The following is a 72089-nucleotide window of genomic DNA, read 5'->3' as shown; positions in this document are numbered from 1 at the left end:
TGAATTTTAAAAAAAAATATTGTTTTTCGTTAAAAACATAATTAAGAAATTCAAACAAAGCAAAAGACATATTAGTAGTGATTTGGAGCAATTGTTGTCCGAAAAATTAATGGTCGTGAGTTTGAGTCCTAACATCCGTATAGTGTGTGTGAGTTTAGTATTGGAACATAACTTACATGATCGGATGGACCTGTAGGATTGGGACATCCACACCAATTTGGATTCATATACCGACTATAGCTAGGACATTAATTTGGTGCATAGTGTGATTGGTTAATGTTGATGTTAATGTATAAACTAGTTCAAGCATATTTTAGATGCTAAGAAAAGTGTTTTGATTTCGTGGGATATGAAATCTCAATCAGTTAAGCAACATTATATAATAATATATGTCTTTAATTTATTTATTTATTTTTTCAGAAAATGTTTCAATGTTTTCATTTGACTTGTCGTCTGAGTGGAACAAAGTATGGAAAAAGGCAGACGGTTTACCCATACTTTTCTTGATGTTGTACTTGCACGGCATTATTAGCCTCAACATAAAAAACCCTCTATTTCATTTGCCATGATAAATAATTCACCATAAAAAATATATATATAGAAGGGTCATAAAACTACTGAAGTTGCTTTGATAAGGCATCTACCATGCATGTCGTCAAATAAATATATACGCTTTATATATAATGCCCAGAAGGGTCATGGTAAGTGCCCAATTAAAACACTAATTAACCTTTTAATTACCTTGATATATTCTGCTAATAATAATGCTACGGACACCAATTAGAAGCATCCTACGCCTTGCGCCCCAATATAACCTCTCTCTTGTTTTCTTTCTTTTTGTTTTGTTATGTGTATGAAGATCAAAATTAACGAAGGGTTTTTAGTGAAGTTGGTTTGATACATAAGATAATTTTAATTATGATCTTAAAACACTCATTTGAAGAATCTTGTAGTTCAGTTAGCTTAATGTGAAGAACGCAGTATTGCTAACCTAAAACGCAAAGTAACTTAATAATTTTTTAACTACATATATGTACGTACGTACACATTACGTGATAATTAAGTATATATACGACACGACTCTGTAATATATATGATTACTATTTTGGTATCAAGACTTTGTATATATATCCTTTTAAGGACATATTAGCTGCATTACATGGCAAATGTATTGCTTTAACAAACTTTACTAGCCAATTAAGGGTTTGCCAGCTTGAAGTTTATCAACTGCCCTATACATTAATATATGTAACCCCAAATGGTTTTACCTGTTGCATCTACCATATAAACTGCTTCCAATGAGAAGCATCATGAGCTAAAAACAGAAAAATTTAATAAATTACTCTATTAGTAGACAATGAAATGGACCTCTATATTTTCCAAAAAAAGGTTGTGCTCACCAAACTTCGTTTATAAATACATGAAAAAATAATAAATAAATTAAAATAGATGCAGAGCCATATTCTCTGCACTAGGAGAAATGTCCCTTTAATTAAACCTATAAAGCTGCCCAAATGTTTAGGTCTAGATTAGCGTAGTACAATGGCTTAAACATATTTGTATGTTTAATTTTCTATTAATTATTTTTAAATTTAAATTTAAATATGTGCGTGTGTGTGTGTGTGCGTGTGTGAGAGGGAGAGAGAAACAGTTGGGAATATGAGGGTGAAGTTTAATTGTTGGCCAATGACATAACAAGCAAAGGGTCATTTGGCTCTATAGGTTTCATTTACATATTTAGAGGGCTTTAGCTCAATGTGTCGTGTAAAACCAACAAAAGTGACTGCCCATCCATAACCCTAAACCGACCCCTCACTTTCTTATTCCATTTGGTCTTCAATATTTTCTCTTCTATATATCTTTGTGGGCTCGCCATAAGCTTCCCTCCTGTGCTGTAATTGATCATGTCAAGAATAATATTTGGCATATAATATTGTAGCTAGCAGCTACCTTGTCAAAAATAAAGCAGCCTCTGTAAAACGTTGCCATGGATGAGTATGGAGATGAAGCAAAGAGTACTACCTGCCCACGTGGACATTGGAGGCCGGCCGAGGATGAAAAACTCCGGCAACTTGTTGAGCAGTACGGTGCCCAGAACTGGAACTCCATAGCTGAGAAGCTTCAAGGAAGATCAGGTATATATCTAACTATGTTGTGTACTATCTTGTGTTGAGTTGTGTGTTTGTTGTTGTGGTGCTTGACTGTGTTGGGTTGGGGGCAACTTTTGGATCTTTTTCTAATATGAAATCTCAAACCTAAAATTCCCTTTAATTTCGACCAGCATAAGCTTCTTTCAACTTCCAAAACCCTACATATATAATTTGGGAGGTGATAGACATATATGCTTTTTCCCCTCCTCTTTTTTCAAATTTTGCTAATTTTTTTGTGTTGTGGTTTTTATTTTTGAATTTTTTTTTTTTTTGTAGGGAAGAGTTGTAGGTTGAGGTGGTTTAATCAACTAGATCCGAGAATCAACCGAAGGCCTTTTAGTGAGGAAGAAGAAGAGAGGCTGCTAGCAGCACATCGCATTCATGGAAACAAGTGGGCACTGATTGCAAGACTGTTTCCAGGCCGTACTGATAATGCTGTGAAGAACCATTGGCATGTTATAATGGCAAGAAGACAAAGAGAGCAGTCCAAAGTTTGTGGGAAGAGAAGCTACCAAGATTTCTGTAATGATCACTCATCAAACACCTCCTCAATTTCCAACAATTTTGATGTAAGCAGGAAATTTAAATCTCAAGGGGAATTGAGATCTTCAGCATCAATTGGGTTTGATCAGAATAGTAGCACTAAGTTCTTCGAATTCCGAAACCCAAATAAAGATAGGACAGCAATGTTCATGGATTCAAGGCATACTAGTTCTTCCCCTTACAATTGGAACTTTGCTACAATGTCAACAACCTCAAACAACGCCGCATCATCTTCAGTTGGTTTATTGGGAAGGGAAAGAAGAGATTACTTCAACAATGTTAGTTCTAACAACAATATTTCCGGGTGCTCGAAAGGTTCGGATCATCAATTCGTTCACCGGAGAAATAACCCGACTACTTCTTCATTCATGTATGGCAGCTACATAGGTTCCACTAGCGCATTTGGGCTTCCAAATTACAAGAGGGTTAATGTTCCAAGTCCTTTTGGGTGCCTCGGTCTTGGTGATCACATTAATCGTCCTGAGCAACACGGAAGGACATTCAAGAAAGAGTTGGCTAATTTTTGTGACAATGCATCAACATTGGCAAAATGGAGGGTTGCGGCCACAGCTAAATTTGGTGACCATGATTGCCAAGATCACGAATCGATCGATCATCACAAGGAAACTCCCTTCATTGATTTTCTTGGTGTGGGGATCTCTTCTTAATAATCATGCACCAAATTAAGCACAATTAATTTAATCTTTCTCTTTCTATCTATTTTGAAACTTTCTTGTAGTTTAAGAGGGAGAAGGGCATGCAGATGTTTAGGATATATATGTAATAGTTTTAATATATTATGACCTATGCATACTCTCTAGTATGTAGTTGCAAGAATCCAAATGATATATTCTCTAGGCTTGAGGCTTTAAGAATCAAATCTTTAATATTTTGTCCTCAATGATAATAAAAGTTGTTGGTGAGATTTTTATATTATTTGTCTCATTTCAATCAATGCCAGGTAGCAAAAAGGATTAGCATTTCAATTGGTCTATGAATAATGAGCCCTGAAATACTCCATGCAAGCTGCAGCTGCAGCTTGTAGTTGTTGAATTTTGCCTCTTTCTGACACAGGATTTGGTTTGGTTGCTAGCTGTATGTATGGTTTTTGGGACAAGTTACATTGATGTTCATCAGCAGAATGGCATTTTCATAGTTTTCAACTGGAACCTGCAGGCATCTGCATCTTTTACTCTTTGACCTTTTCACTTTAGCAGTGAAAATCACTTTTAGAAAAATCTCTGCATATTTTTCCAGAAAAGAAGTTCATACTTGTTAAAGTCATCCTTCTTTGAAGTCCCATTTTAGGCACACTCTAAGGCAAGTTGCAAACCCTTACAGCTACTAGCCCTTAACTTATTATGTCTACATTTTCCTTTTTCTCATATGTCCAATTGTGCAATCAAAGCCTTCAAATCTTCTTTGGGATCCAATTTTTAATTTCCTTTTGTTTTTTTTAACTATAAGTTGCATGTGAAGTAAAAAGAAATAGATCTGTCAGCCAAGCAATTAATCCATATAATGCCATTGAAAAATATACCTATCAAAAAGAAAGTTTGAAATTTTAAACTCTGCAATCAATATTGAAACTGTACATACCTGTGATGTGATGCATGAATTTCCACAGAAGACTTGAAACTTACTTTTTGTGTTTTATCTCTGAATTTCAGTGGGAAATAGTCAGGATTAATTTGTGCACATGTGCCATTTAATCAGTCACAATTTTTTTTATAAACCTTTCCTATTGACAGGGGCAATAACATACTAAACTCACACACACTATATATACGAATGTTAGGACTCGAACCCATGACTTTTCCTGAATACTAAACTCACACACACTACAAATGGATGCTAGGACTCAACATCATGACTTTTCCTGAGGGAGCAATTACTTCAAACCACTACACTAGTGGGTCCTTTGCTAACTACCACTTCTTAATTTTATCTCTAGAGATATATATAAATAAAACCGTAAAATATAATTGAACTTATGCTCCATTGAAAATTGGCATAATTTATAGGTCTTCCTTTGAGGTAGCCAGAATTATTTGCATGATGTTACTGCATGGAAAACCATTTGCTCCCTTAATCTTCTATGTCTTTCTTGTTTTACGACCTAATATATATATTTTTTTCAAAAGCCTTTCATTGATTGACCCCTTTACAAGAATGTCTGCTTTGGTATATGTATATGTCCGCTACATTTTTTTCTTCTCATGTAATATTCATTGAATCAAGAAGTCGCCATATTTGACTAGCCAATGTATTGGGTTTACTGCTAATCTGATTTGTCATGATTGTTACTTACATCAAGACGGACTTATATGACTTGCGCAATTCCTTGGATTATGGTTCTTAATTGTTTAATTTAAATACAAAACTAATTTGGGACAATTAAGGGATTGGCTAGGTGGGAAGCCTGCTTTCCTTTGTTTCCAAACTTGAGGAGCAACACGTTAACTTTAGCCGCGGGACTCAGTCAAATGAAATTGTAACAAAGCAAAGACATCCACCATCAACCACACAAAAGCATAGCAATTTCTAGAACTCTCAACTTGCCACGACCCGATTCGAAAATAAGGAATATTTCCGAATCATGGTGTGAGTCATACCATAGTCATAAGAATAAAATTCTACAACCATGATATGATGAGAAATAGAGCCACAAAATAATACAAATTTACTTAACAACACCAAAATCAAAGTCACAGTAGCTCGTAGTTAAATACACACTAAGATCTTTATCAAGCGGTTGACTTTTTACAAACATTAATTACACAAATCAGCAACAAAAGTCTAGCAGCTTAGTTGAAACTCACTTCCTCAAACTTCATCTTGAATCTTGCATAATTTATTAGGGTATGAGCATTCTAATGCCCAGTAGAGTACCGTCAAACCCCTCAAGGTCAACTATCATAGTTAATCAAAGTGTCATGCATAAAAATCACAAGATATATAAATTATGCAATCAAACCAAATAAATAAATTTGCATATGCGGTGATGTCATGAACTCACTCCCTTCTAATCCCACTAATTCATATCCTAGGGCAACAAGCCTGCATGTCCTATACCATGTGTTTTACTACTGTGGCTCCGAATATCCTAAAATATGAACTGGCGCCCATCCATCCCTCAACCAATCTTTCTTTTGTTTACGAATTTCTCAACTTTCACTTTTCATTAGAAGCCCTTCTTCACCTCAATATATTCAAGCCCTACTTCAATCACCTGAATATATTCCACATTTTTTTACTTAGATATATCTAAGGACTTCTCCCACCCCTTAGATATATCTCAAACGACACACACACACCCCCTAAACACCATTGTATTTATGATGCATATGTAATGCAAACATCATTTATCTCTATAGAATAATAATACAGATAATAACAATAATATATCAGGCTTAATCACATGAATAATAATATTCACCCAACATCAAATAATTTTCACAGAAAAATATCAATAATAATATTCACATAACATCAAATAATATTCATCGAGCAAAGCAACAATCATATTCATATTTATAATACTATATATAAGCACCAAGATTATAAGTGACATAGCCCAATCATCGAGAAATCAGGAAACCCTACCTCATGTCCAACTAGCTTAACCTTGTGCGGGTTCGTCCTCGAAAGTACGCAGAGTAGAACACCTAGTTAAGATAATTTACTGATTAAAATTCACTGGAAATAAGGAAACACGTTTGAGTGCCCTACTAGCGCATGTAGACCTAAAGCCCCATAATACGCTTGACAAGTTGTTCGACCCGATCGTTACTTCCCTTAACCTCACGTCCAAGTAAGCATAGAACCAAGCCTCAAGAAAAAACCAATCTATTCCCCTCCTATAATAGTTCTACTCTTTGGGATGTTTAAAATCAGGTGGTTCGGCTCTAGACTTATAAAGAAAATTTAAAACATCAATTTAAAACAAAAACTTTAGTTTTGCTAACCATTTAGGTTGGAACACCTTAACTTTGAAAATTCACTAAATATTGAGTTTAAATCAAAATAATGTAAAAATTTTCAGATCACAACTAGACATAGAAAAATTAAAAATGTAAAAATTTGATGGAAATTAGGGTTAAGGAAGCATGTCAAAACAGACTAGGCTGCAGAACGTTCTTTTTTTCAGGTTCGTACACTTTATTTTGAAAACTCACCAAAATTTCAATTTACAACCAAACTGGATAAAACTTTCCAAATTTGAAGAAAATAAGTACGTGAAAGTAAAACATTCTAAAATTTCATGAAAATCCAAATTCAGGAAGTTTTCAAACACTTATTCAAAACAAGGCATGCAGTAGAATCGGAACAATTCCAACAACATAGTCTCTACTTTGAAATTTCACAAAAAAAATCAATTTAAATTCAAATGGCACAAAACCAACTTTGAAATAACCCTTGAGATATCAATTTTGATGTAACAAAATCCCAAAATGAAATTGGTACAAAATCACATCGAAATAATCTAGAACTTCATAGAAACACACTTTGAAAGAGATATATGTCATTGAGGCATTCTAACCAACACTTGATTTACAACTAGTACATCAAAGAGACAATATGAAGATGAGATTCATACCTTCAAAGAATCATTTTCTTGAGATGATAGTGGCTAATTTGATCAATGGAATGATAAGTAACAAGCCATTTGAGAAAAATTCAATATAATCAATGAACAAGTTTTGTTCATACCAATTTTCAGAGAGTTATAATGGTTGCGTTTTGCTGACCTTTGGATATGTTATAAAGAGGAGAATTTGGAGTAATTATCATGATGAAACTATAGTGTTTTGAGCTTTCGAAATGAGTGTTTTGGACTGAAACCGAGGGAAGGAACTAGGGTCGAAGACTATAAACAAGTTCCACTCTAAACGTTCCCAAGGTGACTATAGAAGTGCGATTAACCTAAACTTTTGATATATTATAATAGACAGCATTTCAAACAACTTTGATGAAGGAACCAAAGTCATTTGAGTACAGGAAATCCCAGAGACATATTGAAACCGAGCATACTATTGTGAAAACAGGAAATGGTAAACTTATTGCGATCATACCAACTTTTCGGAGTCTGTACTAGTCGGATTGAGGTGAAATTGGAGCATATTATAGGAATCACGTAAATAAACAACTTTTATGAAGGAAGTTTTCTCATTTGAACTTTCGATATTTGAGTTCTCAGTTGCTCCAAGGAAGTGACGAATTTTGGATTTTGAAGAGGAACAAAAGAAGAATGAGGATGAAAATAGTGTGAATGAGGAAGAGAGTGATGATACAATGAATGATGAGGATAATAATAAATTCATGATTGAAGAATCTTAAGCTAGGTCAGTCATCAATTTAGAAGAGAGTGATGACAAGGAATGGGGAGGAAGAGAATAATTTCATGATTGAAGAATCTTAGGCCAAGCGAGTCATCAATTTAGAATAGGTGACTCATCCTTTCATAAATGGTGGATTTGAAAACTTGAGGCAAGGGGGGAAGAATGGGAGGAGGGTGGTTTGATGCCCTCCATGTTTCAGAATTTTTTATTTTTTATTTTTGCCTACAAGGGTATTTTGGTAATATTTCACACATATAGGTATTTTGGTCATTTTTTTCCAACTTCAAATTAAATACACTTAATTTAATAATCTCAATCCAAAATCACTTGATAAAATACCCATAATCATTCTCCATCCTACTATTATTTTTCACTGAAATATGAAAATCCATTTTGAATTTTTCAGGGTATTACACAAGTTTTGCTTTTCCCAACTATTTAACCCTAAATCACATTTTTTTTTAAGAAGTGGGGTCGCCTTACTCAATTAGCAAAGAAATTTACTTCATATATCCATGGTAAGAGTTTAGATCTTTTCTTGAAGAATCTTTCCCTCAAAGTTTAAAAAATAAATATATAAAAAAATTGTTCACATATAATGAATACGGAAAAATGTCAAATTACCAACATGAGTTGGTCCAAGTGGAAGGGGCTTGGATCCTTTAAACAAGAGGTTCTGAGTTCAATCCCAGGCACTTGCGAATAGAGCAGACTCTGTTGGGAGAGGTCCCCGCTTTGCGCCTGACTGTACCTCGAGGGATTTAGTCTCCGCAGTCCCGCAGGGGATACCCTGGGAAACCAAAAAATGTCAACGAAAAAATGATCGGAACTAGAGGAGCGGAAAAATTAGCGAAAAAATGATGTTGTGTTTATGAAGTCAATAAATATATTGTTTAATTTTTAATTACCAACTGATGTAACATGTGATATGACAGTTTCTCATTTAGTGTGAAAAAAAATCTAAAATAGAGCTCAAATAAAAACAAATGAAATAATGTCAAATTAGTTCACATGATACGTCTCTTGCAATAAGGGTTGCCCTTGTTTTCCAATTTAAGCCTCACTCTTGAGAATGTGCTGTACAATTTCCATTCCTCCTCCCTGCGGTTTCTAGGTTTTTTTGTAATATTTGTTGTATAACTCGGCCATGGAATGTCTTGGGCTAGTTTTCTCGTATTTGGGCCTCTGGCCTTCTTTTGTACCAAAACAAATAAAATAACAATTGGTGCCTTTTTTTTTTTTGTTCGAAAAAATAAAAATTAGTGTCTGTTGGTACTAACGGTGGGTGACCACAATCTCTTGGACTCCTGTGGTCCAAGAGATCGGGACTGAGTAGAAGAAATAGAAAAGCAGATAATGTGTGCCTCGGAAATTCAGGTATCCTATTGAAAAAAATAAATTCAAAATTATGAATATATATATTTTTTAAACATGAGTTTTCAAATAGTGATTTTAAGATCTAAAAACTTGCTTGATATTGAACTCCAAACTATTTTTAAGAGCTAAAAAAATCGAAATTAAAATCAGAAAATTAAAAACCCTAAATTCCCAAATTGAAATTAGCAAAAGAAAAGGAGAGAGAGAGAGAGAGAGAGAGAGAGAGAGAGACGGGAGAGGGAGGAGAGAGAAAGAGACGGGAGCGGGAGGAGAGAGAAAGACGGGAGCGGGAGGAGAGAGAGAAAAAAAATATATAAAACCTCATTTTTGTTGTTTTTAATAATGGGGTTTTTTTTTTCTTAAGTTTGAATTTTTAAAAATGGGCATACCAAATGAGTTTTTGTAGCTTGGACTTCAAATATGTTTTTGAGTTTATAAAATTGGATCCAAATAGAATACCAAATAGGCTCTTAGATTACCTCCTTTAGAATGATGTGGTGGAACCTATGAAATCAAATCTTCATATCACCTCTCACCTGCGTCCTTCGTACAAAAAATTATTAGGATACTATATCTCACAGTACTAAATATTCATATACTATATGAACTCTAAAGCACTCGACCAAATTCTACTCATACTTTACTTTCAGAAACTGACAAACCAAAAAAAATTTGATTTTGGTTAGAAGAGAGTCCACAATTCTTGTGGGTTGTATTTCGAACCGACTTCATCACCCGGTTTCAACGGCAAACTCTAAACGCGAGCTCTCGCGTACCCCTCGGAAGGTGTGTCGAGCCGCGACTTTGCTCCGACTCTGGTGCCTGCACCACCTCCTTCCTGTTACTTGGTTACTTTCCCTGTGCCTTTGGTCTGCTTTGAGAGTTACTGGTTTTTGTGGTAGATTTGTGATTTGGGCGTGTATTTTCTGTATTTTTTCTTGTTTCAACTTGGTGTTGCTACCACATGTTAGGTGTGGGTTCTGTTTTACTGCTGGCTTTTTGCCAGCTTAATTTTGTTTTCGGCGGGATCATGATCTTCATGCTATGCCTATGCCTGGGTTTTAGTTAGATCTGGTCCTGTTTTGGTGTTGTTGCGTTTGTCTTTTGCGGGTGCTCCTTGCTTGGCCCTTTGGTTGTGTTCCTTGCCCTTTTGTGGGTTTTCAATGAATTTGCCTTTCGACCAAAAAAAAAAAAAATGGATCTTATTGAAGCCACGTACATTTCGAACCCTTATCGTTTAGGTATTTAATAGTTAGGTCCTTATCTTTTACTAATTAGCAAAAACAAGCCTTAATAATGTTTCAAATTTTTATACAATTGGCCTCTTTGACTGTCAAATTATCAAGATAGCCACTATTTTTTTACGAGCCACTATGTATTTATACCGACATCGACAATAAATTGATGCCACAGGGGTCTCTTTCATGCCTTTAATTTATGTAAAAGGTTAAGAATTTCCCTAAAAAATGTTCTTATTATTTGTTGTCTGTATATCATATGTCTGTCCGTGATCGATGCGACATATATGTAAATTAAAAATGAGTTGATATTGTAAGAATTCATAAACGTTTTCCCTCTCCAATAGTGCGTGTATAAAAAGAAAAAAAAAATACCGATGAAATTGTTCTAACCCCAAACAACTGAGGTTCGAAGTGTAATTGACAAAAGACTTGAATCCGCAAAAAAAAAAAAAAAGGAAAGTTCAGCTTCCAAGTTCTAACCAAAAAATAAATATAAAAGAATAATAAAATAGCAGAAGAAAAAGTTTATATGGTCCCAGCAAACGTTCACGGGTGAGCTACAAAAAATGCCCGTGAGTAGTTATGCAGTAAACAAGTTAATTTTGGGATGTACGATCACTTCTCTTCAGACCCTCAGATTAATAATGCAGAGCTGTTTGCCATGTCCCAAAAGTCATCACCTTGTCTTTGCCTTCGTTCTATCATTTTCAAGCAAGCAGCTAAAATATAAATCAGCTTTTGAAACCCTCTATATGAAGCTAGGTTGGGCCCTTTTTTGTTTCATAAAAAAAAAAGGCTGAGCTGATCTGCTTTGGTGTTTGAGAATTGTAAGATGTCTGAGCAGGGAAGAGGCAGTGCAGGAACCATTGGGGTGGTGGTAGTTTTATGCCTAATGGTTCAGTTGGGATGCAGCAACGCAGCCACTTATAGGGTTGGAGATTCTGGTGGCTGGAGCTTCAACACAGATAGCTGGCCCAATGGAAAGCAATTTAGAGCCGGCGATGTGCTTTGTAAGTTTCTGACCTACCCCTGAGAGATGTTAATACCATATGAATCAAAATGTAAAACAATCATTGGAAAATTTTCAAACCAAAAACGAGTAGCTGAAGAAGCATCCCCTCGTCTAGCCATAATATCTGCCACTTGATTAGATTTCAAATAGGCATGTTGTATGGAAACTTTATAAAAGCCCTTAAGCAGCTGTCATATATATATATATATATATATATATATCTTGAATAACAATAATAATTTCTAGTTATTTAATTAATTATTTTTCATTTATTAGTTAGTACTAGAAATTTTTAGATCCATGTGAAAACATATAATTTTAGAAAAGTGGGACAAATTCCGAATATAAAGAAAATTTTCTATGACAATTTTTTTTTTCTGGAGAATTTAGATCTTTGAATTGATTATTTCTGAAAATTATAAGAATTAAGGAGTTGATTTTTTTAGTAGTTTAAATATTTATTTTACAAAAAGAAAAAAAGAACCATAATCATAGTAATTAAAGATAAATTCTGCTTTTAAAGTGTACCTTTTATTTCTTAAATCGATGAACAATTTCTTAATTCTATACCAAATGGGTCCAAACATTTTATACTTTGCCTGAGGAATTGTTTAGAAAAAAGTCTGGAGGAATTATTTAGAAAAACTGGGTCCAGACACATATTTTATATATTTTTGCAGCGCAATTAATTACTTGAATTTGCAGTGTTCAACTATGATCCAAAACTGCACAATGTGGTAGCTGTGGACAAGGGTGGCTACAGCAGCTGCACAACTCCGAAGGGTGCAAAGGTGTTTAAATCCGGAAAGGACCAAATAAGGCTAGGGAGGGGACAAAACTACTTCATATGCAATTTTCCAGGGCATTGCCAGTCTGGGATGAAGATTGCTATCAATGCTGTCTAGCTATGGATATATACAATATCATCCTGAGCTACTAAATTCGTATCCATATGTATGCTCCTTTGTACTCTTTTTAGATATTCCCAACCTGGCAACCAAAGTTCACGGACTTGCATTAAAATTTGTCTCGGTGAGCTTCTCTTCATGTGTATGGTCCTTTCCATCATAATATCGTTTTATTTTTATTTTTATTTTTTATATAAGTGATACTTTATTGTAATCTGATCTAAACTATGAGGAGGGGGATCCGAAGTTGGGTGCAAAATGAGGAGCACATCCGCTCTAACCAACTTGAACAAACTCATATCTGCTCTATCATATTATCGTTATTAGGTTACCTAATACCATGAACTGGACAATATATATGCTTTACTATAAAAAGGAAAGATGTATCAAAATTAGACCCATATATATTTTCGATTTCCAATATTCCAGAAATCAAAGCAAGGTTGAGTAAATTTTTATCATGAATTTGCAAGAGCATCGGCCACCATATTAACCTTACGATACGTATGATAAATTTCAAATTTCTCCAATTTACTAAGAGACATACATCTTTTACCTGCGAAATAATACTCCAAGGCACGTTAGTAGTATAGTTGAGCTTCGACTCTTTACAATACAAAAAAAATAAAAAATAAAAGAAAATTAGACTCGGTTTAAGTGGCAAAAAGTAATAACCAAACTGGTCTAGATTTCAACTTTTCGACTCAGTTCAGCTCGGTTCACTAGTTTTTTGGTTTAAATGTTCACCCCCAAAGCGCTGACACTTTAGGCCCACAGTAACTTACAATTTCCTTCCTTAATTTTTTCAAGGCCCATACCTATGATAAAGGCCTATTAATTTGGATTTGAGAGTGTAGTTTTGAATTTTGTTACGTGTTAATTACGTTGTTTTCTTGATCCCATACCATACCTATCTTATTTCGTTAAATGAGTATCATTAAATCTTTTCCATTTAATAAAAATGCTTTAGAAAAGCCAATTATTCGATGACCATGGTAAATATTTTTTTACTTAAAAATATAGGGAGTTGATTTTCCCACTCCTCTTTTGTCTACTTACACTCCCTTTTATCGTATAAAAAAAAGTATTAAAAATTTAAAAGGAGTGTAAATTGACAAATAAGGCAGACAAAGCATAGTGTTTCATAGGAGTTAGGATGAGTTTAACTGGTATTGGATCCATCATTGTTTGGGCCTTGGTAAGGTATCTCAATAGCAAATGACAGGCTCACAATATGAGGAAATCCAAATGGAAAAAGAGCAATTTGGAACTTACCATATAGTTACAATGAACCACGCTGCCTATAAAGTTTTTAACACAACTTCTAAGTAATCTGATTGCATGGTTGAATCATCTTCTTCGTCCTCAACCGTTCTGGAATGTTTTAAGTTTAACCTAATATAAAGGAGTAAAGTTCGAATATGAGATAACTGCTAAAATATGAATATGGGTTTGAATGTATTAGGTTCTTTTTTTTATTCTTCTCCATAAGGAGGTATATATAAGAGTTTACATGAGTGCTTTACAAGGAATTAAATCCAGTAAAGGATTAGGAAAGTATCTCCTAATTATACAATGATTTGAAAACTATATAAAATAGGAAAGTAAATCCCTTAATTAACCAAAGGAAATAAATCTATAAAATAGGAAAGTAAATCCTCTAATTAATCAAGGAAATAAATCTCCTTGATTAATTAGGAGACTCACTTCAACACTCCTCCTCAAGTTGGTGCATATACGTCACAAATGCCCAACTTGGTAAGTGAGTCAAGAAATTCGTAGCACCCAAGTCGATAATCCATGCAATTCAAGCAGAGTCTTTGGCGATCGATCGTTTGCTTCGGGCGACCGGTCGTTTTGAGTCTGCAATAAGAGAAGTAAAAAGTGATATGAGAATGTGAGAGATTTTGATTGGAGGAATTTGATTTGAGGAATTTGATGTAGGAATTGGATTTGAGAGGTATATGTATAAGATTTGAGGAATTTGATTTGAGTATGAGAAATTTGAGATAAGGCATTTGAGGACTTTAGATTTGAGGGATTTGATTTGAGTATGAGAAATTTGAGATTTGATATGAGGGATGTGATTTTGGGTTTGTGGTTCAAGAAAATTCGATACGATACGAGGAATACGATATGAGGATATGAGGAATATGATTTAGGATACGAGGATACGATATGGGGAATGTAAAGAACACAGAAATCCTGTGAACACGGCTAAGAACACAGAAACCCTGTGAATTCAATTAAAGGACACAGAAACCCTGTGAACACGGCTAAAGGACACAGAAACCCTGTGAACACGGCTAAGGACATAGAAACCCTGTGAACACGACTAAAGGACACAGAAACCCTGTGAACACGGCTAAAGGACACAGAAACCCTGTGAACACGGCTTAAGAACATAGAAACTTCTCTTCAATTCTCTTCTCCCCCTGAAGAGAAGGGTATGTCGGCGTCAAGAAAGAGGCAAAATCTCCATGAGAATGAGAAACAGATCATTTTTCACTCCCCCTCCCCCCTTTGAAGAGGAGGGGAGAAGAAATTTTGATATGAGAATTTAGAGACAACTGAGGATCGATTGCTCTGATACCATGCTAAAATATGAATATGGGTTTGAATGTATTAGGTTCTTTTTTTTATTCTTCTCCATAATGAGGTATATATAAGAGTTTACATGAGTGCTTTACAATGAATTAGATCCAGTAAAGGATTAGGAAAGTATCTCCTAATTATACAATGATTTGACAACTATATAAAATAGGAAAGTAAATCCCTTAATTAACCAAAGGAAATAAATCTATAAAATAGGAAAGTAAATCCTCTAATTAATCAAGGAAATAAATCTCCTTGATTAATTAGGAGACTCACTTCAACAATAACAACTACCATAATATGCACTGCTACCAATCCTTCCACGAAATTTATTTGGAAGTTCAGTTACTGCTACATCGAGACATGTCTTATAACGTATGCTAGAAAGATCACTAGTACATTGAGCTGCATCATAAATCGTATTCGAGATCGACAACCCAAGCCGTATCCTGTAATGGGCATACAAATCTTGTTTTGCAGAAGCTTTGCCACATACTTTCGTCAACAAATAATGGACTTTCTTATATAACAAATTAGGATCACCATGAATGAAGTTTGTATTCATCGCATACATTGCGTTATACGTGTCATTTTTTTGCAAGAAATTTCTATTTGAGTATTTTAAACTCATACCAAATTATAGCTCCTTTCTTATTGGGCCACAATATATGTACTAGAAATTAAAATTTAAAATCATCTTTGATCACTATCTTTTAAATGCAACAAACAATTAAAATGTTATATAATATCAAGGCCATTCTACTAAGGGATTCCACGTTTTTACTAACCTGAGCAAGACATTCTTAGCCCATTATGCATTGTTACTCAATGACACTGCATATTGTTTTAGGTAGAGTTATTTACAATAACATTCCCTAAGGTTTTTTATGTTTTTACAAAACTCCGAGGTTTCAAAAATTACACTAAAAACCCCCTAAGGTTTCAAATTGTATTCCTAAAACCCTTTCTAATTTCATTTCTGTGAAGAAAAAAAAGATGATTTAATTAACAAAAACTTCTTCAAATGAAAAAAATTAACATCAACAATTAGACCTTAGAGTGAATCTGCAATCTAACATCTGAAGTCAACATTTTCATTTGGAGACATTTATTTGATGACATCAATTGGAGGAGATTTGTGAAAATGTGAAACCTTATGGTGTGTTGTGTAATTTCCGACACCTCAAGGGGTTTTGTGAAGACACCAAGAACCTTAATAGGTATTAGTGTAAATAGCTCTTTTGGGTATCCATTCAAGAATCATCTCTACGAAGAACTATCCAAATCAGACATTTAAAAAAAATATAATCTATATATCTATATTTATGTAGCATAATTTCACTAAAAACTGTAAAATATCAAAGACACATTTTGGCTCAATGATCCATCAGTGTGATGGAGGGTTTGTATTTATAAACAAATTATACAAGAGCTGAGTTATAGAGATAAGATAGGACTCCTCCTCTAGGAGGTTATCCTTATCACAGACTTTGAAAAACAAATACAATCTGAACAAACTACCAAACTTTCAAATGTACAACTCAATCATGATTTTGAATTCAAAGCTAAGGATAGCGTTGGACTAACATCCCCCCGCAAGCTGACAGCACGAGATAAGATAATCAACCTCTAGATGCTTGATTCTAGAATGAAAAATCGGATTAGATGCTAACGCAATGGAAGAAATATTATCACACCATATGGTAGGAGAAGTAAGAGACAGGTGCAAGTCACAGAACAAAGACCACAACCAAGACAATTCTGCAGCCGTATATGCTAGCTGACGGTATTCAGCTTCAGTGCTCGAGCGAGAAACAGTTTTCTGCTTCTTGGAACTCCACGAAATCAAATTAGGACCAAGATACACACAATAACCACTAGTAGAATGGCGAGAATCTGGATCCCCTGCGTAGTCTGCATTAGAAAAGGCAGACAAGTGCAAACCACCAGATTTATAAGCCAGACCATGATCATAGGAAAACTTAACATACCGTAAAATTCGCTTAACTGCCAACCAATGAGTAGACCGTGGAGCATGCATAAATTGACAGACCTGATTTACAGCATACGATAAATCAGGTCTGGTGATTGTAAGATACTGTAAAGCACCTACAATACTTCTATAAGTCTCAGGATCAGAGTGAGGTTCACCAACAAAGGCACTTAGCTTTTGTCCACTGGAAACAGGAGTAGATATTGGCTTAGCATCAACAAACTTAGTACGCTGTAACAGATCAAGTGTATACTTCGACTGCGTCAAGTACATGCAATCACCATCATATGTGACTTCGATTCCAAGAAAATAATGAAGTTTCCCGAGATCCTTCATAGAAAATAAGGTGCCTAATCGCCGAATCAAATGAGAAATCTGTTCTTGATCATTGCCAGTAATAAGGATATCATCGACATAGATAAGCAAAATTAAATAGACACCTTGATGATTGTAAACAAAAAGTGAGTAGTCATTTTGGGACTCATGAAACCCAAGCTGTAACAGATATTCAGAGAAACGTTGAAACCAAGCTTGGGGAGCTTGTTTCAATCCATAGAGACTACGCTTCAACTTACACACATGAGAGGGAAATTGTTGATCCACAAAGCCAATAGGTTGTTTCATAAACACTTCTTCAGAGAGATTTCCATGGAGGAATGCGTTCTGTACATCAAGTTGGCGAACCTGCCATTTATTGCTCACGGCCAGGCTAAGGACAAGACGAATAGTTCTGTGTTTGACAACGGGACTGAAGGTTTCACTGTAGTCGATACCTTGTTGCTGATGGAAACCATTGGCAACAAGTCTGGCCTTGTATCTCTCTATTGTTCCATCGGCTCTTTTCTTTACTTTGAACACCCACTTATTTGGAAGCAAATTCATATGAGACTGAAAAGGAACAAGCTGCCAGGTACCATTACGTTGCAAAGCATTAAACTCTTGAGCCATTGCATGTCTCCACTCTTCCTGTTTCATGGCCTGACTAAAAGAAGTTGGTTCAATGCATTTAGTATCCATAATAACATGTAAGGCATATTTGGGATTGGGTTTTTGAACACCCAACTGAGACCTGGTCACCATAGGATGATGAGAAACAACTTCAGCAACTTGCGGGATAATATCCTCATTTATTGGCTCATTAGGAGGTACAAACTCTTGCTCAACAACTAGGGGAATAGGAGTAGGTGTTTGAGTGGGAGAAAAAGATTGAAGTGGCGTGCAATCAGGAAGTGGAGTTGAAGTAGGATTGTCTCTTGTAGGCAAAACAACAGAACCTGATGGTAAACTTGAATTAATTGTTTCTGGAATAGTAAACAACACGGCAGAATGATCAAAATTAGTACCTGTGTGTTCGACGCTCCCCTTGGAAGATGTGAGTTCCTGAAATGGAAAAAAGTCCTCATCGAATAGGACATGGCGAGACAAATAAAGTCGTCTCGTGGATAAATCCAAACATTTATATCCTTGATGGTTAAGAGAATATCCCAAGAAAACACAAGTTTTTTATTTTGGTTGTACTTTATGTTTATTATATGGAGTGAGCCAAGGAAAACACCTACACCCAAGGATCCGAAGCATGTTATATGAAGGAGGTCTATGAAACAATTTTTCAAAAGGAGACAAATGGTTTAGCACACGTGTGGGAAGACGATTTATGAGATAAGTGGCAGTTTGGTAGGCTTCTAACCAATAAGAGGTAGGAATGTGAGCATGATTAAGCATGACAATAGCAGTTTCAACAAGGTGACGGTGTTTCCGTTCTGCAAGACCATTTTGTTCTGGATGTTTGGGACAGGAAAAGCGTTGAGTAATTCCATGATTTGCCAAAAATTGTTGAAAGGCGAGTTTAGTGTACTCACCTCCTTCATCACATTGAAGAGCTCTTATGGAGGTGTTGAGCATTTTTTCCACTTGTTTTTTAAATTTGACAAAAATATCAAACACTTCAGATTTTTGTTTCATAGGAAATATCCAAGTGTATCGAGAGAAGTCATCAACTAAAAGAAGATAATAACGAAAGTCATGAACAAAAACAATTGGTGAACTCCAAACATCGGAGTGTACAAGAGCCAATGGAGACAAAGACACAGAATCTGAAATTGGAAATGGTAATTTAGTGCTTTTACCTAAAGGACATGAAGAACAAAACGGTACATGAGAAGAGCCACTAATTGGCACTTTATTATTTGAAATCAAATTCTTTATTATTGCACTAGCTGGATGGCCTAGGCGAGAATGCCATTTTTGAATTGAGACACGGGTTCCTACGAAAGCAGAAAAAGATTGATTGGAAAAACCACCGCCATTTGTGAATGGATATAATCCATTCTCACATCTCCCTTGGAAAAGCGTCTTCTGGGTCTTGAGGTCCTTCACAAAGAAACAATCAGGAAAGATGAGAATGTAGCAATTGTTGTCGGAAGTAAAACGATGAACGGAAATCAAATTTGTAGAAGCAGATGGGCAATGTAAGACATCATTCAATTGGAAAGAGTAAGAGTTAGTACTAATGGTACTTGAGCCACAATGAGATATTGATAATTGAGAGTCATTACCTACACCACCAACATTTTCATTACCAGTGTACTCCTTAGGATTGACAAGATTCTGAAGTTCGGGAGTCACATGAGCGTTGGCCCCAGTATCAAGCAGCCACGTGCCATTGTTTTGACGTGTCAGATTTGTGGGAGAGGAAGCCATTGCAGTAAGTCTTTTTGCAGGAATTCACCCTTGATAAGCAACATTCATACGTTGATAACAATCCAAAGCTGGATGGCCAGCCCTTCCACAGATTTGACACACCATCCTAGGAGGCATGGAAGAGGAGAAAGCTTCTCCAACAGATGGATTAGAACGCTGATTAGAAAAGGAGCCACGAGCAGCACCACCTCGTGGGTTTGAGAAGTATCCACGACCAGACGGAGCACCACCACGTCCAGTACCACGAGGACGAGCACCACCACGTCCTCGATTAGCAGAAAAAGCAGCGACGGTAGGAGAACTCTCAATCACAGCCCCCACCTGTTCAGCCAGTCTGCGTTCAGTAGTCAAGAGCAGTGCCTCAAGCGTTGGATACGTGATAGGAGTATCTCCAGCCTGAGCAGCACTAACAACCATTTCAAAGGCAGGACCTAGATTATTCATAATAATCTGCACCAGTTCATCATCACTTACTGGTTGACCTGCAAGAGCAAGATTATCAGCAACTTGGTTCATTCTATCAAGATAATCAGAAACAGATAAGTCTCCCTTCATTGTGCGCATGAGCTCATTGCACAAACTGAGAATGCGATTTTGCGATGTCGAAGCATAACGGCCCTCTAAGGCCAGCCAAGTCGCACGAGAAGTCTGGTTGCGAGCAACGGTGGACAGCACAGAAGGAGTGAAGGAGCTATTGAGCCAACTCAGAATAAGTTGGTCCTGCTGCATCCAGGTAGTATATGCAGGAGAAATAGTGGTAGTACCAAAAATATACTGAGGAGGGCAAGAAATGGAGCCATCCACATACCCCATAAGATCACGACTCCTGAGAATAGGAACAAACTGAGCCAACCAGAGAGAATAGTTGGATCTATCCAACTTGATTGTGACAGCAGCAGAGAAAGCAGTGGGCATGGTGGTAATATGAGTGGCAGGTGTAGCACTGTTGGTAGGGTGGGAAGAAGCTTGGAAGTCGTCTATATTGGCCATTTGAAAAGAGAGAAAGGTTTGGGAGAAAAAAAAAAAATAATTGAATGTCGTTAGACAGAAAGCTCTGATACCATGTAAAATATCAAAGACACGTTTTGGCTCAATGATCCATCAGTGTGATGGAGGGTTTGTATTTATAAACAAATTATACAAGAGCCGAGTTACAGAGATAAGATAGGACTCCTCCTCTAGGAGGTTATCCTTATCACAGACTTTGAAAAACAAATACAATCTGAACAAACTACCAAACTTTCAAATGTACAACTCAATCATGATTTTGAATTCAAAGCTAAGGATAGCGTTGGACTAACAAAAACGTCTACAAGAGCTTGAAAGCTTAGTTTGCCAATTTGTGGAGTTAGGGCCATGCTTATATATTATATGCGCATTTTTATAGTTTTACATATTCATGTACTAGAAATTAAATTTTAAAACTATTTTTATTTATCACATTCTTTTATTATGTTAGGACACTTTGGGTGTTCTTTGAAGGTACCATATGACATGTGATTTGTTATTTGTTTATGTGGACAGACAAGAATGAAATAAGGATTTTTCATCCAAGATTATGCATGAGTAGTATGTAATAATCTTTGTTCTAACTATTGGACAATTAATCATTTTGTTTCGAATGAACATCGAAAATTTTCTAATATAAAGAAAATTTGTATTATGAGATGTTTAAGAACTCACAACTCGTATCAATGTTTCACAAAAATAACACTACGTTTGTAAAGGGACTATATTACTTTCACAAATACAAAGTCGTCTTCTTCTTCTGAAAACCTTCGAAACCAATTCAGTAGTTCAATAACCCTATACACAACCTTAGTATCCAATTGATCTTCTTCAATGCATCTTTCAACAGTCGATTCAAAACACGTATGTTTTGTAAACACCTTGACTAACTTACACCCCCACTCTACTTCATGAATCACTTCTGGCAACAAGGATTTTTCATCAGAGATTGTGCCTTACTTGATATGTAATCACCTTTGTTCTAAGTATTAGACAATTAATCATCTCGTTGCTTATGAATATCGAAAATTTCCCAATATAAAAAAAATTCCTATTATGAGATGTTAAAGAATTCACATTCATAAAAAAGATTCTATCGCGGTGGCTTGAAGATGAGAGAAAACTATGTCCTTGGTGAGCAGGGTTTGAAGATTATTAACTTTGGGGGTTCTTTGAAGGTACTAGTTCACATGAAGCAAGACGAGTTGAAAAGGAACGCCTTTTTGTTCATCAAATACATGTTAGGATATTTTGGAGGTTTTTTGTAGGTACTAGATGATTTGTGATTTTTTATTTGTTCATGTAGATAGATAAGAATGAAATAAGGATTTTTCATCAGAGATTATGTATTAGTAGATATGTAATAATCTCTATTCTAAGTATTGGACAATTAGTCATCTCGTTTCGTATGAACATCTAAAATTTTCAAAGATAAAGAAAATTTGTATATATGTAATTATCTTTGTTCTAAGTATTAGACAATTAATCATCTCGTTTTATATGAACATCGAAAATTTCAATATATAAAGAAAAAGAAAATTTGTATTACGAGATATTGAAGAATTCAAAATTCCTATCAATGTTTTAGAAAAGTAACTTTACATTTGTAGAGGGACTAGATTACTTTCACAAATACCAATTACGAAGTCGTCTTCTTCTTGAAAGTGGTAAACATAACTACAATCTTAGTTTTTGGCAAGTACATCTTCATTCATGTCTTCTTAATTGTACTTCTTCTGCTTCTTGATGTTCATGTGTGTGTCTTCATAAAGAGGACAGGGAACATTGTCGCTCTCCTCAATGCAGATCTTGTGAAATTGATGATTGCAAGGATATCCAACTACTTCTTCAAAACGATCATTGTAGAGCTCAACATGGCAATGAAGGCAATTCCCAACATTCTTTACAATTATGTGATTGTGGAGGATGTATTGAACGAACTGCAAGCAGAAGATGTGTTTCTACTTCTTCAGTTTCTTTTCTCTTTATCAAAAGAAAACATTTATCATTTAACTGTGTTGTTGAAATCCAATGGGGAAAAAGGCTCTAGTTATTTGTCATCCATCATACAATAGACTAAAAAGGATATCATGTTTTAACTCCTCATTTGACATATTCACACAAAATCTTATATGCATCCTTGGCATCCAATTGATCTTCTTTAATGCGTATTTCAAGAGTCGATTAAAAACACATATCTTTTGTAAATAGTGTGATTAACTTCCCCTCCAACTCTACTTCACGAATCAGTTCCGGAAACAAGGATTTTTCATTAGAGATTGTCCATTTGTAGATATATAATCATCTTTGTTCTAAGTATTAGACAATTAATGATCTCATTTCTTATGAATATCGAACGTTCCACAAAAGCTATCAGAGTTTTTTTGAGTACATCAAAGGTGAACACGAGAATAATAATTTCGTTATTGAGGTTCTTGGCGTCTAAGTATGCTTTCATAAATTTAACTTCGTAGTGATGAATAATAGTAAAGACAAGGCATACAATGGTAGTTTCCATTACGAGAAAAATGGTAAAATCATGCATGTTAAGTTTGTTAAGGTGGATAAGGAAGAGACAACTTGAAGTGCTTTTAAACATTCTTCAAGAATATCTGATGAGGAGATTCTGTGCCCGTGATTTTATTTGTTTTGTAAGCAAAAGCCTTTTGAGGGTTTACCTTGTGATGAAGAGTTGGTGAAGGATGTATGGACGGTTTGTTATGACCACTATGATGAGTCTTTATATGATTGGGTTAAAAGAGTGGTGGGTGATAAAGCTTCTTCTTATACTGAAAGTAGCAAACAACTTACTAAGAATTCAAGAGACCGTCTTCATCCTTATTGGATAGAAATGATAAGGTAATTTTTTGAACTTTGTCAAGAGTTTTTGTTTTGTTATGTTTATGTTATCTAATTTATGTGTTTTGTATATATTATAGTCAAATGATTAATACTGTGACTCACGTTTATGGCAAAAGATTCTTTTACGGTAGCTTGAAGAAGAAGAAAAATTATGTAATGGGCGAGAATGGTTTGAAGATCATTAACTTCAATGGTTCATTGGAGGGAATAGATGTTATATATTAAGACAAGTCGAAAAATGATGATTTTCTTGACATCAAAAGCATGTTGGGACATTTGTTCGAGTCGTTGCTCGCACCCAAAACTCCATGGTCGAAGAAAAAAAGCAATGAATTTTGACCTTAGGAAAGAATGGATTGAGGCTTATAGGTTTCTTAAGTTTTTTTTTTTTTAATTTTTTTACTATATTCATATTTGGAGATGAGTTTGCTTTTTGGTTTTGATGGATGCATGAATGTTTTGTCATGACTAACCTTATTAGAATTTTATTATGTGATTGATTTTGAAAGATGGATGAATATTTTGTAATGACTAACCTTATTAGGATTATGTTATGTGATTGATTTTGAAATATGGATAAATTTTTTTTCTTTATGTTTTCAGTTATACGAAATTTGTTTCCAAATTGCTTGCCCATCCATTCTTGAAGAGTTCAAAGCATATGTTGGAGTGAATTGCAAGCAGAAGATGTGTTTCTACTTCCTCGGTTTCTTTTCCCTTAATCAAAACCTTTATCATTTATCTATGTTGTTGAAATCCAATGGGGGAAAAAGAAATACTAACAACCCTAGTTGTTTCTCATCCATCACCCCCTTATAATCATACAATAGACTAAAAAAGATATCATGTTTAAACTCCTCATTGGACATATTCACACAAAATCTTATATGCATCATTGGCATCCAATTGATCTTCTTTAATGCGTCTTTCTACAGCCGATTAACAACACATATCTTTTGTAAAAAGCGTGATTAACTTTTCCTCCAACTATACTTCACGAATCAGTTCCGGAAAAAAGGATTTTTCATTAGAGATTGTGCCTTTGTAGATATGTAATCATCTTTGTTCTAAGTATTATAGTAGATTTTGCTTAAGAGGACGAATATGCAATTGAATCTAATATAAGAAGAAAATTGAGGAATATAGCAGAAACCATGGCTGAGTATGCTTTTATAAATTTTACTTTGTAGTGAGGAATAATAGTAAATATAAGGCATACAAGGACGGTTTATATTACGAGAAAGATAGTTAAATCATACATGCTAAGTTTGTTAAGGTGCATAAGGAGGAGACAGCTAAAAGTGCTTTTAAAACTTCTTTAAGAATATCTGATGATGAGATTTTGTGCCCGTGGTTTTATGTATTTTGTAAGCAGAAGGTTTTTTAGGGTTACTCGCACCCAAACTCCATGGTCGAAGAAAAAAAAAAATTATTTTGACCTTCGGAAAAAATGGATTGAGGCTTATAGGTTTCTTAAGTTTTTTTGACTATATTCAATTTTGGCGCCTGAGTATGCTTTTATAAATTTTACTTTGTAGTGAGGAATAATAGTAAAGATAAGGTATATAAGGACGGTTTATATTACGAGAAAGATGGTGAAATCATACATAATAAGTTTGTTAAGGTGCATAAGGAGGAGACAGCTAAAAGTGCTTTTAAAACTTCTTTAAGAATATCTGATGATGAGATTTCGTGCCCGTGGTTTTATGTATTTTGTAAGCAGAAGCTTTTTTAGGGTTGCTCGCACCCAAAACTCCATGGTCGAAGGAAAAAAAAAATTATTTTGACCTTCGGAAAAAATGGATTGAGACTTATAGGTTTCTTAAGTTTTTTTTTTACTATATTCAATTTTGGCGCCTGAGTATGCTTTTATAAATTTTACTTTGTAGTGAGGAATAATAGTAAAGATAAGGTATACAAGGACGGTTTATATTACGAGAAAGATGGTGAAATCATACATGATAAGTTTGTTAAGGTGCATAAGGAGGAGACAGCTAAAAGTGCTTTTAAAACTTCTTTAAGAATATCTGATGATGAGATTTCGTGCTCGTGGTTTTATGTATTTTGTAAGCAGAAGCTTTTTATGCTCGCACCCAAACCTCCATGGTCGAAGGAAAAAAAAATTTATTTTGACCTTCGGAAAAAATGAATTGAGGCTTATAGGTTTCTTAAGTTTTTTTTGACTATATTCAATTTTGGCACCTGAGTATGTTTTTATAAATTTTACTTTGTAGTGAGGAATAATAGTAAAGATAAGGCATACAAGAACGGTTTATATTACGAGAAAGATGGTGAAATTATACACGATAAGTTTGTTAAGGTGCATAAGGAGGAGACAGCTAAAAGTGCTTTTAAAACTTCTTTAAGAATATCTGATGATGAGATTTCGTGCCCGTGGTTTTATATATTTTGTAAGCAGAAGCTTTTTGAGGGTTGCTCGCACTCAAAACTCCATGGTCGAAGGAAAAAAAAAAATTATTTTGACCTTCGGAAAAAATGGATTGAGGCTTATAGGTTTCTTAAGTTTTTTTGCCTTGTATTTATAGACAAAATGGAGTGCAACTATTTACCACACTTAACAAATATAATATAAGATAAATTACAATCACATCATTGTGGGTAAAAACATAGTAATAGGAATTGTGGGAAAAAGGTATATGATGGGCATCCATAATAATGAGATTGATTTATAACACTCCCCTTTAGATGTCCACCATGCATGGAATATGCCTCGTTAAAAATCTTGCCAGTAAAACCCAGTGGGACAAAACCTAAACAAATGGAAAAGTAGTAAATATCCATGTGCAACATATGATTTCGTGTTATGTATCATATAACACTGATGAGCGTACGAAATTGCCTCATTCAAACATTGCCAGGAAAAACTCAATTGAATAAAACGGAAAAGAAAAAAAAAATCGCAAGTCTTTATTTACTTTTTAAAGAACAGGCTGAGTACGGTAAGCCCCTTACCACCACCTTTTTCTTCTTCTCCTTCTTCTTCTTGTCATTTAATTCCATGTATTTTTTTTCAGGTTGTGGAAGTATTTTGTGAGTTGGGCAGTTTTCAGACTTCCGATTTGGGGCTTTTTTCTTTACCCAATGAGCGAAATACTAATTAAACATTTTCTCGAAGCGAAGACTCTCATTTTTTAGGATGATTTTCCCTTCTCAGAATATATTTTGTCAGCAAAGAAGAGCTTTAAATTCATGGATGAGTTGGGCCGTATTGAAATTTCAGTCAAAGATCTCATAGAAAGCAAATTCGGTAGTGATGTTGAAGATTATCTGGGGATGCTGTGCTCATTGATACCGGAATTCATCTATGTAGAGAAGTTTGGAGCAGATTCTGTTATGCTGTGAGTCCTTTTTTAAAATAATAAATATATATTTTTAAAATTTGAAAGTAAATATAGAAATGCATACTGTCTTCCAACTGAAGATATCTTTCTTGCAGGATTACGCCATCCGGAGATTCTGAAAGGATGCTTGAAGAGAGGCATGAACATACGATTGCCTCAAGTTTATCATCTATCCTCTACTATATGATTCATTTAATTTTAATGAATAAATGTTATTACATGTCTTGCAGGATTCAGAAAGGAAATATGGAGAAAACGTTGATATCTACTAAGATTAAGGACATGCACAATTGGATTGCTAGGCAAATGTCGTTCCGAAATGTCAACAGATGAGCTGAAGCATGATATCATTTTTTGTGATCCCTGGGCAAATGACAGAAGTAAGCAATTGTACATAAATGTATTTTAGGTGACCTACGAATTCACCTAATTCCTTTTTTTGTTTCTGTTTCTTTGCAGGTGCCTTTGTCTAACAATTAGAGTTGCTAGTCTTCCTTGTTCCACAGTGGATTTCGAAAGATCCGAAAAATAATCTAAATACTTTTTGGTATTTTTTTTAATAGTTAGAAATGCATATACTAATTGTATATATCTTGCGATAGAAAATTAAATTAATGAATATTTTCCTGCCTTTTCTTGTAGCATATGTAGAGAGAATATTGAAGATGCAAAAATAAAGCACAAAGGGATACATAATCCATATTCGAAATCAAACATCCCATAGAAGCTTCAAAATGTCAACTTGAAATGTTGTTTAATTTCTTCCTCTAGGAATACCTTCAACAATTTTAAACCCTAATCCAAACAAGGAAATTAAACGAACTACTTCATCATAAATTCTTATAGAATGTCAAGTATATAGAATGCTAATTCATGACGTTGGAAAAAGTGGCACGTATAATTGTTTCGTATGCATTTGTTCCTCTTAGTACATTTATCAGTATACGATCGGTGGCTTCCAATTAGCAAGGTTGTGGGCAGTTCTGATTCCTTCGAACCATGTATTGGACAATAAATCATCTCGTTTCTAAGTATTGAACTTTGAAAATCAATCATATAGTATAATACAAATAAGGTTAATCATAACAAAAAATTCACCTACACTTCAAAACAAAAAGAGAACTTACTTCTAAATATGAATATAGTAAAAAAAAATAACGAAACCTATAAGCCTCAATATGTTCTTTTCTAAGGTCAAAATTAGTTGCTTTGTTCTTCAACTATGGAGTTTTCGGTGCTAGCAACAACTCGAACAAATACCCTAACTTGCTTTTGATGTCAAGAAAATCATCATTTTTCGACTTGTCTTGATGTGTATCATCTCTTCTCTCTAATGAAACATCGAAGTTAATAATCTTCAAATCCTTCTCGCCCATTACATAATTTTCCTCTTTTTATTTTTTTTTGTAGCTACCGTGAAAGAATCCTTTGCCATGAACGCGAGTCACAATATAAATCAATTTACTATAATATATACAAAACACATAAATTAGATAACATAAACATAACAAAATAAAAACTCGTGACAAAGTTCAAAAAATTACCTATATTGTCATACAACACATATTCTTAGGCCCAATAGGTTCTTGGGTTGTTTTGCGCTTTAGCCGAAAATGCCTCCAAAGCCCAAACAGAGTCCAACCGTCAATTTATTTTCATAATTAACAATCTAATTATGATTGTGGCTTAACCATTAAGGCATAACCGTAGTCCATACAGTTTGACTTGGTCAACTGATTTTGACAAACGATTTTACTTTGACCATTGATTTTGACCGTTGACTTTGAACGTCTTATCTTCTTCATTTGTTCCTCTTAATACATTTATCGGTATGCGATCGATACCTATGTTGTCATACAACACATGTTCCTAGGCCTAACGGGCCTTTGGGCTTGTGCTTAGGCTACTAGCAACGACTCAAACAAATATCCCAACATGCTTTTGATGTCAAGAAAATCATCATTTTTCAATTTGTCTTAATATGTATCATGTCTTTCTATCCAATAAACCACCGAAGTTAGTAATCTTCAAACCCTTCTCGCCCATTACATAATTTTTTCTTTATTTTTGAAGTTACGATGAAAGAATCATTTGCCATGAACGCAAGTTACAACATTAATCAATTGAATACAATATATACAAAACACATAAATTAGATAATATAAACATAACAAAACAAAAACTCTTGACAAAGTTCAAAAAATTATCTGAGTTGTCATACAACACATCCCAAAGAGTCCTTGGGTTGTTTTGCGCTTTAGCCAAAAATGCCTCCAAACCCCAAACTGAGTCTAACCGTGAAACTAATTTCATAATTAACAATCTAATTATGATTTGTGAATTAACCATTAAGGCATAACCGTCGTCTATATAGTTTGACTTGGGCAACCGATTTTGTCAAACGATTTTACTTTGACCATTGATTATGACCGTTGACTTTGAATGTCTTATCTTCTTCATTTGTTCCTCATAGTACATTTATCGGTATGCGATCGGTAGCTTCCAATTAGCAATGTTGTGGGTAGGTTTGATTCCTCCGAACCATGTATTGGACAATAAATCATCTCGTTTCTAAGTATTGAACTTTCAAAATCAATCATATAGCATAATACTAATAATGTTAATCATAACAAAATCCTTCAAAACAAAAACACGAACTCACTTCCAAATATGAATATAGACCAAACAACTTAAGAAACCTATAATCCTCAATCCATTCTTTCCTAAGGTCAAAATTCATTACTTTTTTCTTCGACTATGGAGTTTTGGGTGCTAGCAATGACTCGAACAAATATACCAACATGCTTTTGATGTCAAGAAAATTATCATTTTTGAACTTGTTCTTGATTTTATCATCTCTTCCCTCCAATGAACCACCAAAGTTAATAATCTTCAAACCCTTCTTGCCCATTACATAATTTTCCTTCTTTTTGAAGCTACCGTCAAAGAATCTTTTATCATAACACAAGTCACAACATTAATAAATTGACTATAATATATACAAAACACATAAATTAGATAACATAAACATAACAAAGAAAAAGGTCTTGACAAAGTTCAAAAAATTACTTGTGTTGTCGTTTCAGATGGAGTGGGGCTAGTACTACTGGAGCATATTAGGTGAAGCTTCTCCATTGTTGATTTCTTCCAATCGACCAGAGATTTCTCGATCTCCGATAACTTCGACTGGAGAAAGGCATGGTCCTGAACATCACGGCAAGGGATGAGCTCAAAGGCGGCGGAAGGCGTGCTGCACAGCTCCTCTAATTTTGATATTAGCAAATCGAATTGGTCCCAGGAAAATGTGAATACCGTCTCTTGGCTTGAAGTCGTCGGCAAGGCGTGGTCATGGTACTGAACATCTCGACTAGGGTTGAGCACAACGGCTGAGGAATGATTAGATATATTCTAATAAGCCATTATATCAGATGATAGGGACTTTGCTATTGAAATTTAGGGAAAATGGAATTTAGGGTTTCGGGATGCAGCGACAGAGAGAGTTTGTGGTTGGTTTTGTTTTTGGACAAAGAGTTTGTGGTTTATTTACGCATGAAAGTTTCGAACTCATGGAAAATTCTAGAGGCTACACAAAATAACTTCAATTTATTACCTTTATTTAGGTCACATATATCCTTCGTAGTTTAGCGAAGCCCCTCGCTTTCAACTCCCTCATGACCCACTCTCGGAGAAAGACAACACACCGTAGAGCTTCAAAAGTTTCCACGGGGAAAATAGCTCAAATGAACATCTCCAACGATGTAGGGTTCCGATGAGGACAATGAGGTGGCCTCCTCCGCCCTCGCCTCGTCGCACCTCTACCGCATCATCCAGGCTTTTCTGATCGTCATGCTCCTTCTCTATGGAGGTCTTCGACAATGAGGTCGTCCCCTCCGCCTTAGCCTCCATCGCTCCCATTCTCCGCATCGCCAACGAGATAGACACAGAGTGTCCTCACGTCGCCTATCTCTGTACATCTCTCTCATCTACAAATCAATCAATAGCATTCAATAACTAATTTCTTAATTAATTGATTTTCTCACAATTTTGAGTTGATTTATTATTTTATTTTTTTGGACGAAGAGTTGATTTATTAATTAATTCTTGATGACTGTCAGTTTGAATGAATGCAACATGTTTGTGAAAATTTTAAGGTCGGTTCTATGCATTTGACAAGGCACACCGATTGGATCTCAGCTCTAGCGACCGTGGTGTCAGGCAATTCAAGACCTTGTTGCAACGACTGGAATGGGTAACGTGGTTTCTCATGTGCCCCTACGCCTAATTTTATCTTCTTTTTTCTGTTTTTTAATTATAAATAATCTATATATATAAAGCAAAAGGCAGAGAATGGTAATAAAAATAATACAAATCTCATTTTCATTTTCATTTTCATTTTGGGATTATTGGATCATACATTAATTTTTAATTATTGATTTATCACCTGTGGATTGGTTTTTATCTAACACAAAGATGATTCGATGAATGAGTAGAGAAATATACATATATGTATATATTGAATAGAATTCTAAAATGACGGAATTTAGATTTCCATCATTTCAATTTCTGGCAATTGAAGATTTTAGTGTTTTGATTTATGTATATCGAATTTTGTAAATGATAGAATTTTGTAAATGACACTATGGAAATTGTGAAATGTACTTTGGTGGAAATTAAACTCGGGAATTTGATGCCCCAATTTTCATGATTTTTTCCTCACGTCATTTAATAAATTATGTGCTTAAGTTGCCAAATAAGGGAATTGTCAATTTCTCTTATTAAATTCTCGACTTTTAGTTAAATTCCGAGTTATTTTTCCTCATCCAAACGAAAGGTTAATAATTTTAATATGGAATATTAATTTCATGGTTAAATATTTGATGGCTTACGATTTTCTCTCTTGGCATTTCTTTTTATGTTGCCATGGTTGGCACATTATTTTTTCATCCCACAACTATTTTTGTTATTTCTCTTCGTACATTGACTCTGACCACATGCATAGGATATGCTAATCCTTTGAGGGGAGTTTCTTTTCTAGACGGGTAGTTAACATACAAATAAGGATGAAGAAAATCATTTGGTAACGTAGATTTGTTCTTTTGAATTAACATAAAACACGTGTCCAAGGGGATGGTGGAAACCAAAACCGGATAAGATTTGTTCTATAGAGATTTTGTTGAAGGTTTTTGGAGTGTCTCAAGATAAAGACAAAGATGAAGCTGAAAATAGTGCTTCTTCGTTAGGGTATAACATGGATTTCTCAAAAATTTAATTGATGATTTACCAGAAGTATATGTTACGATCACTCTTATTATTGTTCTGGTCTTTTTTTTTTTCCTTTTTTTTAACAATGCAAATAACAGTTCTTAGGACTCTAGTATTACACTTGTTTTTCATTTTAATTAATTACAATTTTATCTAATTGGAATTTTGTTGCAAATTAGAGTTATAAATAATTTCATACGTGCACATCCATATTTTCGAGAAAAAATTTCACACATTTTTTATGTCCTTCAAGAATCACCCATACAAAAAATTAGGATTAATTTTGATTTAGTATCATGAACTCTTACCCTTAAGGCATGTTTGCTGTTTCACTCTCAATTTTAACGATTACATACCATAAGCTTTTCAATTTTTTGCAATATGGTTCCAGCGTTAACTTCAACATCAAAATTTTGATTAATTGCTATAGCATGGCATGCATGGGTCTCACCTATTTGCTTATTTCGATGTCAATTGAAGAGTATTTTCAGATAATTGGTGTCTTCCAGCCCATGAAGAACACATTACACGCATTAATACCAAACCATTTTTTTAACAAAATACCCTTCAATTGACATTAAAAGAAGTGAATAGGTGGGACCCAGACTTGTCACACAAGCAATTAACGGAATTTTTAACAATAAAGTTAACGTCGAAACCATATTGCACAAAATTGAAAAGATTAGGGTATGTAATCCTTAAAATTAAGAGAGCATGGCAAAATGTGCCTTAAAGATAAAAGTTCATGGTACTAAATTGAAATTAACCCAAAAAATTAACAAAACCAAAAATCGTTTCATTTTTAGCAGATGAACTTTGTTCATCTGGACAATTTCAAGTGATCCAACAGTGTGATGATGTAGATGGTAAAAAAACTGTGTGATTATGTATTGAGCAACCTTGTATTCCTACGATTTGTTAGAGGCTGTTACAATTATAAGATTGATATGAGGTGTTTTTGTTTAGGTTTGGGATGTGGTGGACTAGTGTCCATGGTCTTTTTTGAGAGGTGAACCACGGACGATTTTTGGTGTTTCGTTGTCTCTCCTTGTGTACATTCAATGTTGGGTGAGTGAGTAGTATCAGTAAATTTGAATTTCTCTTTCAACAATAGAGAGGAGAAAATCCAATGCACGAAAATCTCTCTTGATCAGTTACAAAGAATGCCAAAAACACAAAGCCAACTATTGATTTGCACACGTAATCTGTTCTTTTCAATACATAGCAGTGCACAATCTTTATTTTGAAGAACAAAAAAATCTAGAATTAGATATGCCGTTCAATCAAGAAAATCCACAGATACATTTCTCTAAGAAAGAGAGAATCCAAGAAAAGAGCAGAGTTTGCCTAAACAAAATGGCTTCATCAAGATCTTTCATTCTGCAATAAAAAAAGTTCCATGTTTCTATTTCTCTTCGGGTGGATTAATTACTTACCCAAGCGTATGTATGTTATTTGTAGTTCCAATTGTGACGTAAATAATTTTTTCTCTTCAACATCTTTGTTCTCGCATATAAATAATGAAAGCTTTCATGTAAGGTGGCATGCAATTTCTCGTAAAAATTATATAGACTGAGTTGTTTTTCACCATGCAATGCAGCAGAATAATATATATATTCTGGCAGAAAAGGATCGAGCTACTAACCAAGCTGCGGTGGGAGAGCAACAATGAAGGCAAATGAAGTCTCTCTTGCCTCCACATCATCAAATGATGTCGTTCTTCAATGGAGCTTGGTGTGGTGGAAATCTCCGGAAATGGAAAGGTTCTTCTTTCTAAGTTTTGTAGAGTCATCACTGCAAATTTCGGGACACAACATTTTTCCCATGGATGGCGCGCGTCTAGTGGTATTAGATCACAGTATGTTTATTTCGGCCATTTTTGACATTTGTGGGGCTTGAATTCATCAGGGGCCAAATTGTAGTATTATGAGTTTATTAATTGATTGGGCCTGACGTGGTTTAAAAGGTTGGCCAAATACCTCTCATGGTTGAAACATAATAGGAATGAACTTTATTCGAAGTACCAAAGTAGTCAGTGTCAGTCAGGGTGGTTTGCTTGGATTTGACCCAGATTCTTGGTCCTTCTAAACAGGAAATAAGCCAGGGTTTTGTAGATTTGCATTCCACGATATCCAAGCTGACAAAGTCTGTTCACTCCTATCAAGTTAGGTCAAGACCCTTTGTGTAAAGAAAGCTCAAAGTTAGTATCATGGGCTGATTCCTTCAAAAAGATTTCAATATATAATTTCATTCAAGTCAAATAAAAGAATTTATATGGAGTAAGTACCACACTCGAATTCATCATGCCTTGGCTTGATTAGAATTCAAGTTTCTTGAGTAATTGAAAAATCTATCCTTTTAAAAAAATAATAATAATTTCCTGTGCTTACTTCCTCCCTTCATTTGTAAATATATGATATCAAAAGGATTAACAGAGAAAAATATTTCATTTTATGTTTCATTACAGTTTTGTTTCATTTTTCTACATTCTGGTAATTTTATTTATATAGCTTTTTTTTTCTTGTCAAAATACAATATTCTAAGGGGAGTTGATTTTCTCACTCATCTTTTGTCCACTTACACTCCATTTTTTGTTATAGTAAAAACTATATTAAAAAAACAAAAGGGAGTGTAAGTGGACAAAAGAAGAGTGAAAAATTCACTATCCTATTCTAAACTAATGTAATGTAAGTGTGGGGGATCGAACTCGGATGCATAAGAGCAAAAACACTGTCTTGACCAGCTAACTTAATCCACATATACATTTATTTCATATATATATATTCTAAAGAGTCCATCCTAACATGAATTTGAGGCTCCGTCATTACATAAATGTATTAAATCATTGATCGCAAATATAAAAATCAACTACCCACTAATCTCTTAGCATGCATTAATTAATTGTTAATTTTATATAATTTTGACATTATTCTATAATGCAACCACTTCATGCTAACATCTACCTGTCGCACTTTTCCACTTTGTGATTAATTATAGGACAGGACTGGTGGAAAAATATATCAACGACTTCTCTTCCCTTTTTATTAAAAGGAAAAGCAAGGCGGAAAGAAATATTGATGGGCATATTTTATATCATATATTTAAACTCATTCTTAGTATATTTTGGTTGATATTTTGGAAGAATTTTGATACTCTGAATTATATTTCCAATATAGGACTCTCGACTTCCACTGGAGCAAAACGTAATCAAATGGACGAATTTTGGAGTAATTCCAGTTGGAGGACGTTCGTGAGTCACTTGGCTTGATCGTATCAAAATTTCAGACTTTTCTACTGAGCGGTAATTTTCTGGTGATAAAATAAAGGAGCAGTGCGCGGTGCTGGAATAGTGACGTGTTGGGCTTTTATTGCGTTTTGGAGCTCAAGATGACCTCGGATGGGTTCGTGGCCTTCTGGAGAAGTGTTCAGAACGTTTTTATCTTTAAATCAAGCTATCTTGGGCCGGATTTGGAGGAGATTTGTGGCCAAAACATGGCTGGACAGATTGTTGGCAGATTCTCCTAGTCCAATTTGGACTTTATTTCCTAGTTTTATTTTATTTTAACCTAGTTTCCTTGTGGGGATTAGGAGCTGAGTTTTAGGAGGTATTTAAACTATTTTTCACAGCAAATTTAGGGTCTCTCTTTTGGCTTTTGGAACGCGACTCTGGCTAGGGTTTTTGAAGAACTTCTACTTCAAGGTGTTTTTATTCTTATTCATGGGAATGATATTTTCTTAGATTTTAGTTATGAGTATGCGTAACTAAATCCTTTTGCTAGGGCGAGGCCATAAGCCTTAGCATGAATATGTAATTTTATTACTTTGCTTATGAATGGATGCATGTTGCTTTGAATTATTAATCACTGTGTTTAAAACTATCTATCTATTTTAATGACTGATCACCATTAGGATATTTAGACAAGTAATTTGATGCAATTTCTGTTGGAACATCACCCTGAAATTGAGGAGGGCTTCTTGTGATTAGTAATTGTAAGTTCACTTAAGGCGAACATCACGCTCTTAAGGATTGCATGGTTTTTCAAAGGGTTTTCACAAAGCTTAATGAGTCTTGCATGTTTATATTTGATCTGAACATCACAGACGGATTGCATGTTAGATATACGTTTTCGCTTGAACATCACAAGGAAAATATGCATTAGGAAAACCTAACCTTCAAAGCATATATGTGGAAATTTATAAGTAATTGATAGAATTGCATAGGATTGTGACGGCGATGGCTAAACCCTAGTTTCTCTCTATATTGTTAATTTTAAAAACGTTTTTATTCTCTGCTATTATTACCTCCCAACTTTCAGATTTCTTTTATTGTCAAGTTAATCTTTTCAAATTCATAAATTTCACATCTTTGATAAAATCTATTTTAGTTATTAATTAAGAGTTAGTTTAATTACAAATTAGTCAAACAATCTTTGGGGACAACGACCTTGCATGAGCATCTATACTACAATATCCTTGTATTCTTGCAAGTATTTTAAGTGATTTTAACCCTGTTTGCGCAGGTACTAAAAATCCTATCAAATATCTTACTTGAGAATTCTAAATTCGACTTCCTAAACGAAATCACATTTGCCACTCCATATATAAAATAGATTATTATAAATAAACTCAATTCTAGACATGTATTTATAAAAAAACCCACACACTATTTAAACATAGAAACACACCCAAAATCAACAATTGTATATTTTTTGGGTGTGTTTATAAATGGGTTTTGAGTGTGTGTAATGATGGGTTTTGGGTGTGTTTATAAAGTGTTTGGGGTGTTGGGTTTTTTTATAATTTCAGCCCCCATTTTGGGTGTTTTAGTGAAACCCCCTATATAAAATCCCAACCCATCAAGTACAATCACAAAAGCTTCTCCATATCTCTTCCATTAAGTCCAATTTAAACAGTCCTTTTTCTGAGCCAAAATGAAGAGCACTAGCGGTGATTCAACCATAATTAACATTCCAGAGTCAAGAAATAAGACGGTGCTAAAGGAGAAACGCCATCTGTGAGGATACACGCAGCTCATCCCATGCATGATCAAAAGGGAGGATGGAAGAAGAGCATTCCATTTTCAACTTCATTCTCAGGCTTGGCGCTACCGCAGCTGCTCTAGGCGCTGCCATTACCATGGGGTCTAGCGAGCAGACTCTTCTTTTCTTCACACAGTTCTTCCAATTCCAGGCTAGTTATGACGACTTGCCTACTTTCACATACGCCCCTCACTCTTAAATATCTTTCTATTACAAACTATATTTACGTATTACATTGTGAACAACACTTCTGTTAGCAATATGGTCCAAAATAATTTGGTTTCATAAAATCAAAATTTAATCAATAATATAACTCATACATATGTATCCCCAACTTTCTTACACTATTTGTGCATGTACTATAATATAGAACACATTAATTACTCTGAGACTTGGATAAGTAAATGCAGGTTTTTCGTCGTAGCAATGGGGATAGTGGGCGCCTACCTAGTCCTCTCCCTCCCCTTCTCCATTGTAACCATTGTTCGTCACCAAGCAATTCCTCCTAGGGTTCTCTTGCTTATTTTTGACACTGTAAGCTACCTCATTGTCTTACACATTAGTTCCTAACCCTAAGTGTACGTACTTTTGTTTGGACATTCCGTCAGATAAATGTTGACATGGAAATGCGTTGATTTATTTGATAGCTGGCGCTTACGTTGTACACTTCTTGTGTTGCTGCTGCTGCTGCTGCTGCCATAGTTTACTTGGCCCGCAATGGCAATTCAGATGCAATCTGGCTTGCTATCTGCCAACAATTTGGTGATTTCTGCCAGCAATCCAGCGGGGCTGTGGTTTCAGCCTTCGTCGCCGTTGTTATCTTTGTAATCTTGATTCTGCTGTCTGCTTCTGCACTCCGAAAAGTTTAACTTCAATGGGGTCGCATGTTTAAATCTGTAATATTGATGTTGTTTTTGGCTATGATCTCGTTGCCTTTCTTAATTGTTGAGTTATTTTGCGGAAGAGGATCAATCAATTATATGATGGTCCATTACTTTAAAGCCCTTTTCAGGTGTAACGGGATTGTAGTAATTTAAGAAAGTAATAGAAATTGTATAAATATACATACAACTTCATAAACTCCAATATCCTTACAGTCATTAGCCTAAATCCTTTAGAATTAGGATAAATAATTGAGTTTAATCAACTTTTGGGAGTTTTCTTAAGATGGAGGTTCCCTGTTGTCAATGTTAACTAAATCGTGTTTTTTTTTTTCCGTTCAGTTGAAAACAGTTTTAAAATTTCACTTTCAAAACTAATTAAGATCTAACATTGCTTTGCTAAGATATATCACTCCATCAGAAGCCATTAGGGTTAGACATATCTTACAATCAAGTTCGTATATTGACCTAGCAATCCAATAGATCTAGACAAACACATAAACCTGACCTTGTGATTGTTTCTAAGATCGTTGTAGCTTCTTGGGATTGAACATCTACGAACACCTACGGGTGACACGTGTTGTACCTGTGCATGCGGAGCGGCGCCATTAATGCGCCGTTTGGTTTCTCGAGGTGTACCGTTCCTCTCCCTCACCCTATAAATAAGAGTGACTCCGGATGAGAAGTTCACTTTGTGTTTGCGAGAGAATTGAGAGCTCTGTCCAGGCGATTTCCGGTGAGAGCGAACGACAAGCAACACGATTTCTGACTAGACCAATCAGTAATCAAGGCAATTTCTGACAAGACCAATCGGTAGTCAAGGCGATTTCTATCGAGACCAATTGGCAATCCAAGCGACTTCCCCTCATCTACAGTTTGAGATAAGGTACCTTTCGGCACTCCCTCACATACTTTTACTTATTCTGTCAACGTCTTTCCTTGGCAAGAACTAGACTGAACTTTATGTAAGTGGGGTTTTGTTCGGTAGTCTAGTTGCCATAGGTAGTGATGTAGGTATCGGTAGACTAGTCTTCTGCATGGCCCTTAGTTTCCTTTTTCTGTGTTTGTAGATGTCTGATAGCGAGTCTCCGTTGGAGAGAGAACCCAACACGTTCGATGGGGAGTCATCGGATGATCAGGGGGATTCTAGCAGCGAGACCTTGAGCCTAGATGCTAAGAGTGGTGGAGATACCGATGTTGAAGTTATTGGTGAGATGACTAGTTCCGTTCCCACCCACGGAGTAGGAAAATGGTTCATGACCAGTCAACCAGTACCATTAGCTGTGGTGTATAGTGGCGCCAGACGTGCCGATGCGAACTAGTACGGCGAGTTTCAGATGAGGGACACTCAGGTGCCGGATCAGCATACCAGTCATCAATCGGAGACCTCCACGTCAGGCTGTGGATAGGCCACTGCCAAACCATGGCCAAGGGCAAGAAGTCTACACTCTGCTCAACGCCTCATATGAGGCTGTTCTCATGAACGAGCACGAGATTATACCAAAGCCCATCAACCGGAAACCCAATCGGCAGGACAACTGAGACTAGGGCTGGGCATTCAAACCGGTAACCCGGTCAAACCACCCAAACCAAACTGATGGTTTGGGTTGATTTGGTTTTTTTTCAATCTTTTTTTGGTCATCGGTTTGAACCCAAATCAAACCGAAATATATGGTTCGGTGTACGGTTTGCAATATAATACATAGTTTCCCTCTCTTTTTTCCTTCTTCTTCTTCTTCTTCTCTCCCTCTTCTTTTTCTCATCTTCTTCTTCTTCTTCTCCATCTCTCCCTCTTTTTCTTCTTCTTCTCCTCTTCATCTCTCCCTTTCTCCATCGCTTTTATTTCTTCTCTCTCTCTCTCTCTCTCTCTCTCTCTCTCTCTCTCTCTCTCTAAGAAAGCCAAAAGACCCAAACTGAACCAAACCAACCCACCAAGTCCAGTTAACCGAAGTGGTCGGTTTTCATCAAATATGGTTTCGTTTCGGTTTCCAAAATAGCCAAACCGAGACCTACGGTTCGGTGTTCGGGTTGAGCCCAAAATCGAACCAACCCAAACTGAGCCCAACCCTAGTCGATACCACCAACACAACAGTCACAATACAGAGGACTGCATAAGCCTAAGAAAAATCGTTGAGCGATTGATCCGAGAGGGCAAGTTGGATCAATACATAGTCAGGCCACAGCAGGCACCTGCCCCAAACGCAAATCAGCAGATCAACATGATCAGCACTATTAACGGAGGACCAACCTTAGCAGGTATATCCAACCGCTCGAGGAAATAGTACGTCAGGGCAGCTCAATATCCCCAAGTCCTCGGCATCGAGAGCAGCCGACATACAAAAATGCCGAAGGTACGGTGGGAACCCATAACATTCTACGAAGAAGAGGAAGAAGGGATCCTTTACCCGCATGGCGATCCAATGATTATCAGAGGAAGAAGGGAACCCATAACATTCTACGGTAAATGTCATTTTTGCCGACGCATTCGGAGAATTGGGGATAAATGACAGCTAGATCAATCGGCAGTTGGCACCTGTTTACCCATTAGTAGCGTCTGTTTAACCATCGCCTTCGGCGTTGCCCCACGGAAGACTATGGTGTACGATCAATTCCTCATTGTTGACTGCCCAACGGCGTACAACATCATAATTGGCCGAACGGCACTCACAAGGATCAAGGCACACCTTTCCCCCCACATGTTGTTAATGAAGTTCCCCACATGCTACGGCACATGGGTAATCAGGGGAAATCAACTCAGCGCTCGGAATTGATACGCAATAGCAGTAAAATTAGTGGCGCCCAAGACCACTAGAGAAACCCTGACGGTGGAAGGCTTGTCGAACGACAACGATCTAATTGACGACCCTAGAAGCGAAGTTCCGACCCTGCAGGATCAGCCTGTCGAAGATTTGGAGACTGTGGCTCTGGACGAAAGCCAACCTGACCGATGGACAGAGCTCTCAATTCTCTCGCAAACACAAAGTGAACTTCTCATCCGGAGTCAATTCTATTTATAGGGTCAGGGAGAGGAACGGCATAAATACTATGCTTTGCCTTTTCTTTTATTCGCATCTCATTAAAAAAAAATTATAATCAAATTCTTCTTCTCATGCCCGCACTTGGACCGGTTCAATACTAGGCTGGGATTGCTGCATCTCCCAGCCCATTGTGTGAGGTCAGACAACGATTAATGGGCCAGTTTACTATATGTGAGCGTTTGTTGTATCTCGGCCCGTTATGTGACTTCTGATGAGGGGTTGCTAGAATGAGGACCGGGGTTAAAATTAACCAGCACATAAACTACAACCAGGAGCTCCTCTCTCATCTCTCCCCTTTTCTCTGCCGCACGAAAAGAAAAAACAAAGGCACTTAGACGCTGAAGGAGGGGGAACAAGTGTTTAAGTCCACATCTCTCACTGGTATGTGATTTTTTTCAGCTCCATTGCAAATTTGTTTCTCCAATTTGTGAAATCCCTGTTTGAGTGAAATTTCTTTTCTTCTTTCAATTTTAGAGTTCTTGTTAAAGGGTTTATATTGCGAGGTAGCTTTCTTGTTCAATCAAAGATTAGTTTAGTTTAAGGTTGAGTTTGACATGCCCTCGTATTCCCTGTTTTGGTGGTTGGGCAAAAGTGCCCACCACTTGCTCGAAAAAATTCCCTAGTGATGCTACGTCTTTTTTTCTTTTAAGTTTGCAGTTTGGGGCACTATTTGTACACACCCATTTGCAATCGTGAGCAACACTTGATTGAATGCTTGAAATATTTGTTCTTTTTTGTTATTGATTTTGTGTTTCTTATTGTTGTTATACGATTTTTTTTTCCTTCAGTTTTTATCGAAAAGTTGTATTTCCTACAAAGAAATCTAATATGAGTTTACAACTTTATTGAACTGGAGTCTGATTTGGTTCTTTTTACAGGCAGGTTCCATATTGCTTGATAACTCATCTTCCTAATGTTTTTCAGTGCTTCTCTCATTGACATATTCACCTCCGTTATCTGTCCGAAACACTTTAATTCGAGCCTGAAATTGAGTAGACACCATGGCACAAAATTCAGGAAGAATAGAAGCAACATCATGTTTATTCTTCATCAAATAATAAGTTGCAACGAATATTAGAGACCAAAAGTGCATGGGACAAGGGTAAATAAGGGGTGAGATGGATGGTACCTTCACCAGTAACGAGGGAAGGTAAACCATTAGCACTAGTAATATAGGGGTCATGAGGGGTACGAGACAACTCATCAAACATATTAATATCACAAGTCATATGATCATAAGCATTAGTGTGAATTATCCAAGTATTAGAGCCCATACTTGGCATAGTCTCAGATGCACACAAATTTGTAGACGGTGCTTGAGGATGGCCTTCATCTTGGGTTACAGTGTAAGTGGCGTTGAGACCATACATACGAGCTTTGTAGTCAGCAAACCAATCAGGATAACCATGCTCCTTAAAACACTTCTCAGAGTAATGATCCCCATTGCAATGACGACACTTACGAGGACCTTCAAAACTACGAGAACCATTGGGAGATGCAGGCTTGTGAGATGTTGGGCGACCGGTCGCGTCATGTCGAGTGACTGGTCTGTTACAGGCAGGATCCACTTTTAGAGCCATTGCACCTCCCCCGAGCAAAGCAGACTGACGAGTGTCTTCCTCCATGATCATGGCATAAGCTTCTAGAGGAGGCGGGACATGATTGAGGGCAAGGATTCGGCTACGGACACTATCATACGGTGGATCAAGTCCGCCAAGGAAGTCATAAACTCGATCGGCTTCAATTTCTTTCAAACGACGAGCCCCATCAGCAGAACAACTAAACTCATTGGGACGCAGACAATCAATCTCTTGCCAAATAGCATGGAGTTTTTCATAGAACACCTTCACAGATTCACCATTCCGACACGTAAATATGGACTGTCGTCGGAGTTGAAACAACCGAGAACTATTCTAAGTCACAGTATAGGTCTTCCGAGCGGCCTCCCATATACCAAAAGCAGTAGCATCATGTTCAAATAAGGCACGAACTGGTTTAGTCATGGAATTGAGAAGCCATGACTGCACCAAGCAATTATCTTCTTCCCATTCGGCATAGGCAGCAGAGTCTGGAGACGGAGCAGGCTTCTTCCCATTGATCTAACTTGCCATTCGATAACTAGTAATCATAATACGCGCACCACGAGACCAAGAGGCATAATTGGAGCCATTCAATTTGTCAGAAGTAATCGGGGTAGAGTAATCACGCGAGGGACGTTCCTCATTTGTTGTAGACACACTAGAATGTACCATGACTTTAGAATCATCACCCATGATAGCAGCGGAAAAACACAGCACATGCACGAGCACAAGAACCCTAAAAGAAATTAGGGCACACAATAGAACACGAGTGGGCACAACACACACAGGTCACCAAAAAGTGTCAAGTGTCAGGTCAACTATTTGACCTTTGACCTTTGACTTTTGACTTTGGCCTTTGACTTTCACATTGACTTTGACCAAGTCACAAAATCATTCATTCTCTTCATAATTTCCCAATCGATTCCTTTTTGGTGTGCGATCTTATAGGCTCTAATTAGCGAGGCAGTGGATATGAATGATTCACTTTGAATCAAGTGTGAATTGTATCCCTCCATACAATTCTCCTTATTGGCGAAGGCTAATTATAATTAGTCCTTATAGGGCTTCAACAAGCCATGAGTGACAGCTAGCTATATGTCATGGCTACCCAAGCTAAAAAGAATTCATTTAGAGAACCTAGTCAATTTGTGATTACAATACAATTCGATCCTTCTCTAATTCAATACTCTATGTCATATTCTCGGGATATGGTAAACTTATGTCAAAATCCCTAATATGACATCTCTTGATTATATGATGCAATTTGATGAAATTTGATGAAATTGCAAATGTTCTTGTTTCAATTTCCATTTAATACTTTGGCCAAAGATTCACGAATCATATCTTTAGAGTATTCTCTCTTCTTACTAAGAGCATAGATTCCTTGTTGTGCATTTACCTGTCTCTGCGTACACGCTGAGAATCCTGAGGAACACCTTTAAGTCACATCATTTTGATACGACCGTATAGTGCTCTCAAAGAGAAACAACATATACACAAGACAACCGTAATGTCTCAGGTCTAAGGATTAATTTGCATTATCACAACTTAGAATTCTTTGTTTGACACTTGTGAGTAAGACTTCCATACAAGAATTCTAGAGTTGATCGCGTTCAGTGGACTCCATCTTCTATAGAGCACCTACACATCTGTCTTAATGTCTCTACACGAATGACTTGAGACTAGTCATCCTCCCAATTGAGCAGACATAATGTGAACCAGTCTTTGCGGGTCACCATTGTCCAATTGGTGATCCTATGACCACGAACATTTTAGGATATGATATTTATATGTATGGAAATGTCTTGTGCATCTAACTTCTTTAGACCACTTTCCATTTATATCTTAATCTATGGACTTGTTACTTTGTGTATGTTATGTATCTAAAGCAACATTCTTACCCCTTTACTATATATTATTTCCTTAGAATGATCCATTTTATATTGGCTTCAAGAGAATTAATAAATTCCGCTGTTGCGTTGCTGTCCGGTAGCTTAGATTCAAGAACTCGATCCTTCGCAAGCAATTCCACATCCTTGGCACTATCGACCAGGCGGTCCATGACGAAGACATAGTCGTTGATGTAATGATCACTGTACTCACACTGCTCATAGGCAATAAGATTACGGAAGAAAATTTCTGTGGAACCCCGTATTCGCAGGTGTGGAATTTTAAGGGTTCCATTCTCAAATTGTATGTCAAATAATTTTGTATTTTTAACCTTCTTAAACTTGACTCCCGCCTGGTGTAATTTTGTTGCATTTGGTATGGTTAAAGTTTTGAGTTTTTTTTTTGTTGGAAGATCAGAAGGTCGATGACATTGTAGCAAAAAGTCAACAAAATGGTGTATTTTAGTCATAGGTTGAGAGAATTTGTGCAAAATTTCATGAAATGGTCTTTTGTGAACCCTATTGCGGAATAACATATAGGTTAGGGTAATGATGGAAAGCCCTCTTTCGAGAGGAATTGTATTGTTGGAATAGGCTAAAAAGTAGAGATACTCGAGGATAAAGAATGGCACCTGATTTTCAAGCAACAACATGTCATATATAATATCCCTTAGCATCCTTGGTTTTCCAAATATTCGGTCGTTTTCGTTTTGTAGTGATGGTAAAGAAACTCTGAGCATGACCTCAAAGGTAAAAGTGGCGTCAACCATAATCACTTTTACAAGGTCATGTTCTCTCAATTTGATGGTTACTGCATAAGAAGCACGAATTTGTGCTTGCTTTTCCATCATTTTTTCGAAAAGATACTCCAGCCTAACATTTGTTCGTTCAAGAAAGTCCTTCATGTACCGCATTTTATGCTCTTCCATGGCTTTTAGGCTTTTTCGACCATGGTGAAGGGGGCCAATTGAGACCACCTGAGGTGTATAGGCCTTGTTATTTACACCACGTAGTCGCTTTGGAACCTTGTAGATACAGCACTCAGAGGATAAGGGAAGCAGGTCATTCAAATTATTTGTAAGTTCTTCCATATCTGTATCCCCACAGCCTGCAATCAAACATTGTATGGTCATGGTCAGATATATATATATATATATATATATATGTTGGATTATATGTTCTTTGTAATAAATAATAATATTTGGTGCAAATGATTTAAATTAGATTATGTACAAGAAAGACTTACCAGAATCTCTGTTGCTCATTTACATGCAGCCAAATAAGAACAGATTTCTTTATTCTTAGAACCCAAAGAAGAGTGATTGCTTGTTTGTGGACCTAAGGTGACAACGGAAACAAACGAATTTATATCCTCCCTTTTCAATCTCATGCTTCCAGTCAAAACATACAGAAACAAACGAAATTCCATATAAAGAAAAGAATAAAGTTACAACATTTTAACATGACCCTTTGCTCATTTCAAAAGTCCAACTACCATTGAAACATAAGAAACTAAAATTTTCAAGAAAATGCTATCAATTGAAAAAACAATAAATAAATAAATAACCAAAAAGGAAGGGAATTCGCACCTGCTATGCACAAAATAGCAATTAAGTCGGTTACCAGAAAATCTCAATGACTTTTTTTCTTCTCCTTTTTGTTGTGGAAAAGAAGCTCAATGATTGAAATAATATCTTCTATCTACCCTCTTCAATGCAGGTAGTGTGGAGTGTTAGCTGATGTTACTATTGACACGTGTCCTTGCTGAGGTGGCAAGTTTGTTAGCTCTTCACGTGCTTATTAGTGTGATTAATTAGTCTGTTAAGCAGATTAGCTTAGTAAAGAAGTCATTGTTGCCAAAACATAGAGAATATTGAGAGTAGAAGTGGAAAGTGTAGAGAGAATGAGAGTTGTAGAATATTTTCTGATTTTTCACTTATGTTTCATTCCTTACAATCAACACATATATATACAAGTTCCTAAGACATTAGTCAAGCCCCCCAAGTTAGGCAACCAAACTAATTAGGCAACCAAACTAGTTAGGCAACCAACCTAGTCAAGCCCCCCAAATATTGTAGGTGCCAAACATTAATTGACTACATAATTAACACATTAATTGACTAAACATTGTAGGCTACCAACCATTGTAGGTGCCAAACTAATCCTCATTAATTGACTATTGCTAACACTCCCCCTCAAGTTGGTGCATAGATATCATCAATGACCAACTTGCCAAAAGAGAGACTGTCGTTATTAATATTTCCGCATCAAGCTTCTTCTTAATAGAATGTCGATCCACTTTAACATGCCCCCTCACGTGGGACCACTACATGGTGGGCCACACGTGGAGCAAAGGCCACATCGAAGTTAATCATTTCGGTCTGTCGGTGGCAACACCAAATCCAAGTGCAGCCGGTTGGTCGGTAGATCACATAAACCATGCGAACAAGGCAAAGGCAAAACAAAGAACACAGAAACCCTGTGAACACGGCAAAGGTAAGGTAAAGGACACAGAAACCCTGTGAACACGGCAAGGACACAGAAACCCTGTGAACACGGCAAAGGACACAGAAACCCTGTGAACACGGCAAAGGTAAGGTAAAGGACACAGAAACCCTGTGAACACGGCAAGGACACAGAAACCCTGTGAACACGGCAAAGGACACAGAAACCCTGTGAACACGGCAAAGGTAAGGTAAAGGACACAGAAACCCTGTGAACACGGCAAGGACACAGAAACCAAACCCTAAAATAGGGAAAGGCGCGTCAAGGTAAAACCAAACCCTAAAAAGAAAGGGTAAGGCAAGGTAAGGCAAATAAAGGCCAAGCAAAGGCAAGGTGGCAAGGCATGGCAAAGAAAGCCCAGATAGGGCAACAAAACCCTAAAGATAAGGTAAGGCATGACAAAGGTAAGGGCAAGGAAAACCAAACCCAAGCAAAGGCAAAGGCAACCAAACCCTAAAAAATAGGGTAAGGCAAGGTAAAGAAAGTCAAGAGCAAAGGCAAGGTCAACGGGCGTGACACAGCGGAAACACACCAGCAAAGGCATAAGCAACAATATTGGCACCATAACAGGCAGGAGCAATACAAGGCACTGGCACCAACAAGAGTAATACAAGGCACTGGCACCAGCAAGTCAAGGTAGGGCAAACAACTGTGGCAGCAACAACATCAGAGACAACTTCTCTTCACTCCCCATCTCCCCCTGAAGAGAAGGGGTCGATGGAGCCATATGATCAGTGGTACTGGCACCAGTGAGAGAAATCTAAGACACTGGCACCAGCAAAGGATATAGTAGGCAGCAGCAATAATACTAGCAGCGTCACAAATACTTCCATTATTGCAGACACAACTTCTCTTCACTCCTTCTCTCCCCCTGAAGAGAAGAGGTTGTCAGAACCATAAGAGCAGTGGCACTTGAGAAACAGAAGCTGACTGAAGCTCAGATGTAGAAGAATCAGTCATGGCAGATAGGTAACTGAATTGCAGCGGAATAGATGAGTAGCAGTGTCACTCCCCCTCAAATCCGACGACGTATGAGAGTCGAGATTTGGAGAAAGCAACACGAGTAATGACAATAAAGTTGCAGCACCCAAATAAAGTTGCATCTATCTCCCCCTCAAATCTGACACTGGTAGAGGGTCGAGATTTGGAAGAAGAGAAAATGAAATAATAGTAAAGAGACTCAAACATGTCAGTCTCGTGGCAGAAACAAATGCAAGGATAGGTGGAATGGAGATGGGCAGCCGACAACTGGAGAAAAGGAATAAAAGATGGAGAGGAGTCTGCAACAACCCAAAAAGAAAGAAGAAATAAAAATGAATGAAGGTGGATGACATGTGTATGCACACATAGAGAGAAAGGGACAAATATTGTATAGATAGGGTAGGTGATGTTGACAAGTGTAAGAGGTGTTGAAACGGAAGAGGCATATGGTGCAAAACAAGTCCAATAAAATAAAGGGAAAAGGAAGCCAAGTTATTGGCGTGAAAGAGAAGAGGGAGCAAAGATTTTCATACATATATATATATATATATATATGGGTAGACAGAAAACTTTGATACCCACCAAAACATTAAGCACAAATGTGGTGTGCATGAGAACGAAGAGATGAGGAGAAAACACTCGTGGGTAACACCGAGAAAAGTGAAAGGCAACAAGGGAGAAGAAATATACCAGACAAAAAATGGGATGGAAATAGAGTGGAAGAAATAATATAAGGAAATAAAAGGGAATAAAATAAGAAGTATGAGATTGGTGGTGAGAAAAGAAACCATAAAAAAGAGAATAGTAGTATTAAGAAAATGGAATGTAACAAGCAAGACACCTATCACGTGGGCACAAGAGGAAATGATGAAGAAAGGCAATATGTGATAAGAAACAAACAAACAAAAAAGAAACCCACCAAAAAAAGAGACAAAGAAAGGGTGCTAAAAAACGAGAAGGAGAAAGAGAGCTCAAGATAGCAGCAAAGAAGATAGAGACCAGCAGAAAAGTCAAAGAAAAAACATAAGGAAGCTCGTTAGAGCTTGAGAGATGATGCAAACACCAGAGTGGCTGTGCAAAGGGAACAACGGCAGTAGTGTAGCTCGGCATGACAGAGACAAGGCCGAGTAGGAAAAGGCTCAGCGAGCGGTGACGAGGCTCGCGGAGGAAGGGAAATGGCTCGGTGAGCGATGATGAGGCTCACGGAGGAAAGAGATCATGGTGATCAAGGAACGTACTGCCCATAGGAAACAAATTAGGCCATCGTGGCCAAGGGACTTATTGCCCATACAGATAAAAGAGAGGAAATTTAATGGAAACAAGAGAATTTACAGCAACATGAAAAAACGCCAACGACTCTCAATTTGATAGAGGATCTTAAGGATTAGCCATTAGGCTCTGATACCATGCCAAAACATAGAGAATATTGAGAGTAGAAGTGGAAAGTGTAGAGAGAATGAGAGTTGTAGAATATTTTCTGATTTTTCACTTATGTTTCATTCCTTACAATCAACACATATATATACAAGTTCCTAAGACATTAGTCAAGCCCCCCAAGTTAGGCAACCAAACTAATTAGGCAACCAAACTAGTTAGGCAACCAACCTAGTCAAGCCCCCCAAATATTGTAGGTGCCAAACATTAATTGACTACATAATTAACACATTAATTGACTAAACATTGTAGGCTACCAACCATTGTAGGTGCCAAACTAATCCTCATTAATTGACTATTGCTAACAATTGTTACTCAGCTATATATGCTTGGGTCTGGTTCATTTCATCATTTTGTAGAACTACAATTTCTGAGATTATACGGAGCTTTACTTTTCTCTCTTCGTCACTTCTTCCTCTCCATAGTTAACATGGGGTACGTAGAATTTTCTCCTATGTAACAACAAACTTCTATAATTGATGTGGGTGTCTACTTCATCTTCCACATAAGGTGGTATGATATACAAATGTGATAAGAGTAGCATTATTCTTTGTTCAGACCTAATAACAAAGTTCTAAGTCAACACATCATCCTTTTACACCATAAAATTCAACTAGGTTTATTCTACGACCTTATGCTCGATCATTTTCCACAAGAACCGTATTTATTTTATATCAACGAGTACGATGGTCCATATTAAGTATATCCTAATAATTCACTGGAGTTGCAGGCCCCAATCATTTAAAAGGTCCGATGGTCTTTGATTTGGTGAAAGCTTCTATCTATCTACCCTGCTATATGAGCTATGCAATGGTGATGGTGTTACATGACGTCACAATGTCGTAGGGGAAAAAAATAATAGTCAAGGTTTCTTATTATAATGTTTTAATACAAAGAGTTTATTGCTTCAGTAGTTAAGAGCAGTTACTCATTCACTTGAGATTATGTGTTCAATCGAATCCCCTCTCCTCCAATATATATATATATATTTTTAAATGAAGACATTAATATTGTATTCTATAAAGTATTGGACATGTTTTATATTGTTAGACAACCCACTTATACTTTGGTGGTGCCTAGTTATATTCAATTCGTGTGTATTTAATTTGCCACTTACTTTTTGCCTTAATACATTTAGGTTTATTTTTATACTAATTTCTCCAACATAACTTTTGCACATTCTTTTAGTCTCTATCTAATATATATGTTCTAATAAATCATCTTACCCACTTAAGTTATAAACCATTTTCTTTTAGTGCGGAAAATCGACATTTTGACGGGGAGTTGAAAAGCACTCCCCAATTTTAATATGTCAACCACTTGAAATAAAACAAAAGAAAATGAACATAAACTCCTAGTGGGGTTATACAAGCAAACAAATAAACTCCTAATTACACAAGATTTGTACAAAAAAGAAAGAAATAAAATCCTAATAAAAGAAGAAATAAATATCCTAATAGAATTAGGATCTCTTCAACACTCACCCTCAAGTTTGAGTAAAGATGTCACGTATGCCCAACTTGTTAAGCGAGTTGAGAAAAACAATAGTAGACACAGCTTTCGTAAGAACATCTGCTAGCTGATACTCGGATAATATGAACGGAAAAGAAATAAATCTCAGCATCCAACTTTTCTTTAATAAAATGTCTATCAACCTCCCCATGCTTTGTACGATCATGTTGCACAGGATTATGAGCACAATACAAATCCATGGGTTTCTGAGGCTCAAACCTAAGATCTCCCAACAATTTCCTTAATCATAGTAACTCACACACACCTTGAGCCATCCCACCATACTAAATCTACATTTTTTTTTAAAATGCGATAGAATTTTATTAGATTAATAGGCACTACTAGAAAACCTCCATATAAGCCACTAATACACCCTTGTGGCTTATACTAATCTGAGCCATTGACAAACCCGTGGCCAAAGAGCATTGGCCGCATGTCATATGACAATGGTCAAAGCATAGTGTTGTCATTCATTATTCCCCATGGCAACCAGCATCCGTGGCCAATGAAGAGCTGGGGCCCACCCATACTCCACCTGTCTGTATGTAGATCTTCGAGAATATAAAAAGAAACATTTTTTTATTATTAAACATGGACACAAACTGTGGCTAAACTACAAACTTCTTAATAAAAATAAAAATAAAAATAAATAAATTTTTGTTACAATCATTCTTTTGTACAACTCTTGAGTATGTACGTACTTTACTAATTTGCAGTACAGCCCACATACTGTAAAAGAAACCACCTCAATACTAATACGAGTATCGTGGGATGTAGTTCCACAAAATCTGAAAGTTGTGGTTGAGTTACTTGCTGGAGTAACTTTGGTGTTTCTATTTAAGATGTCGAGTAACTTTGGAGTTTCTATTTAAGATGTAATTTTTCATTCAAGTTAAATGATTCAAGTTGAAGTCTCTCAGCCTTCTCCTATTGTTTTTTCAACGTTCTGGTTATTTTCCTTTAGCCTTTTAATTTTCAACACTCTTGGGCCAATACGACCATCATCAATGGCCTCAGGAAGACCTTCCTCCAAGGGTCGAGCTTCCATATACAGACGGTTATATGCTTGTTGGGTGACTTGCTCATCACAGTACGACTAGACTTCTCCAGGACAGCCTCACGGAAAGACACAACAGGGTCAGATTTTATAATCTCAGCTTCACCCATGAAATCATCTTGTAGATCCTTCAAACAAATCTCAAGATGGAGTTCACCGGCACCAGCAATAATGTACTCTCCAGATTCCTCAATGGAACAGACAACCATAGGATCAGACTTGGCCAGACGTTTGAGACCTTCAACGAGTTTGGAAGTCAGAAGCGACCTTGCATTGAACAGCAACACGCACAACAGGTGAAACAGAGAACTTCATAGCACGAATGGGGTGAGCATAGCCGTGCGGCTTTACTACGGTAATTTCTTAAAACAAAATAGTACACGGCTATACTTATTTTGACACGTGGGTGCGTTGGCGCTAGGCGGGTTCCTTATTTTTTTCTACAAATTGTATATAACCGAGCGGCTTTACTAAGGGTTTTTTTAAAAAAAATCGTATAGCCGCTCGGCTATACTTGTTTTCACATGTGGGCGCCTAGCGCTAGGCGAGGGCTTTTTTTATTATTTATAACTCGTGTAATTTTTATTTTTTTCAAAATAGTATAGCCGATCGGCTATACCTGGGTATTTTTATTTATTTATTTATTTTTCAAAATAGTATAGCCATGCGGTATTACCGGGTAATTGTTTTTTTTTTTAATAAATAGTATAGCCGGTCGGCTATACCCTTTATATATATACTAGGATCCTTTTTTTATTTTTTAATATATTTTTCCCGATTTTCTTTTATCAATAAGAATAGTAGTTTAGATGATTATCCATTACTATTAGGCCATTACCCGAGTCTCTATTGTCCCATTTTGATTTTTTACTTTCTTAGAGTTATTACGAGTATAAAGAATTTAGCATTTTTTACGTTTAATGCTCGTATTATACACGTATGTACATATTTTTCTATACACGTCTTAAAGACTCGGTAAAATACATATTTTTTAAAAAGCAAACATACAATACTCATATTTAATACACGTGTTTTTTTACAAAATTTTCAATATTCACAAAATTCACGTATTATAGATAGATACTGGCCAGTTTAAGAATTAGCGGGATACAAAGTGTGGAGTGTGTACGATTAACAATGATTTGTTTATTAATTATATACGAGTAAACATAGACGGTTGAGATATTCAAGTAAGAAGAGACTAACTAAATCACCGCCGGGTTCAGGGTTGCATATGCAAGCAACTCCTTACTACTTTCAATCATGTCCATGTCGTCTTTCTTCAAAGTCAATGACGCTTCTATGCCCACGCCGTCACTCATATCCATCAATGCGACCATGTTCTTGATTTCAATGCTACGGATGCTCACCCATGACGGCTTTCCCCAACCAAAATTGGTTTCGTAGAAGGGAAACCGGCACCAACTGGTACACATATAGGTTTCAACATCATCCCTTGCTAGGTTACCAGACTCTTTGATGGTTTGCAATACAACATCACCATTAACTCCATTTGGATACTTTTCTCTATATTCCTCAAGGCTTTTTTTGAGTTTAGCAACCAAACTTTCGAAATCAAATTCACTCTCTAAGGCCATTGCCGTGAAGCACCACACAAAATTCCCCAATATATTTTCTGCAAAGGCCTGCCCTGATGATCTTTTCCTCATGTCCATTGCTTGACAACACACTGATGGCTTTTTAAAACCCAAATTCAATCTTGATGCTTCCATTGCGCATTTCCAAATCAGCGCCGACACTGCTTCAACTCGTGTAGGATTTGGCACTATGGCACTGGTCGCTTTGGCCTTGAGAGCAGCAATATTTGAGGCATCAAACACAAACCTCCGTGTTATACATTTCTCTTTAGGAAAATGCACGGTGGGTTGGGGTGAGTTGAAGAAATCTTGGAGTGGGAATAGAGAAGCTGTAACACCAAATTCTGCAGGAAGCACGACTTGATCGGTAATGCTGGCTGAGCCAAGGGCAATTTGAGCCCAGCTTTTGATGAATGTGCTGAATGTTGAGGCATCAGCGACCTTATGTGAGATGCTGACCCCAATTGCCAATCCACCACATTCAAAGAAGTTGGCCTGAACTAGTAGAAGATAGCCTGCTTCTGCTTGTTTGGCTCCTATAGCAGCTGGAAGCAATTGATTTAGGTTCGAAAATTCAGGTTTGTCCAAAATCTTTGATATGGGACAATTGACTTGAGCTTCAAGAAAGGCAGCTCCATGATCATTGCAGCAGATGGAAACATTATATTCGAATTTTCCTGCAAAGGGGTAGAATCGAGTGAGGGCTTCAGATAACGATTTCTTTAGAAGCTTGGATTTTTCAGCAAACAAAGAATGATGATCAAAATTATCGATCTCATCACTACTGTTGGGATAGAAGAGAATTAATGGGATATGAATATCAGGTTGAAACTGATCAAAACCAGAGAGGCCCAAACTTCTAAGGTGGTGAGGAGTTGGAGATGATGGCTTAACTGTGTGCTTGTGAATTACTTCAACCTTGATCTCTGAAGCCATCTCTTGTTCCGGGCTTGAGTTTCATAAGAACTTAAGACCCTCCATATAAAGAGGCAGAGTCACTAGGATGACCCAATGACAGCTCATCTGCAAAAAGTAAGCTATCCTTTTGTATCTTTCTCATTTGAACATAGGATCAATCTGTAAGTTTTTTTTGGATTATCTAAAGGCACATTAAGTGTTTGGCCTTCAAGGGCCGGCCTTGACATATGCATGAAGACAACAGGTAAAGATAAACTATCATTTTCCCTTTTCTATTTTTATTTTTTAAATTCTTCTCGCGTAATCATAATTCATCTACTTCTCTGTATCCAATGAATCGATACTATATACTAGCTAGAGTAGCACTTATGCATGCACACTTTGTCTATACATTGCAAACATTATATATAAACTGAAGCAGAATCTTGTAATAATGGGAGACCATGAATTTGGACCCATGATTTTTTTCAACAAAATTATTGAGACTACCGGCGACACTATGAAGGAGGCAAACTCGTTTGCGGAAATAGGAATTTTTTTTTATTTTTTATTTTGTTCATTTGGTAGACTGCCAATATATGGAGGAGGGAGATTCAAACTGTGTAAGCCCGGATCAAGAGGTGGACTTATCCCACCAATTCATCAGAAAGAGTGTTTTGCTAGCTCTGTGTACAAAATGGGAAATCCTGCAATACCAACTTCTATGCATTAACACTTTGCAACTATATCACCAAGCTCTAAAGGGGAAAGGGGAGCAGAACACAAATCCTCTTTACAGATTACTTGTTCACATTCATTTCAATACTCAAATTTTATATCCGAAGCACTATGAGTAATATATAGAACTGCAGGTGTTTAAGTGAGAAAGCTCAAGTTTATTTTTTAATTGATTGCTTAGAAGAAATGAAAGGCTACAACACAACTACCCAAGGAAACTAAATTGCAGGCATATTTTTTGCTACTAATACTTAAATGACAGTTGGATTTAGAGAAGCGTATGCAAGCAGCTCCTCATTGCTTTCAATTATGGTCATGTCTTCTTCTTTCAAAGTCACCGACGCTTCTATGCCTTCCCCATCTCTCAAATCTATCAACATAATTGTATTCTTTACTGTACTACGAGTACTCACCAAAAATCCTCCCCATTTTGCTTGCTTTGTTGAGCCAATGTTTTACCAAAAAGATGACACTTGGGTTGGTTTGCCTTTCTCTCATTCGGTCAATTCACAACTGCCCCGCCCCACAAGCTTTGACCCAAATTACCCACTTAACCCCCATTTTCCTCACTTATTATTAGTTTTAGATCCAAAATCAATTATGTTCCTAGAATTATAACCTATATATGCAGAATTGAGGAAGACTTCCATGAAACGGGAATAACACTCTTTTGCTATTCTCGGCTAATAACGCTATGACACACGTGATAACATTTCTATATGAAATAGTATTATTGATCGGGGATAACAATATAGTGTATTCCCATCGCAAATTTGCAACTAAATTTTTTGTGTGCAGAATTATATACAAAGGATCATATGTCACATCTGTCATTTTATTATAAATTTAAAAGAAAATCAGTACACAGTTTGGTTAAGCCTTTTTTTTTCTTTTTTGTGGTCTAAATTGATTTGCCTAAAAAGGGGAAAATCAAAAGTGGAAAGTTCGGAAATTTTGGGATTTAGGGGTGTATTCAAGTAGGATTGTAGTTTTTATTAGTAACTCTTGAAATTATTCTAATCTAATGATAGGTACAAGGTTGTAAAGTAGTAATTGTGCCTAATACAGTTTGACCAAAAAAAAAATTCATAATTGATTTATTATTTTTCCAACTATATGATAGAATTCTTTTCTTTTCGAGTGTATAAGTTAATTAATTAGCACGAAGAAAAGGATAGAATTCGTTTTTTTGCGGACCCAATACATATTAAATGTAGACTCGATACATTTACACAGTCCACCCCTGGAATCTCTTCACAGCCCCCAAAAGATTGCAAAAAGTTCACAATATTATTAAATGTCTGATAATATAAATATCCAAAAAATTATAGTTTTGACCAAGCCTAGTAGCGTGGGCTTGTAACTAAGTAGGGCATTAAAGTAATTGGATGCTATGGAAACATTCTTAGGTGAGGCATTAGTGGTCTTGAATTGTTCACCTTGGCATTGGTGGGTGAAGTCGCAAAAAAGCACACCCCTACCCTCGGGTTTAGTAGGGTCTCCCAACCACAAAGGTTGGGTAGCTCAAGCAAACCATAAAAATTATAGTTTTGGGAGCTTTTTTTTTTTTTTTTTTTTTCTTACACTAAACAAACACAGTTGATTTAAGTAGAAATCAATTTAGTCCTTTAGCCAAGCTTGATGGTAAAGTGGGGCAAATCACACAGTCCATATCCACCCCTTGGAACCTCCATAATCCCTAAAAAAGTTCTTTTTATTTAAAAAAAATCACAAATAATTTGAAATGTTTGATAATGAATGTACACAAATTATAGCTCTGGGATGGGAGCTTCTAATTTTCACACTCCATAGTTTAAAAATAAATAAAAACAAAGAACCCAGTTAATTTAAGTAGAAATCAATGAAATACTTTATTTCACTAAGCCAAGCTTGATGATGAAGAACTGATCAACACTAACATTTCTTTTGCAGGTTCTGAAAGAAAAAGTAAAGAGGAAAAATAAAACACTGCTTTTCTGCTTTTATTATTATTCAACATTTGATAAACCATTTTACCCATTTAAATTATAAACCATTTTCTTTTAGTACGGAAAATTGACATTTTGATAGAGAGTTGAAAAGCACTCCCCAATTTTAATGTCAACCACTTTTTTTATATTTATTTATTTATTTTAAAAGAACATAAATTTAACGACAACAATCACATTTATCAATGCAACCTAAAAACTCAAAACCTCCCTTTCTACAACGCAGATAGCAGGGTGAGGATATTGGGATAAGAAGCCAAAGGAACTGCGATAGCCAACTAAAGTGTCCATTTCTTACCATCTGAACAATGCCACCATTTTGTTTGGTAAGTATTTAATAACATTTCTTGTGCTAAAATATGAATATGGGTTTTCAATATGTTCAGATGATTTATTCTTCTCCATAAGGAGGTATATATATGAGTTTACAGAGTGCTTTACAAGGAATAAGATTCTATCAGGAATTAGGAAAGTATATCCTAATTATACACAGATTTGTCAACTAGATGGAAGGAAAGTAAATCCCTTAATTAATCAAGGAAATAAATCTCCTTGATTAATTAGGAGACTCACGTCAACACTCCCCCTCAAGTTGGTGCATATACGTCACCAATGCCCAACTTGGTAAGTGAGTCATAAAACACTCTGCTACAAACAGCTTTGGTTAAGATATCAGCTAATTGATCTTCTGATTTTACGAACGGTAGGCGGATGATCTTCTTCTCAATTTTTTCTTTGATAAAATGTCTATCCACCTCAACATGTTTGGTTCGATCATGTTCAACTGGATTATGGACAATATCAATAGCTGACTTGTTGTCACAATGCAACTCCATTGGCTTTTCTGGCTTGAAACCCAATTCTGTCAAGAGTCTTCTGATCCATAGCAATTCACAAACTCCATGAGCCATTCCTCGATACTCTGCTTCTGCACTAGACCGAGAAACCACATTTTATTTTTTACTCAGCCAAGTGACTAGATTACCTCCCACGAAGGTGAAGTAGCCTGAAGTAGAGCGTCTGTCAGTAATGGATCCAGCCCAATCAGCATTTGTATATCCCACAACTTCAAGATCTCTATTCTTTGAGAACATTAATCCTTTTCCCGGGGCTAACTTTAAATACCTTAAGATTCGATCAACTGCATTCCTATGAGACACACTGGGTGAATGCATAAACTGGCTAACCACACTCACAGCATATGCAATATCTGGTCTTGTGTGGGCTAAGTATATTAACCTTCCAACAAGGCGTTGGTACTGTTCCTTATTGGTTGGTTCTTGATCCATACCTTCGCACAATTTGTGATTCATCTCGATTGGTGTGTCAGCAGGCTTACATCCAAGCAATCCTGTTTCAGCAAGTAGATCTAATACATACTTTCTCTGTGACAGAAATATACCATTTGTGGACCTTGCTACTTCAATTCCAAGAAAGTACTTCAGATCACCTAAATCCTTCATCTCAAATTCCTGAGACAAATACTTCTGCAGTTTCAATTGCTCTCCTGTGTCGTTTCCAGTCACAACTATGTCATCCACATAGACAATCAGTGCGGTAATCTTCTTTCCATCACGCTTCAAGAACAAAGTGTGATCCGAATGACTCTGTGTATATCCAAAAAACTTCATGGATTTAGTGAATCTACCAAACCATGCTCTGGGAGACTGCTTTAATCCATACAATGATTTTTTGAGCTTGCAAACTTGATTCTCCTTGTCACAAGTGAAGTTACATCCTGGTGGTAAATCCATATATACTTCTTCTTCCAGATCTCCATGTAAAAATGCATTCTTTACATCAAACTGATGTAATGGCCAATCGAGATTTGCTGCTAGAGACAGGAGGACCCTAATAGTTTTGATCTTGGCTACTGGGGCAAAGGTTTCTTGGTAGTCTATCCCATATCTCTGTGTGTATCCCTTTGCCACCAATCTGGCTTTATATCTTTCAATAGATCCATCTACCTTGAGTTTCACAGTATAGATCCACCTCCATCCCATTGTCTTCTTTCCATGAGGTAATGGCACGAGTTCCCATGTGCCATTCTTCTGAAGAGCTCGCATTTCTTCATTCATGGCTTCTTTCCATTTTTGGTCTTCTAGTGCTTCAGTTACACTATTGGGAACAGGTATGTCGGCTAGCTACTTCACAAAGTGTACCCGTGACTCAGATAATCTGGTGAGGGATACATAATTGTTGATGGGATATTTCCCCTTTGCATGAAGATCTGCTTCGTAGTGAACTGGGGGTTTACCACGGTTCTTCCTTTTTGGAATTTGATATGTAGGCTCTGCGCCTTCTGAAATGCAATCAGTTATGTCATTAATGTTATCAGTTTCAGGTAGAGAAGTTACCTGAATGACGTCCTCAGCAGATGATTGGTGTGGTACTGGAGCTGAAGAATTCTCCGGAGCAGGCACAAACTCTTCAATTCCCTCCTCCTGAGTGTGATGGCTGGGATCGGACTGAAGCGGAACAATTTCAGAAAAAACTGGGGGGAGCGACCGGTTGTGAGGGTCAAGCGACCGGTCGCCTTCATGCGGAGTCGTGCTTTGCGACGTTAGTGGCGACCGGTCGTGGGGGCCATGCAACCGGTCGCTTTCAGGCAGAGTCTCGGTACGTTGCGACGTGCGTGGCGACCGGTCGTGAAAGGCATGCGACCGGTCGCTTTTAGGTAGAGTCGTTGGCGTGCGTGGGGACCGATCGTGAGAGACATGCGACCGGTCATTTTCGTCGGGCGACCGGTCGCTAGAGGTCGGCGACTGGTCGTTCTGAGTTTGGAACGAATCTAGAAAAAGTGCTGAAGTAAAAAATTCAGAATTTTGAGAAGAATCCTCCAGTGCATCCGAAAAATAGCTCTCTTGTTCCCGGAACGCAACATTCATAGAAGTATACACTTTCCGACTTGGAGGATGATAACACCGGTAACCTTTCTGATGAGGTGCATACCCAATGAACACACACTTGTCGGCACGGGGATCTAATTTGCTGCGTTGGTGATCATGTAAGTGGACAAAGACCACACAACCAAATATGCGGGGTCCAGGTTTTGGGTGGGAGGTATTTGGCCATGGTGTTGGAGTGTTTGAAGGGGGGCTCGGAATTGGAGGATACTAGAGGGAATTTGATTGATAAGATAAGCCGCAGAGAGGACGACTTCGCCCCAAAAAAACCGAGGCATATTTGCACCAAAGAGGGATGCACGAACGACGTCCAGTAAGTGTCTATTCTTTCGTTCAGCCACACCATTCTGTTGAGGAGTGGAAGGGCATGAGCGTTGATGGATGATACCGTGAGCTTGGAAGAACTCATTAAGATCATGGTTAAGAAATTCCCCACCATTGTCAGACCGAAGAACCTGAATTCGGGTATGAAATTGTGTCTCCACCATGTGATAAAACTGTTGAAACTTGGAACTGACTTCCCCTTTAGTTTTGAGAAGGGAAACCCAGGTCATGCGTGTACAATCATCAATAAACGTGACAAACCATCTAGCTCCCCCGGGAGTGGTAACTTTAGAAGGGCCCCAAACATCAGAACGAACAAGGGAAAAAGGAATTAAACTTTTATTGGAACTTAAGGGAAAGGGAACACGATGGCTCTTGGCCAGTTCATAAATGTCACACTTAAAACTAGAACTCTCTAAATCTGAAAATAATGAAGGAAATAGCTTCTGTAAATATCCAAACGAATCATGTCCAAGACGGCGATGCCATAACCATACTTTGGAAGTTTTCTTCTCAACACTCGTCCCCCCAATTTTGAAAGCCTGACTGAGGCTGGCTTCACTGTCAGATGCTAGGTCCAAATAATAGAGTTTGCCCCTCCTAGTACCACAACCAATCGTCTTGCTGCTGAGAATGTCCTGAAAAACACAATGAGTAGGCCAAAAAGTTACGGTGCAATTCAAAGCCGTAGTAATTTGGGCGACAGACAAGAGATTATTATGTAAGGATGGAACAATTAACACAGAATCCAAAGTGAGGGAGTCAGAGAGAGAGAGAGGGAACCCTCCCCAATCACTGGGGAGGGGGTACCATTGGCATTAGACACCACCGATTGAGAAGACGGTGTATGAGAGATAATTTGTCCCAGATCAAAGGTCATGTGATCAGTGGCTCCGGTGTCAATAAACCATGTATGTTTCTTTGAGGAACTATGCAAAACATAACCTTGGGTACCTGATGTAGCTACAAAGGCAGAGGCAAAGGCAGGGGCTGGTGCAGGATCTGTGACGGAAGATGTGTGGAATGAATTGCTCTTATTCCTGCGAGGAGCTTTGGAGTGGTCCCACCAATCCGGGTGTTGGAAAAATTGGCTCATCTAAGGATACATAGTCCTCTTTTGTGTGCTATGGATTTCTACCTAAATTCCATGACATGGTTGACTCATTTCTAGAAGAATTTTGGAGTTTCCCATGTGAGTAAATATTGGCTTGCCATCTTTGTCAAAAATAGGTGACTTGTTTGGTGGCACAAAATGGTGGAATGTTTGGTAGCCATCCATGGTTAAGTTTGGTAGCCAACATTTGAATAGTGTGAGGTTGCATTCACACTCTTGCATATTTGGCTATATAAAGGGGTTTAGCATGCAAGAAGCAAATTAAGACTTAAGAGTTCTCTAGTGTATCAAAGTGTAGAGCAAGGGGTGAGAGAGAAAAGAGAGCTTGGGGAGAGAATAGAGTTCTAAGGGGGTTTCTTTGTAAACCAAAGTTGTAACTTATTCTTTCATTAGTGAATTTCTCAAGGGGATCACCAAGAGGATGTAGGCAATTGCTGAACCTCTATAAATTCTTGTGTCATTTTGTGCTCGGTTGGTTTCTCAAGTGTAGTGTGTGTGATTCATCCATAATTGTGTTTGTCACAAAGTCCATCAACAACAAGATCATTAGGGGAGGGTAAGTTGAGTTTGTTCTCAATTCACAACAAGTGGTATCAGAGCTGTGTTGGAGCAGCAAGTTGCTAGAGTGTTAAAGATGGCAGGTGACAAGGAAGCTGAAGGTGAAAGTAGCTCTATGCTGCAGAGGCTGCCACAATCTGTCAACATGAAGGTGGAGTTAAAGCCCTTCACAGGGAAGGAGAACTTCACGCTTTGGCAAAGGAGGATGAAGTCAGCCCTTACACAACAACATCTCCATGTTGTGTTGGTGGGCAAGGAAAAGAAGCCAACAGGTATGACAGATGATGAGTGGGGTGTACTTGACGAGTTAGCCAGAGGAGCCATCGAAAACTACCTCTCCGATGAGGTGCTCATCAACGTATTGAAGGATACAGCGAAGCAAACATGGGAGAAGCTCGAAGAGATGTTTGCAGGGAAGTCGCTGTCCAACAAACTCTTCCTAAAGGAAGAACTCCTAAATCTTAAGATGGAGGAGGGAGGTAATCTAATGGAACATTTAAGTAGTTTCAATAGATGTGTTGCTGACTTGCAGAGAATGGAAGTTAATTATAGTACGGAGGATAAAGCTCTTATGTTGTTGACATCCTTACCTCCATCCTATAAACACTTTCGAACTACTCTTATGTTCGGGAAGGTCACTCTGGATTTTGAGCCGGTGGTGAAAGACATCATGACGCACCATAGGATGGCCCAACGTTCAGGAGAAAACCCTCAAGGTGAAGGTCTAGTTGCTAAGACCGAAGAGAGGGGCCGTTCAAAGAGGCGTGAAGGCAAGAAAGGCAGCAGAGGAAGGTCAAAATCCAAGGCAAAAGAAGGTTGTTTCGAGTGTGGGTCAAAGGAGCACTGGAAAAAGAATTGCCCCATATGGAAGGAGAAGAAGAACAAAGGGAAGAATGCAGCAAACACAGCTGAGGAAGTCACAGAAAGTGATGGTGAGCTTTTATGTGTTAATGGCAATGTTAAAACTAATGCATTTGCTAATTCTTCAAGGTATTCCTCTTCCGATTGGATTTTGGATTCCGGGTGCTAATACCATATGTGCTCAAACAAGGAGTGGTTTGACACATATGAAAAAGAAGAAGGTGGTGAAGTTATGATGGGGGATGGCTCAATTTGTAAAGTCAAAGGCACCGGTACAATCAAGGTGAAGATGCATGATGGGGCTGTTAGGACGCTTGGAATGGTAAGACACATTCCAAAGTTGCGTAAGAATCTCATTTCCCTTGGAACTCTTGATAAGAATGGTTATTCAATTAAAGCTAATGGAGGGAAACTCATAATCTCAAAAGGTTCACTTGTGGTTATGAAGGGAGAAGTTCAACCTAATTGTCTATATAGATTGTGTGGTACAACAATTACAGGTGAAGCAGCTGTATCCACAAGCAAGGACTCGGAGGATGAAACTCAGCTTTGGCATTTGAGGCTAGGGCACATGAGTGAAAGGGGCATGCAGGAACTACACAACAGAAAGTTGTTAAAAGGTGTTCAAAGCTGCAAGCTGGAGTTCTGCAAATTCTGTACCATGGGAAAACAATCAAAAGTAGCTTTCAAGCAGCGAGATAAAGAGGAAGAAAGCACAGGTGTGCTAGATTATATTCACACGGATGTATGGGGGCCATCACCGGTTAAATCAATGGGTGGAGCTCGCTATTTCGTGACTTTCTTGGATGATTTTTCCAGGAAGGTTTGGGTCTACTTCATGAAGGAGAAATCTGAGATCTTCCCCAAATTCAAAGAGTGGAAGGCAGAAGTTGAGAACCTAACCGGAAGAAAGATCAAGATCCTAAGGAGTGACAATTGTGGTGAATATAAAGACAACAAGTTCCTTGAGTTTTGCAGAAACGAAGGCATTAAGAGGCACTTTACCGTGAAGAAGACGCCCCAACAAAATGGAGCTGCAGAGAGGATGAATAGAACTCTCATGGAGCGTGAGAGATGTATGAGGATTCATGCAGGATTGCCCGAATCATTTTGGGCGGAGTCAGTTAACCACGCTACCTATTTGGTTAACCGATCGCCGTCAAGAAATCTTGAGTTCAAATGTGCAGAGGAGGTATGGTCTAATAAGTCAATTGATTATACTAATCTTAAGGTATTTGGATGCAGTGCATATGCACTTATTCCTAGTGATGAAAGATCCAAGTTGAAGCCAAAGTCTCTTGAATGCATTTTCATCGGCTTTGAAAGTGGTGTGAAGGGCTACAAGCTATGGGATCCAGTGAACCAAAAGAAGATACTCAGCAGAGATGTTGTGTTTGATGAGAAGACCATGCCTATGAACAAAGTCAAGAATTCATATGCAAAGGAGGATGTTGTTGAGAAAGAAACAACCATTAAAGTTCCGCTCAAGAAGGTGTCCAGGAAAACTTCACAAGAACAGCCAACTGAAGACGTTCAGGAGGAGGTGGAGTCTGACACTGAGGAGGAAGATGCTGGGCAACAACAACAACAAACTCAAGAAGAAGAGGCTCAAGAACTGGTGGAGCCACCATCTATAGCTCGGTCCAGGCCCAGGAGAACCATCAAACCACCTCAAAGGTTTGGATGGGACAATGACGCAGTTCACTATGCCTTAAATGCTAGTGAAGAAGAACCAACCACGTTCCAAGAGGCTGTTGAGAGCAAGGAACGAGAAAGTTGGATGGAAGCTATGATGCAAGAGATGGAATCTCTACACCAAAACTCAGTTTGGGAGTTAGTTCCTAAACCCGAAGGTCGCAAGGTTATTGGCTGCAAATGGGTGTTTAGGAAGAAAGAAGAAATGCATGAGAAGGGAGCCACCATATTCAAAGCTCGGTTGGTGGCCAAAGGATACTTGCAAAAGGAGGGAGTTGATTATGATGAAATCTTCTCTCCGGTGGTGAAACATACTTCTATAAGGCTACTACTCTCCATAGTAGCTCAAAAGGACATGGAGGTGGAACAAATGGATGTGAAGACTGCTTTCCTCCATGGGGACTTGGAGGAGGACATCTACATGAGCCAACCCCAAGGGTTCATTGAAGCAAGCAAGGAAAATCTGGTTTGCAAGTTGAAAAAGTCTTTATACGGGCTGAAGCAATCTCCAAGACAGTGGAACAAGTGCTTCGATTCTTTCATGATGAAGATTGGGTATAGAAGATGTGAATCAGATTGCTGTGTATACACTCATGCATTCAAGGATGGTAATATCATTTTTTTGCTTCTTTATGTTGATGACATGCTAATTGCATGTAAAGATATGTCAAAAATCCAGGAATTGAAGACATTGCTTGGAAGGGAGTTTGACATGAAGGATCTTGGCCCTGCACAAAAGATCCTAGGAGTGGAGATAAGGAGAAACAGAAATTCAGGCAAGCTATGGTTGTCACAAAGTAAGTACATTTCCAAAGTACTTGAAAAATTCAATATGATGGATTGCAAGCCTATGTCTACTCCTTTGGCGGAGCATTTTAAGTTAAGTGCGCAGGAATGTCCTTCTACGGATGAAGAGAAGGAAGAAATGAGCAAAGTTCCATATGCAAGCTTGATAGGGTGTCTCATGTATGCAATGGTGTGCACACGCCCCGACTTAGCCCAAGCCGTAAGTGTAGTGTCAAGATACATGGCGAATCCAGGGAAACAACATTGGACAGCAGCAAAGTGGATTCTAAGGTATTTGAAGGGCACCAAGAGGATTGGTATATTGTTTGAAAGACAACAAGGAAAGGCATGTGTGTCGGGGTATGTGGACTCTGATTATGCAGGAGATCTAGACAAGAGGAGATCCACCACAGGATATGTCTTCATTTGTGGTGGAGGACCGATTAGTTGGAGAGCGGTGCTACAATCGGTTAGTGCTTTGTCTACTACAGAGGCGGAGTATATGGCGCTCACGGAAGCTTCTAAAGAAGCAGTATGGCTGAAGAGATTGGCAAAGGAATTCGAGATAGCTCAAGACTTGGTGGTGATACAAAGTGACAGTCAAAGTGCTATATACTTAGTGAAGAATCAAGCGTTCCATGGGAGGTCCAAACACATTGATGTACGATACCACCGGATAAGAGATTGGGTGAACGATGGAGACGTCATGATAAAGAAGGTTCATACAACTGAAAATGCTTCAGATTGTCTAACAAAGCCAGTCACAACAGCAAAGTTCAAACATTGTTTGAGCTTGCTCAATCTTGTTCCATGCTAAAGATTGAGGTGGAGTTCTTGGGAGTTATCAGGACGATTCTCAAGACATAACAGATGTCCTGAAAGGCAATGATTTCCACATGGAGTTTTAGGTTCGCCAAGGTGGAGATTGTTGGAAAAATTGGCTCACCTAAGGATACATAGTCCTCTTTTGTGTGCTATGGATTTCTACCTAAATTCCATGACATGGTTGACTCATTTCTAGAAGAATTTTGGAGTTGCCTATGTGAGTAAATATTGGCTTGCCATCTTTGTCAAAAATAGGTGACTTGTTTGGTGGCACAAAATGGTGGAATGTTTGGTAGCCATCCATGGTTAAGTTTGGTAGCCAACATTTGAATAGTGTGAGGTTGCATTCACACTCTTGCATATTTGGCTATATAAAGGGGTTTAGCATGCAAGAAGCAAATTAAGACTTAAGAGTTCTCTAGTGTATCAAAGTGTAGAGCAAGGGGTGAGAGAGAAAAGAGAGCTTGGGGAGAGAATAGAGTTCTAAGGGGGTTTCTTTGTAAACCAAAGTTGTAACTTATTCTTTCATTAGTGAATTTCTCAAGGGGATCACCAAGAGGATGTAGGCAATTGCTGAACCTCTATAAATTCTTGTGTCATTTTGTGCTCGGTTGGTTTCTCAAGTGTAGTGTGTGTGATTCATCCATAATTGTGTTTGTCACAAAGTCCATCAACAACAAGATCATTAGGGGAGGGTAAGTTGAGTTTGTTCTCAATTCACAACACCGGGTACCCAATTAGTTCATAGCAGTGAGCACGAATATGTTTGCTCCCACCACAATGAGTGCATTTGGTCTCCGGACGAGAGCTTGTGGTCTGAGTCTAAGAAGCGCCACCGGTAGAGGGCGGAGGGCCCCTCGGACGTTGAGTGGCCAGAACCGCAGTGTCTGGAGTACTGGCCATGGTCAGTCGTTGTTGCGCTTCACGACGTACATATGCAAAAGTTTGGTCAAGGTCCAATTTGGGGTCTTTGCCCAGGATCTCCCCCCGGACTTGATCAAACTGAGGATCGAGCTCGGCAACGAAAAGCTGAACACGAAGACGATCCAGTTCAGTCTGGCGCTCAGTGACGTCGGCGTCACAGTGCATGCGATTCGGAGTGCGATGATCAATCTCCTGAAAGATGGTCTGCAGCTGGCTGTAGTATTTGTGGACGGGAGCACCATTCTGTTTAATGGTGAACGCCCGTTTGTTGAGATCAAACAAAAAAGTTTCATCCCCCCCATCAAAGTAGGTTTTTTTCACGGCATCCCAGATTTCTTTGGCGGTACTAAAACGGATGAACCGACCCATCAAGTCTGGAGACATGGAGTCGATGAGCCACCCTTTGACCCTAAAGTTCTCCGTACACCATTGGCTGTAAGTGGAGGAGGCCTTAGAGGGCCGTGGAGTGTCGCCGGTGAGGTACCCCAATTTTTCGCGGCTAGCAATACGTAATTCCATGACCTGAGACCATAAGGCATAATTGGTCTCTGTCAAGGTGATGCCGGTAGGAAACGGAGCGTTGTCACTTTGAATAGTAACAATTTGGGGAATTGAGGAAGTGGAGTCGGTGGTTTTGGAAACAATATCCATGGCAGCGAAAGGATTGAAGAATACGAGGAAAAAAACACTGTTTAGGATTTCGGATATGTGTTTAGGGTTTCGGATTCGTGTTTAGGGTTTCGGATTCGTGTTTAGGGTTTCAGATATGTGTTTAGGGTTGCGGGATTCAAGATACGAGGATACGGGATTCAGGATACGGGATTCAGGATACGAGGATACGGGTTCGGGTTTCAAGGAATTCGATACGAGGGATTCGGGTTTCAAGAAATTCGATACGAGGATTTAGAGACAACCTAGGATCGATTGCTCTGATACCATGCTAAAATATGAATATGGGTTTTCAATATGTTCCGATGATTTATTCTTCTCCATAAGGAGGTATATATATGAGTTTACAAAGTGCTTTACAAGGAATAAGATTCTAGGGGTGGGCATCAAAACCGGAATACCGATACCGTCCCGAAACCGTGCCATTCCGTGTCAAACTCATGCCAAACCGTTTGGTGTTGATGCTTAAACGGGATGAAACCGTGTCATCCCGTTACTGTTTGGCATGACACCGGTATCAGATTTGTGATCCCGTTTGGTGTCATACCGTACCGTACAGTAACTAATTAATATTAAATAATAAATATTAAAATATTATTTCCAACATTTGAAGCTTGGATGTGGTGAGGCCAGCGAGACCACGCTACTTTTTTTATTCTCTCCGCCAATTTTTTTATTTCTTCTCTCTTCTTTTTCTTCCCCCTTCTTTCCTTCTCTCTTTTCTCTCTGTTTCTCTCTTCTTATTTTTTTCTTTAGCCTTATTTGTTTCTCTATGTTTCTCTCTTCGATGAGCCTAAGCGATCAGCCCAGAGTCAAAATCAAAGCGTGGAAATCTTAGATCTTGGTGGTCGTAATCTACTTGGTTCTGGTGTGGATGGTGTGCATGTGGAGTCGCGGTCGTCATCGTCGTGGTGGGGAGGCCACCAGGAGCAAAGCCGGGGTTCCTGAGCCGGCAGTAGAGACGAGATCCCAATCCTACCACCGCATTCGGCTACTGCTTCATCTACATCTTTGACCTTACCATTCATTCAAATGGGTTTCTTTCTCGGATAACAGATGAGAAGAAAAAGAAGAAATTAAAAAAGAGAAGAAAAAAATAAGAAGAGAGAAACACAGAGAAAAAGATCTTGGTTTCTTTTTAGCCTAAGGTGAACGGTATCAGTTTTGATACCGAACCATACCGGTCCCGATTGGGGCCGGTATGGTTTGAATGTGTTTTGAAAATCCCCCATCCCGTGTCATACCGTCCTGATTCTCCTATTCGGGATTGACACCGGGATGACCTCCATCCCGTGTCATCCCGTACCATGCCCACCCCTATAAGATTCTATCAGGAATTAGGAAAGTATATCCTAATTATACACAAATTTGTAAACTAGATGGAAGGAAAGTAAATCCCTTAATTAATCAAGGAAATAAATCTCCTTGATTAATTAGGAGACTCACGTCAATATCTTGCTCTACACAAAGTACTATTAAAATGAAATTTGCCTAAATTTTTGTTACCAACAATCCATATGAAAAAATATATATAATAAATCTAGAATTTTTTTATTAAAAAAAAAAACGATAGAATTTTATTAGATTAATATATAGGAACTACTAAAAAACGTCCATATAAGCCACTAATTCACCCGTGACTTATACTAATGTGAACCACTGAAAAACCCATAGCCAAAGAGTATTGGCCACATGTCACATGACAATGGTCAAAGCATAATGTTGTCAGCATCCGTGTCCGATAAAAAGCTGGAGCCCACCAATACTATTGGAGAAAACGGATTTAGAGTTATCGCTCTCCTTTGCTGGAGCCCTTTGGTGTCTCATATAAAAGATGTAGGGCTAAAATATAAAGTAAAAGTTAGTTGATAAGTTGAGCATGATTGCTTACATCTAAGTCGGGTATATTATGTGGTTGATATAGTTATAAGTCTGGGAAATTGGTGCTTTTCATGCTGGCATCTGCAACACTGTGCTCTAGACATATGTATATTAATGCATGTTCTCTTCATACAGTTACTATTCAGCATCCTATAATGTTTTTTTTGAAACGAAACGATTATATTGATTGGGTAAATGACTTAGTACAGAGAATCTTCCACCAAAGCATCAGTAATGATCACAGGAGGTTCCCATGACCACGTGGAAGCTGAGGTCAGTGTTAAAGATAGTTGTGCTAGTCTAAAGGCCACTTTGTTGGCCATTCTAGAGATATGCGTAAAGGAAGTGTTAGGCAAAAGCGCAAGGATCGCTTTGCAGTCCTCCACCAAAGCACCAATTGAGGAAGTATCCGCCGTTGTGCGACTCAACGATTGGACAAACTCCAGAGCATCACACTCCATCTGCAAGTGATTAAAGTTCCTATCACTAGCAAATTGTAAAGCCTCCCTAAAGGCAAGGGCCTCAGCATGTGCCGGTGATGAAACCCAGGGGAAAAAACAAGCTTTTGCAGCAACAAAAACTCCATCCTCATTCCTCGCCACTAAGCCACCACCACCAGACCCATTATGGGCTCTAAAGGTACCTTTCACGTTGATCTTGATGACCCCAACAGGAGGTTTTTGCCACTTTGCATGAATCCCATATGAAACTTTGGTAGGGGGTTGGTGCAGCCTCTGAAAGTCATCGAGTAGCCGCATAGTCCCTTCCACCAGCTCACCCTGGCTTCTCCGCTTACCCTGCCAAACCACGTTATTCCTTTCATGTTAGTTACACTTGTATGCAATCTTTTTGACTTGGGAATTTATAAAGTGAATATTCAGAGAATTTTAGCAACTGCCAAATTGGTTTAGAGTGTATATAATTTATGTATTTTTATCTTTCTTTTGAGGGTTTCATTTGACAGCTTTGGGTGAAGTCAGGATTAATTTAATTCTTAGGGGTCTTGTATGAAAAGCCAAATCAGCTAATCATCTTGAAGCCGACAGGAATTTCTTACAGTTGTTAACTTCATTGTGTTAAGTCCTCAGATTAGGTGTAGACTGGTGCTTCTCTCTTTTATCATAAATTTGTGACTCACAGAGCTCTTAGCCTATTGTTCACGTTTTCCCCAACGATCATGCCACGGCTTGGCATGAGAATCTATCCAGGCACCGAACAGTGTAATCGTTACATTGCAACAAAACATTCCCAGGTTCTTTATGGTTTCTTTCCCTTCCCAATGTTTGAAATTATATACCAAACAGAACAAAAGCTGTACCAGCCTACAAAAAAACACAGATACATATGAAATAAAAAATTGAACAGTAAGTTGCCACTTAAGCGTTAAAACATGCTCTTTGTTTCATCTTTTTCTTTGAAATTGCTATAAGGAAGGATCTTCATGTGAGTAGTTGAGTCTGATCATCCTCACACTTGAAAATTTTGGTGAATCATCTAGCGCTTCTCCATAGCCAGATATAGTATAAATAAGCTGTTTCAGCTATCATTCAAACTACAGTAGAGAGTTTTCTCCCCTTCAATTCAAATTAGCGGTAGCCTGCCAAAGTTCATAAGCCCAATCCCCAGCTCTTCTATTAAGAAAACAATGTTGCAGAAATTGATGCCATATTGTGTTTGATGTGATAAATTACGCTAGAAGGGATATATTCATTAATGGAGACAAAAAAGAAGGACTAAAGTTTTCAGAAAGGAAGAAGATTGCTCAGCTAGAATTTTGAATATGAATTTTTTTGTTATATTTTTTCTCAATCTTTCTCTTTACATATTGTGTACATTTATAATGTGTGTATATTTGTCCTACAAGAAGTCTCTAGAATAAGTATATAGAAATGGAATATGCTATATTCATCCATATCCTCTCAACGTTAGCATGGAGTGAGCTGGCTCTTTAGTCTTCAAATGAGATGTAGTACAGCTGCTGGGTCGCGACTGTGGCTTGGCTCTGGAGTCGCGATAGTGGCTTCGCGGTGGAGGTCGGCAATGGAGGTCGTGAG

At 37.5% G+C, this 72089-nt stretch overlaps 5 protein-coding genes and 1 pseudogene across 5 annotated transcripts; 3 read left to right on the top strand and 3 right to left on the bottom strand.

Moving 5' to 3' along the window:
• The first annotated feature begins 1776 nt into the window (after nucleotides 1-1776).
• On the top strand, nucleotides 1777-3594 carry LOC110746887 (uncharacterized). The gene is made up of 2 exons (XM_088245147.1): nucleotides 1777-2135; nucleotides 2427-3594. Exons 1-2 carry the CDS (start codon nucleotides 1988-1990, stop codon nucleotides 3359-3361), a joined length of 1083 nt encoding a protein of 360 aa, XP_088101273.1. The 5' UTR covers nucleotides 1777-1987; the 3' UTR covers nucleotides 3362-3594.
• A 7743-nt stretch (nucleotides 3595-11337) lies between these two features.
• Nucleotides 11338-12787, top strand: LOC110746886 (basic blue protein). The gene is made up of 2 exons (XM_021947113.2): nucleotides 11338-11663; nucleotides 12371-12787. The coding sequence occupies exons 1-2, from the start codon at nucleotides 11486-11488 to the stop codon at nucleotides 12568-12570; spliced, it is 378 nt and encodes a 125-aa protein (XP_021802805.1). The 5' UTR covers nucleotides 11338-11485; the 3' UTR covers nucleotides 12571-12787.
• A 24499-nt stretch (nucleotides 12788-37286) lies between these two features.
• LOC148291103 (casparian strip membrane protein 1-like) lies at nucleotides 37287-39597 on the top strand (annotated as a pseudogene).
• Nucleotides 39598-44808: 5211 nt separating this feature from the next.
• On the bottom strand, nucleotides 44809-46446 carry LOC110753629 (UPF0481 protein At3g47200-like). The gene is made up of 3 exons (XM_021954566.2): nucleotides 46372-46446; nucleotides 46029-46120; nucleotides 44809-45890 (listed from the first exon to the last, which is right to left on the bottom strand). The coding sequence occupies exons 2-3, from the start codon at nucleotides 46045-46047 to the stop codon at nucleotides 44809-44811; spliced, it is 1101 nt and encodes a 366-aa protein (XP_021810258.2). The 5' UTR covers nucleotides 46048-46120; nucleotides 46372-46446.
• Nucleotides 46447-53363: 6917 nt separating this feature from the next.
• Nucleotides 53364-54853, bottom strand: LOC110753631 (BAHD acyltransferase At5g47980-like). Its single transcript, XM_088246105.1, has one exon. The coding sequence runs from the start codon at nucleotides 54803-54805 to the stop codon at nucleotides 53477-53479; it is 1329 nt and encodes a 442-aa protein (XP_088102231.1). The 5' UTR covers nucleotides 54806-54853; the 3' UTR covers nucleotides 53364-53476.
• A 12530-nt stretch (nucleotides 54854-67383) lies between these two features.
• On the bottom strand, nucleotides 67384-68136 carry LOC148291102 (uncharacterized). Its single transcript, XM_088245348.1, has one exon. The coding sequence runs from the start codon at nucleotides 68134-68136 to the stop codon at nucleotides 67384-67386; it is 753 nt and encodes a 250-aa protein (XP_088101474.1).
• Nucleotides 68137-72089: the final 3953 nt, after the last annotated feature.

Source organism: Prunus avium, chromosome 8 (genome assembly GCF_965620075.1).
Source record: "Prunus avium chromosome 8, drPruAviu1.hap1.1, whole genome shotgun sequence".
In the NCBI taxonomy this organism is placed as follows: domain Eukaryota; kingdom Viridiplantae; phylum Streptophyta; class Magnoliopsida; order Rosales; family Rosaceae; genus Prunus; species Prunus avium.
Note: the sequence above shows the minus strand (reverse complement) of the source record. Positions and strands in the feature narration are given on the sequence as shown.

What these genes read in the sequence shown, in the direction of transcription:
- LOC110746887 (XM_088245147.1), top strand. Translation starts at nt 1,988, where the DNA reads ATGGATGAGTATGGAGATGAAGCAAAGAGTACTACCTGCCCACGTGGA. An exon ending in GAAGCTTCAAGGAAGATCAG is followed by an intron (nt 2,136 to 2,426) that starts GTATATATCTAA and finishes TTTTTTTTGTAG; the next exon opens with GGAAGAGTTGTAGGTTGAGG.
- LOC110746886 (XM_021947113.2), top strand. Translation starts at nt 11,486, where the DNA reads ATGTCTGAGCAGGGAAGAGGCAGTGCAGGAACCATTGGGGTGGTGGTA. An exon ending in TAGAGCCGGCGATGTGCTTT is followed by an intron (nt 11,664 to 12,370) that starts GTAAGTTTCTGA and finishes TTGAATTTGCAG; the next exon opens with TGTTCAACTATGATCCAAAA.
- LOC110753631 (XM_088246105.1), bottom strand. Translation starts at nt 54,805, where the DNA reads ATGGCTTCAGAGATCAAGGTTGAAGTAATTCACAAGCACACAGTTAAG.
- LOC148291102 (XM_088245348.1), bottom strand. Translation starts at nt 68,136, where the DNA reads ATGGATATTGTTTCCAAAACCACCGACTCCACTTCCTCAATTCCCCAA.